This window comes from Crotalus tigris, unplaced genomic scaffold, assembly GCF_016545835.1.
Source record: "Crotalus tigris isolate CLP2741 ecotype Arizona unplaced genomic scaffold, ASM1654583v1 scf7180000024506.7606697, whole genome shotgun sequence".
NCBI lineage: Eukaryota > Metazoa > Chordata > Lepidosauria > Squamata > Viperidae > Crotalus > Crotalus tigris.
Window position 1 is genome coordinate 2,561,535 of NW_024100678.1, and position 60,948 is coordinate 2,622,482.

At 39.5% G+C, this 60,948-nt stretch overlaps 2 protein-coding genes across 4 annotated transcripts; one reads left to right on the plus strand and one right to left on the minus strand.

Annotated features, from left to right (window-relative positions):
* Window positions 1-27,262: 27,262 nt before the first annotated feature.
* On the plus strand, window positions 27,263-42,732 carry PICK1 (protein interacting with PRKCA 1). 3 transcript variants are annotated; one of them, XM_039333647.1, is made up of 13 exons: window positions 27,263-27,504; window positions 29,825-29,915; window positions 32,829-32,940; window positions 34,028-34,156; window positions 34,265-34,331; window positions 34,451-34,540; window positions 36,161-36,214; window positions 37,391-37,453; window positions 38,371-38,504; window positions 39,968-40,060; window positions 40,359-40,409; window positions 41,932-42,076; window positions 42,331-42,732. In XM_039333647.1, exons 2-13 carry the CDS (start codon window positions 29,875-29,877, stop codon window positions 42,582-42,584), a joined length of 1,233 nt encoding a protein of 410 aa, XP_039189581.1. In that variant the 5' UTR covers window positions 27,263-27,504; window positions 29,825-29,874; the 3' UTR covers window positions 42,585-42,732. The 3 variants fall into 3 exon arrangements, with proteins under 3 accessions (XP_039189581.1, XP_039189580.1, XP_039189582.1); XM_039333646.1 differs by having other exon boundaries at window positions 27,263-27,436; XM_039333648.1 differs by having other exon boundaries at window positions 27,263-27,436; window positions 29,829-29,915.
* On the minus strand, window positions 40,865-57,605 carry SLC16A8 (solute carrier family 16 member 8). The gene is made up of 6 exons (XM_039333645.1): window positions 57,313-57,605; window positions 52,711-52,961; window positions 51,239-51,382; window positions 49,481-50,347; window positions 47,768-48,120; window positions 40,865-41,841 (listed from the first exon to the last, which is right to left on the minus strand). Exons 2-6 carry the CDS (start codon window positions 52,937-52,939, stop codon window positions 41,785-41,787), a joined length of 1,650 nt encoding a protein of 549 aa, XP_039189579.1. The 5' UTR covers window positions 52,940-52,961; window positions 57,313-57,605; the 3' UTR covers window positions 40,865-41,784.
* Between the last annotated feature and the right edge of the window lie 3,343 nt (window positions 57,606-60,948).

Here is a 60,948-nt window from a genome sequence, read left to right on the forward strand (position 1 = left end):
ATAGAAGGGACAGGTGTTACCTTAAGCCACTTTGAGTGACTGTCCACTACAATGAGGAACACCTGTCCTTGGAAAGGTCCTGTGTAGTCTATGTGAATCCTAGACCAGGGAGTTGTGTAGTTTCCCAGCAGTGTATTGGGGCTTGAGGCATTTCAGGTCTGGACTATTGGCAGACCTGGCATCCTTTAACTTGAACTTCAATATCTTTATCCAACCCTGGCCACCACAGGTAGCTTCTTGCGAGTGCCTTCATCCTGACTATTCCAGGATGACCTTCATGCAGAGATTCTAAGACTTTTTCCTTTAGCGTGTGTGGGACTACAACCCTACTCCCCCATAGAATACATCCTTTGTGTGCAGACAGTTCATCCTGTCTTCTAATAAAGCTCTGAAACTCTATTCCAGGACTGGTTCCTGGCTACCCCCTCAGCACCCAGTTCAAAACTTGGCTTAGAGTTTTGTCGGAGGCTGTCTCAGCAGCCACATACCCAGCGTGAAGGGGAGATTCAGGCAAATCCTGAATTGACAGGATGCATGCAGCAGGTGCGGGGTCTGGTTCTAAATTAGGGAGAGGCAGTCTGCTGAGTGGTCAGCGTGACCCATTTCCTTACCAGGCTTATGGACTAACCTGTAATTGTAGGCGGCCATAAAGATTGACCACCTCAGATATGCCCAGTTGTGAAAAAATACTGGACTACAACAAGAAGATGGATCAAAGAAATAATAGACCAAGCTGTAGACTGGAAACCAGAGATCTTTTTGCTGGGTATTTTAAACAGAAAATATAGTAAAGAAATACAGTACTTAATTTTACATATAACAATGACAGCAAGAATAGCATAGTTCTGGAAAAATGAGAATATACCATCAGAGGAAGAAGTGATAAGAAAAATCCTGGACTGTGCTGAGATGGACAAATTAACAAAAGAGATAAAAGAAAAGGAAGACACAGAGTACTATCTAATATGGAACAAGTGGTATGACTGGTTGGAGACTAGAAATAATAGAGGAGAATAAATGTGGAAAGGTCAAAAGTGAAAATGTGTGAATAATAATGTATAATAATAATATGTATTATTCTTAGTATGAAGTATAGTATGAAGGAAGAAAAATGCAAATAAGAAACAACAGGGCAACAAGGACAAATATTCTAAAGAAGAATAAGGGGGGAATGTAAATAATAGAAGATTACCATTACGAAATCGTTGTTAAAAAAAGGGGAGGAGTATATACTATGTGTGTATGTGTGTTTTGTTTTGTTTTGTTTTGTTGGTTTAAAAATAAAAAAATTAAATTAAAAAAAAGATTGACCACTTCAGCATCCTTGGAGACAGGATCTGAGGGGTTTGCTTGTCTGCAGTAAACAGACCTAGAAGAGGCTTGTGCTCTGTAAAGACCATAAATGAGTGACCATAAAGGAAATCATGGAATTTCTTTATTCCTGCAACTATGGCTAAAGCCTCCTTATTAATGTGAGTGTAATTTCTTTCCGCAGGGGAAAGTGTCCTTGAATAATAGGCTATGGGAGCTTGTTACCCATTTGCCATTATATGGCTCAAAACTGCTCTTATCCCGTATTATGATGCATCATATGCAATATTGATAGGCAGCTTTTCATTAAAATGTGTTAACACAGAATCTGATGACAGCAGTGATTTGACTGCTTTGAAACTGTTTTTGTGGGGGCTAGTCCACTGCCATGGTGCCCTTTTATCTAAGAGCCTGTGTAGAGGCTCTGCTAATGCATCCTTGTGAGGGAGAAAAGCATGATAAAAGTTAAGTAATCCCAGAAATGCCTGCAGCTCTCCCTTTGGTCTTGGAGCCTGCAAAATAGCTTTGAGCTTTGAATCAGCTGGGTGTATTCCACCAGTGTCAATCCGGAAACCGAGGAACTCTGTGGGGTTCATTCCCATTTGACATTTCTCTCATTTGAGCTTCAGCCCTGCTTCGCGCTAAGCTCTGCAAGTATCTCTGCTGACTCCCCAGCAATTAAAATGTCGTCAAAATAAGGACACACACCTGGAATGTTTTTTAACGTGCATTCCATCACACTTTGAAAGAGCCCTGGGGTTACACTGATCCCAAACTGCAGGCATCTAACCTTGAATGCCCCTCTATGGGTAACTATTGTTTGAGCCACAGCAGAGGCATCATCCACAGGCAGTTGCTAATAAACCTGTGCCAGATCCAGCTTTGCAAATAAGCGACCTCCTTGTAAAGATGCCAGAATGTAGCTATATACGCATGCTGCTGAAGTGCCTTATTAATAGTGCACTTATAATCAGCGCAGATGCGCACCTCTCCATTAGGATTGACCGGTGTAACAATGGGGGTTTCCCACACACAGCTGTCAATGGGTTGCAAGACTCCCTGTTGAACGAGCTTATCTGACTCTGCATCAATCTTGGGCTTAAGGGCAAAAGGCATTCTACGAGGCTTTACTCTGATTGGGACTACGGTTGGATCAAGGTGGAGAGCAATTGGTGCTCCTTTGTACTTCCCTAACTTGGGATTGAATACAACCACAAACTCCTGTCAGACAGCTGCCAAATCCGCTGTTTGGGTTCTGTTGATGCCAGTCACATGGATGCCCAAGGCATCAAACCAGTCTAAGCCAATCAGGCTTGTTCACTGGCCTTCTACCACCACGACACTGAGGGGACTCTCAAACTCTTTGAATGTCACTTTTATCCTAGCTTTTCCTTTAACCGCTACATGGGAGTTTTGAAAATCTTGTCAAAAGTAAGTCTAACAGCTTGAGTCTGATTCGTTTTCCACCGTTTCTGCAGATGAAGTTAAAAGTATTATAGGAGATTATAGACACAGCTGATCCAGTTCCAGTTCCATGGAGCATGGAACTCCTTGCAGCTTGACTTTTAGTCTAAGCTTTTCTTTTAGGGGGCGATGGGCTCCAGTTTGAGGATGCTCCTTCTTCTGGAGCAAAATCCTACTCTATTCTGCCCTGGGGCCCCATTACCTCTCCTGGAAAAGTCTTTGTGTGGCAATTCCCTCTGGCGACCTTTACAGACAGTAGCGATGTGGTCTTGTTTGCCACATGCTCAGCACACAGCTGTGCAGAACTGGCATTCTGAGCCCTGGTGTCGTCCACCACAGCCTTGATAGCTAGGGAAGAAGGCTGCCTTGTCAAGTGGCTGTTGCCTTCTCTCTGGGATCTTCTGCACCCGGTCAATCTCAATGTCAACGTCTGGGTCTTCTATTCTGACTCTTCATGATGCACAGCCGTCTGGCTGGGGAAATTCTTTGAGGGATGTAAAGCCTTGATGGCTCCACCTGCAGCCTCTTCTGCCATCACTTCTTTCAGTGCATCCTGGAATGTCAGGGTCTCTTTAGTGAACAGCCTTTGCTGTAAGTTTCTGCTTCTCAGGCCACATACCAGTCGGTCCCGGAGCCTGTCCTCTAGGTCGGGAAACTCGCAGAGCTGGGACCCTTGGTGTAGGGTGGCCACGAATTCAGCAATGGTTTCACCTGGCTGCTGCTCTCTCTGCTTGTATGCGATAATGGACAGTTTTGATTCGAAATGCTCCTTGAGTCTTCGTTTCAAGTCAGCGAAGGTGACTGACTCCAAGGAAGCAGAAGCAACTAAGTTCTCCGCTATATAAAAGGTGGCTTGGCCATACACGTACAACAAGGTTGCAGCTTTAAATTATCATCTTTGACCTGGTTAGCTCTGAAGTAGTTTTCTACTCTTGAGATGTACGAACTCCATCGTTCGGGGTGTGTTACATCGAACTCTGAAAGCTTGCTGACTTTGGCCATGGTTTGGCTGTTGCTGCGTCTCCAATGTCTTATGTTGCTAGGGCTTCTGTGAGGTTCCTAGGGAAGGGGCCCAAGGAATGTGCTACCTCCAGCATTTGCGTACTGGCAGGCAGAAGGGGGGAACGCGGTTCCAACCAGGGCTCTGATGCCTGGTCTTACCCCTTTAGTGATTTAGCTCTCTTCTTCCTAGCAGCACAATCCCACCTTCGTTGCCACTGTTGTGTAGTGGTAACAGCGAGACATTGAAGACATGGAGTTGAATTAACAGCTCTTTATTAGGTTCTCACAGAAGCAAACTGTTAAGTCCTCAAGTTAATGGCGAAAGAAGAGCACGCATTCTGTAGCCAACAACTGTTTATTCTTCTGCTGCTCACTCCAACACAACTCAGGCCTCTCTCACATTAAATAGAATTCCCGGGCAAAAAGGTTACAACAGAAAATGGCGCGCTTTAGCGCCTTGCGCATGCACGCAGGCTGGCACTTCTTAGTCTGGTCCCGGGCAGCTTGCAACAGCCCAGGACCATAGCAATGTCCCGAGCCTGCTTTTACAGGCTCAGGACACAACATCCCTCCCCCCTGGATAAAACTTACTCAATCTATACAAATATGTATGTATGTATGTATGTATGTATATATATATATATATATATGTGTGTGTGTGTGTGTGTGTGTGTGTGTGTGTGTGTGTATGTATGTATGTATGTATGTATGTATGTATGTATGTATGTGTATATATATATATATATATATATATATATATATATATATATATATAGGTTGCTAACAAAGAATAAAGAGAGAACTGGTATAGCTATTTCGAGTTCCGTTAACTCTCTTCAGCCAGACTTACTCTTCTGAGATTTGAACCTGGGCTTATCTGCATGTTAGGCAGATATACATACACGATCTCCCTGAAGGGACGTGGTATCTTCATCCAGCACTGAAATGCATGGAATGTGGATGTTATTACATTATCACACTTGCTAACGTTTTGGAAATACGTGCCTAACACTCGCAATTCCAACTTCACCATGCAGGATGGTATATCTGTCTTAGTTTCCCTTAGCTTGACAGCAACTTCACATATTCTTTAAGGTATTTGGGAGGGTGTTTAACCCTTTGCGACCTCCTCAGACCTTGGGAGCACTCTTGGCTTCCCTATGCAATTACAGGAGTTGGGTTGCCCCCTCTTTGTTGCCTTGGTGGTCCTCATGACCTGGGTTCTGGTGCCTGGTCTGCTTGCTCGCCCACCGGGCTTGGCAGATCAGGACTTTGCTCCTCCCCGTACCTAGTTGATCTGCCCGAGTGTAGGCTGTCTGGACCTTCTGAGTCCCACCCAGTATTTTGTGGGCTTGTGGTATTCTCTGGGTCCATAGTAGACCCATCTTTGGAACACAGTCCCTCACTCCCAAGCCCAGTAGAAGGGTTGTCCGGGGTCTCTGCGGTGCCCCAATACCCTATTGCCCCCCATTCAGTGCCGGAGGTACCAGAATCAGGATTCACCTCTCTGACTACCTCCTTTTTTACTGATTTCCTTCTGGGAGCAATTGCAGCATTTGGCCAGTTTCTTTGAGTGGATGCCAGTTCTCTTGTAGGGTTTGGATTGTTTGGATGCTCCCGGTTATTCTCCCTGTCTGGAGTACTGTATTAAGTTTGTGAATAGTGTGGGTACCCCCTGCTGTTGCAAATCTTCCTAAATGTATGAATGGAAATGATTGAAAGAGTGGACCCAGTGTCCAGCTCCATGGCCAAAGGAACTCCTTGCAACCTCACCTTGAGTGACAGCTTCTTTTTAAGTGGTTTGTGTGTGCCTGTTCTGCGAATGCTTCTGCGCAATGCGCAGAAATCCACCCTACTTTGGCTGGGGACCCTGGCACCTTTCAGACGCAATTCTTCTTGAGATTGTGTCTTCTGACGACCCAGACAGATGCTATGTGGCCTTGCCTTCCACATGCTCTGCAGATGGCGGAATGGAACCTGCAGTCGGCTCTCTTATGGCGACCTCCACACCTGAAGCATTTGGACGCAGCTGGAGCTTTTTCTTTGCTTTCCTTCTGTTTTCTTTCCATGGACTGGTAAAGCCAATGCTTCTTGGACTCCCTCATGGTGCACAGAAACTGCTTCTGGACTGTTCCTGATGGATGCTCTTGACCGCCCCACCTGCTGCCTCTTCAGCCTCTCTCAAAGCATCTTGGAATGAAATATCTTCCTTTGCAAAGAGTCTCTGTTGCAAATCTCTGTTCCTTAAACCGCATACAAAACGGTCTCTCAGCCTTTCTTCTAAATCTTTAAATTCATAGGGTTTGGCTGCTCTTCTCAAGGCTGCAATGAATTCCTTGGCTGATTCACCTGCTCTCTGATCTCTCTGTTCAAATGTGTGTCTCCACACAATGACAGACATCTTGGGCTGGAAATGTTCTTTTAATAGCCTTTTTAAGTCTGCATACATTACAGACTCTAGAGGAGCAGGGGCTGCCAAATTTTCCGCAATTTCAAACGCGTCCTCACCACAGACACACAATAAAGTTGCAGCCTTCAAGCCATCTTCTCTAACTTGATTCACTCTAAAGTAATTTTCTACTCTAGCAACATAGGACTCCCATCTCTCTGGGTGAGCAACGTCGAATTCGGACAACCGCCCTATCTTTGCCATCCTTGCTTCTATGTTTAGGAAGGGGTCTATCAGCCAGCTTACCTCCAGCGACACTGTACTGGCAGGCCAGATGCTGAATTTAATGCCGTCTTCCTTTCCTCAAGGACTCCTTGGGTAAGTCTTATAAGTTTTCTACTTTCAGCTTGCAAGCCATCCCATCTTCATCACCAGTGTTAAGCCCTTGAATTAATGGCGAAAGAAGAGCACATATTCTGTAGCCAACAACTGTTTATTCTTCTGCTGCTCACTCCAACACAACTCAGAGGCTCGCAGGCCTCTCTCACATTAAATAGAATTCCCGGGCAAAAAGATTACAACAGAAAATGGCGCGCTTTCGCACCTTGCACATGCGCGCAGGCTGGCACCGCTTAGCCTGGTCCCGGGCAGCCTGCAACAGCCTGGGACCTTATCAACGTCAGGACACAACACAAACTCTAGCAGCTGCTTGGCTTATATTTATACGGACTGCCACTAGGCAACAGCCAATCAGTTTAAAGTACTCATTCTTGCCTAAAACACAAGGCTTAAAGTTATACAGACAAACAGTCTATGATTCAAATAAAGCAATCAGTTAACTGTTCTTTATAACAGGCCCTTTGAATTGCTTAATACATAACACTCACTGTTAGGAAGTTTCTCCTTAATTCCAGGTTGTTTCTCTCCTTGATTAGTTTCCATCCATTATTTCTTGTCTTGCCTTCTGGTGCTTTGCAAAATAAATTGACCCCCTCCTCCTTGTGGCAGCCTCTCAAATACTGGAATACTGCTATCATGTCCCCTCTAGTCCTGCTTTTCTCTAGATTGGCCATTCCCAAATCCTGCAATTGCATATGTTTTAGACTTCAGGCCTTTAATCATCTTTTTGCTCTTTTTTGCACTTTTTCCAAAGTCTCAACATCTGTTTTGTAATAAAATGTTGTAATTTCCAAATAAGAAGTAATAAATAGCAGGATTTATATATCATGCTAATCCATGTTGTTGCTTATTTAGTATTAATGCTGTGTTTAACAAACCATTATTACAGCAATTATGGTTTAGAACACATGTATGAACTTCAGACATTCATAGATATTTGTTTGTATAATATCTGAATATAAGACAAGAATAATATGAATAACCTTCACTTTAGGCCATAGGTTATTTGGAGAAGAAGCAGAAGCTGAGCAAGATTATATCTCTGAGAAAAGATTTCAGTCTGTTTCTCCTTACTATACTGTATATCAGTTCTCTGATTTAAATCACTTTCTCTGTTCCTTCCCAATTTTAATTAGCTACAAAAGGGAAAATAGAGAAAAAAAAGTGGTTTGAGTGCTTTCTTTCTCTTTCTATCTCTGCAGCCGAAAGCAACTGGAGGCGGGAGAAATTTCAGACAGGAAAAAATGGATCATAGCTCCATTCAAAAGCTCAATCTTTGCATGAAGATATTATTTGCTTACTCCTGAATTGTTGAATAAGCCACAGTAGCTAGATTTACCCAATGAAAGCCCATTATTTCTGATTTGCAATAGAGTTTGTTTCCCACAGCTCACTCACCTCCTGAAGCCACTAAGCCTCATTTTTGCACCCCACCTCTAGCATCAAAATAAAACAGTAAATCATCAATTTTGTTTGGTGCAATATTTCATGTTTAAAAAATAATTTAAGAGTTTAAAATAATTTTTGCTTTGAGCATCATTTCTACAAGGCTCTAACTTTTTGCTGTTCCCTGTTTGGTAATATTATTGCATTGCATCATCAACAGGCTTTCTTGTTAGGCAAATTTTAAAAAAAACTGTAACAGAAATCAAATACATCATACTGTGGTTTATGAGTTGAATATAAAGCAGGCTACAAAGTAATTAACTTCCATGTCTAGTTTAGGCCTGAGACTGCAATATGTTTTGAGATAATCTGAATTCAGTGATACAACAATGACAAATGCATAGGGAATTGGCAAAGAAAATATTGATGAGCAGAGGTATGTAGCAAGAAACACCTGAAATCACTTGCAAGAGTTACTATTGGTAGCATTTGTAGAGCATAAAGAGAAGGCAAGGAGATCAAAGGGAGCAATGGGGTCATGCTTCCACATGATTTCTTCGAAGTGCTGTTGAATTATACACACTCACAACACATGTGACTTGTATTTACAAAAGCAAAGGCATAAATCAAAGTGCATTATCATCTGCCTATTATCCCACCCAATCCACATGTCTACAGGCTTTCTAGCACAAAGGCACCAGGAATATAGAGGCAGCTAACCCAGGAAGTTCACATAACTCCTTTGGAGAAATTGTTAGTCTGGCCACTGCCTATTGTCATACCCCAATGCTGAGACTGAAAGATATTTCCAGGGACAGCATTATCATCATTTTCCAGGATATCGTGTCTCACTGGCTTGGCTTCCAGGAAACATTAAAGTGTAGAATGTGTGGCTTGCTCTGCTTCACTCTAGGAATCAGAAGTCTGAATAATCAGTACTGTCACATGTTTGATTTGTCCTTGATTCTTTCATTGCTCCACAAGGCAGAGTGATTCTCCCTTGGTTTTAGCACAGCTATAATGGGGATTGGTCCCACTGATTGTGTCCTATTCCTTTGAATTACAAGGGTTGCCCAATGAACACAAGTCTTAAATATTAAGATTGTACTGAAATGGATGACACTAAAAATTCCATTCTGAAAATGTCAATAACAACAGAACAACAACAAAAATGTTCGGTTAAACTGTGCTTTGTGGTTATCCCCACAACTATTTTGATTAAGTATCAAATATCATAGATACAAAATACTACTACTACTACTACTACTACTACTACTACTACTTAAGATAGAGAAATGTGGGCTAGACAGAATCACCACCAGATGTATTTGTAGCTGGCTGACCGGTCGTACTCAGCGTGTAGTCCTCAATGGAACTGCATCTATTTGGAGGGAAGTATGTAGTGGGGTGCCTCATGGCTCTGTTCTGGGCCCAGTGCTCTTCAACATCTTCATCAATGATTTGGATGAGGGGATAAATGGGGAACTCATCAAATTTGCAGATGACACCAAGCTGGCAGAAATAGCCAACACTCCATAAGATAGGCTTAAGATACAGAAGGATTTTGACATACTTGAACATTGGGTGCTATCTAACAAAATGAAATTCAATAGTGAAAAAAGGAAGGTTCTACATTTAGGCAAGAAAAACCAAATGCACAGGTATAGTATAGATGGTACCTTGCTCAATAGTAGTAACTGTGAGGGGGATTTCGGAATCCTAGTGGACAATCACTTAAATATGAGCCAGTGTGCTGTATAGCTGCAGCTGCCAAAAAAGCCAATACAGTTCTAGGCTGCATTAACAGAGGGATAGAATCAAGATCACGTGAAGTGTTAATATCATTTTATAACGCCTTGGTAAGGCCACACTTGGAATACTGCATCCAGTTTTGGTCACCAAGATGTAAAAAAAATGTTGAGACTCTAGAAAGGGTACAGAGAAGAGCAACAAAGATGATTAAGAGGCTAAAACATATAAGGAATGGTTGCTGGAATTGGGTATGTCTAGTTTAATGAAAAGAAGGACCAGGGGTGACATGATAGCAGTGTTCCAATATCTCAGGGCCTGCCACAAAGAAGAGGGAGTCAAGCTATTCTCCAAAGCACATGAAGGAAGGACAAGAAGCAATGGATGGAAATTAACCAAAGAGAGAAGCAACCTAGAACTAAGGAGAAATTTCCTGACAGTTAGAACAATTAATCAGTGGAACAACCTGCCTCCAGAAGCTGTGAATGCTCCAATACTGGAAATTTTAAGAAGAGACTGGACAGCCATTTGTCTGAAATGATATAGGGTTTCCTGCCTGAGCAGGGAGTTGGACTAGATGACCTCCAAGATCCCTTCCAAATAATAATAACAACAACAACTAACATCAGCATTCAATATTCCAGAGGCAAGTACAATTTAGTATTCAGGATTGAGGTCTGCAAGTTTGACATTTGCCAAATATGTCTAAATCAACGAGAGCCTGATTTTAACTTTTTATCTTCCCTTGCCAAGCATAGAAATAGTGACAGTGCTCAGGGATGGAGGAGTAACATTGAATTGCCTTGCCATCTCTTTCTGGCAATGGGGGTGTGATTGGGCCCAGCAGGAGAGCAAAGCAAGTGAACAGGTAGCGATAGCAGTGAAAGAACAGGATTTTTCGTGGAGGGAGGCTTAGTGAGGGTTTCTTGCCTATATATTTTCCATAATTTAATGCTACCACTTCTACAGTGATTTTCCTCCCAAATAGTTCTAGATATGGATATATATATCCATATTATTTTATAGACTGGCCAACCTCCTTCCAGGTAATGTTTGGAAGCTTTGAGTGGTAACACTAATGACAATTAGCCAGTAATGAAATCAGGTTGGCTAGGAACAATCTGCCATCTGAGTTTAGAGCAACAATAAGACAAAACATCATGTCTTGGGGTTCTCATAGTTGTGGAATCAGCTTTAAAACTTGCTTTAATAAATCTCCACATCCTGATTGAAGTCAGACATGATGGAAACAATCACTGCTTCTCCTCATTCTCAAATAATATTCTTAACAATAAAAATATGAAAAGTCTTGGACTATGGCGCCTTCCACTTACGCCCTACTGCATTGCCCTAATGAAGGGTTAATTCAGCCAGGCTCTTTTTGCTCGGAATTGTTTTTTAAGAATCAAAGAGAATAGTTCTCTTGTTACAAATATGGCTTCTGGGCATTTGGTGATGCTTTCCCTTTTTCCCTCTCTTCTTGTACTACAAAGGAATCCTTTGTTCCCTCCTCCCAGACTCCTTTCCTCACCCCCATTCTCCAGCTCTGGCCTCTTCCCCGCTTGGCTGCCAAGTAGCTATGGAATGGCAAAAAAAAAAAAAAAAAAAGACCAAACCATAGTCATGGCAAGTATTTCTCTAGTTATTATTTGAGTGGGATCTTGAGGATTTCTGCAATGGGAGTGTCCCATTGGTGGATAAGTCAAAATGGAAACATATTTCCAATATGTTTCAGTCCAATATATGCATGTGATATCTTTCCTAGAGAAAGCAAACGAACAGTCTCCAGAACTGGGTAAAAAATTAGAACCAGTCTATGATAGGAAAGAGTTTTGGATGCTTTGGACAAATGGTCCCAACACCAGGCTATTAATCACCTTGGTAAGGCTTATGGGACTTCCTTTCCAAAAGCAGACTGAGATTGGAAATCCTAGATTCCAATTGCTTTTAAAATATGAAGACCGGGTTGCTCAACCTGATCCTGAAAACTGGGCTTTCTCATAGATCTCAGTCAAGATATTCTTTTAGTCCACAGAAAAAGCACTGGATCGGGAATCAAAGTACAGAAAAACAAAGGAGTGTCTGAGTTCAAGGCCGTACACTTGAAAAATAGGAGTTCTTTCCAGTAGTCCTGTACTCTGATTCAAAATAATTAGCACCAGCTAGTTTCTCACAGAGGCTAGATTTCTGTGTAAAAACTTCTGGTTGAAACATGGATTAGTGCTAATGCTGAGGGCAAATCTTGTGTTGACATCTGTAGAATTTGTTTTTATTAATGCTTAGATACAAAGATACCTGCAGGAACTGGCAAGGGGATGGCACAGGATGAAGGTGGTGTTGTGGCATGGCTTTTGTCATTGTGAGAAAAGTGTTTGGTTTTACAGATACTTCTGCCTACATCACACCTTGTTGTTCAACCCTTTGAATCTGACATTTGTATTTTGTCTGCACTGTACAATGAGAAATCTCAACTAAATCTTTTTATGTTGTGAATAAGTTCAACATCTTTAAGTAGTATATTGGTTAGTGGACCTATATGAATATAAAGGGACAGGGGGGAAAAACCCCTACATAATTATTTATTGGTTATTTCCCATTATATCAGTAATTACTTCTTTCTGTTCTGCTTTGTGGCAACTTTTGGAAGGGCTCTGAGAGCCACAGCCAAAGCTATCTTGGAGGCCTAGGATTGCAGATTGTGCACCAGTAAGGTGACCAACTGTCCTCCTTTAGGGAGGACAGTCCTCCTTTTGTGAGTTCTATCCTCCCTCGAAAAGTGTCCTCCCACATGTCCTCCTTTTTGATATTTGAAGACTAATCTGCAGGGCTTTTTTCCCCTCATAGAACGCTCAGAACAGCGTTCTGGAATCTTTTTTGAGGTTTTTTTTTTTCAACTTTTGCATGAGCTGTGCTACTCCCCCTATTGGCTTTCGAAAGCCAATAGGAATTGTTGCTGAATGCGCCAAAACACCTGGTCGGCAAATTTTGCACATGTATATTGTCTGTAGTGAAGGCGAATTGGCAGGAATTTTGCACCCCTCCCCCCTTCCCAACTACACCATTTCCTAGTTAGTCCCGAAGATACCTGGAGGATACCTGGAGCGGCGATGCCACGGTAAATTTCTTTTGATCTTCAGCCCTGCTAGGGCAATAATGGCTGCGGGCGCAAGAGGCAGGAGTGGCGGGGCTGCTGCAGGCAGGAGTGTGAGGGGCGGCAGTGGCCAGCTGGCCCCCATGCTGGGGTGCCACGGGGCCTGCTCTACATGGGGCTGCACAGGGTAGGTGGTGGTGCTGGCGGGGCAGCTGCAGGCGGGGTGTGTCGACAGCGGGCTGCCCCCCGGGACCGGAGCCGGCACAGCTGGTGCTTTGGGAACTGCGGGGCCCACTCTACACAGCGGGCCAGCAGTGCTGGCGGGGCGGCTGCGGACGGTGGCACGGCATGTAAGCATAATTACAATATAAAATGTTATTGCTACAAATGTTTTTATTATGCATTTATCATATTATAGTGTATTCTGTATTATTGTTGCAATGAATAAAATGTTTCTTTTATTTACTATATTTTTCTTCAATTTATTTGTGTCCTCCTTTTCATTGTAAAAAAGTTGGTCACCTTAGTACCACTGTCTACTGCCATTCAGGATTACAAATATTTTTTTTAAAAAATACAATAGTAATGGATTGGTATTACCAACTGTCCAGTGTTATCCATGAAGAATGCAGAATGGATTACACTTTAGGCACGATTCTGTGCAAAATATTGATAAGGAAACCACAAGCAGTCTGAAATTACCAGAAGAGAGTTCCATTTTTTTCCTGTTCCCAGATTTGTGGTAACCACTTGAAGAAGACAATCGACAATATAAGAATTATAAAAGGAAGCATCGTTTGAACCATTTTCCTCTGTTTGGGGGCTTTCCAATCCACTTTAGAGAATCCAGATTAAAGACCCATATTAGTAAAGGAGATCGAGAACTTTGAACTTGGCCATCAACAAGTGTGACTAGAGGAATCCTTGTTAGAGGTAGACAAACCTGCAGGTACTATTATACATGCATCTGTGCCTGGCCCTGTTCTCAGTCCACCTGCAAATAAGTTTCTAATCCGACTGGCTGGCTGCTATAAAAGCATTACTTCAACACTCCCCAGATGCCTAACTCTGAGTAAGAAAAGGGTAAACACAGACATGCAGACGGGCTGATATGCAGGCTGCAGGAATGAGCAGTGAGCTGTTGTTCTTCCCCATGCATCTAAAGCAGCTACTTTATCCTTTCTAAAGGAAGAATCAACCCTGACTTTACTCCTGACCATATGAGATACATTTCTCATTGAAAGTAGTCATTTGTTCTTCATAAAAAAAAGTCCAAGAAAATATTATGAAATTAGCAACCTCATCTCCTACTATTTAGTGATGCATTTCTTACCAAGACTGATTTAGCCAAAAATAAATCTGAAGGACTAATAGAGTTATATCTGTCCTCTGATGGGCATGGAGCACATTTGAGATGGAGTGAAATTTCCTTACTATCAGAATAATATTTAAGATTTTGTTTCCACGTTGCAGTAAAAGTAAGGTAGATATATTTGAATTGTTGCCCTTATTATTCAGGAATCAGAATGTTGATAGGTTTCTGAATTATTGCATTGAGTGGTATCACATAATGAATGTAGAGGTATACAAAATATGTCTTTCAACAGTAATTTGTTAATTAATGGAATAAAAAAATGCCTTCATTGCCCAAATGTTTAAACAAATTTTTAAAGCGACAGCCTCTCATTTTAGAGCAAAGGAAGGCAGATTATGGATTCTTATTTAGATGGCTGTAGATGGATAAGGAAAGGCGGGCAGGAGGGCTAAATAAAGCCAATGAGATCACATGTTCCGCCTTTTTATTTGCTTCTCTCATTCCCCTTTTGGACAACAAGGCCTCCATTGATACTCAGTTGGAAAGGAACAGGGAGGGCAGAGGAAAGGGGGTGTCAGTGTCACCCCAATGGCCCCCGGTCACTTCTCCACGCTCCTTAATGCGATGTTCCCATCAGCACAATGAGGCTGAAAAACAGAATGATCTCATGATTTCAAAACTGATTCATGCAAAAACCCAAGAGATGAAGAGAAAGTAGACTTTAAAAAAGAGAGATAGAGAGAGAGAGAGAGAAAGAAAGAAAGAAAGAAAGAAAGAAAGAAAGAAAGAAAGAAAGAAAGAAAGAGGAGGAAAGTGAGTGAAAAGGGACAGGTGTATAGGCAGAAGGGCAAATTTCCAGAATTAGTGACAGGTAGATCACAGGGAGCAGTAGAGTGAAAAAAGGAACAAAAGGAGAGATCTTTGTGATGACAAATGGGGAAAACGAGATACATGGACAAGTGGAGAGATTTGGACAGCTTGCTGGCAGACTAAGAAAGAAGATTTGCAGAACAACACAGAAATCCATACTGTTAATAAAGATCCATCCTGCATCCAAAGTCTCTTATCACAGAACAGCTCTATCTTGTTTTGTACTTTTTAGATAATAAATCCAAGGAGTAAAATAGACAGGGGAACAGACATAATGTTTTAGATAAATTATTTTTAGAATGCATATATAGAATATCATTTTTGTAAAATGATAGGACTAATTTAGGCAGAGAAAGACTTGCATCTTTATGTAGGTATTTAAATTTCTTGTACCTGCCTTCCTTATGCTGGTCTTTGACTCTAATACAGGCTGATTTGATTTGTCCCCCAGGTTTTGTTTTGTTTGTTTGTTTTTTTATTTCCTAATTTTGGAAGGGGCCATCTAAACCACTGACTCCAATCCTCAGTTCCAAATGAAAGCATCCATGACAGATGGCTGTCCAGCTTTTGCTTGAAGACACCCAATGAAGGGGAACCTGTCACTTCCCTTACTAATTGATTGCACTGTCAAACTTCTCTTACTGTTAGGAATTTTTCCAAATATTGAGTGGGATTTTGCCTTCCTGTAATTTAAATGTACTTATTCAATGGTTTGCCCTCCGGAATTATTGGGAACATGTCTTGACCTTCTATACGACATCCGTTCTGATGCTAGAAGAGTGCTATCATATCCCTTTTCATTTTCCCTTCTCAAGGCTAAACATATTGAGCTCCATCATTCTCTTTTCATAAGATTTTGTTCCTGGATGCTCTTTGTTGCTTTTCTCTGAAACTCTTCCTAATGATTCCAATCTTTCATAAAATCTCATGCCTAGGAGGAGGCAAAATACTCTATATGAAATCTTACCAAAGTTGAATAAAGTGAGACTATTGCTTCCTATGATTTAAAAACTATCTGTCCTTACAATTTACAATTGCAATTGCCTTTTTTACAACTATATCATACTGCTGGTTCATATTCAATTTTGCAATCCAGCACTATTCCAATATTTTTTGTAAGCAATACTATCAAGCTAGGTAACCACCTCCCAACACATACTGCAATCTATACCTTCTTCTTCTTGTTGTGCCATATCCATTATCGGACGTTGGCGATCATGTTGGCGATCCTGTTTTTATGAAAAAGTGCTGCTGAGTTTTGTCCAAACCAGTCCCTTAGATTTTGAAGCCACGATGTTCTTCTTCTGCCTGGACCTCATTTGCCTTCAATCTTTCCCTGGAGGATTAAATGGAATATGCCATATTTTTCTGGATGTCGCATCACATGTCAGAAATATTCTAATTTTTGTTTTTTAATTGTTTTGATGATTTCCCTTGGCTTTCCCAGGCGGCTTATTACCTCCCAGATGGCTTATCACCTATACCTAGGCATCTAATTTTTGTTGCCCAAGTGAAGAACTTTGTGTTGGCAAATTTGATAAGCACTCCATCTCTTTGTCCAAGTTTTTAATATTGCAATATTATTGAGATCAAAATGCTAGCCTGTGGCAACCATTTAGGAAATTCTTCCAGCTTGACGAGGAACTATTGATGAGCTCTCTTTGTATATGATTTTCCGCCTCTTCCCCCCCCCCCCATATATCCACTGAATGGTCATGTCATAATTTAGTTCACATTTGTCTAGCTTGCTAATCAAAGCATCAAAGGGATACATTGTTAAATGCTTTGGTAAAATCAAGATATATTATATCTAAAGCATTGTCTAATCCAGGGCCCCCCACCCCCTGGTCCATAGACTGGCACTGGTCCGTGGCATGCCAGAAACCAGGCCACACAAACAAGCAAAGCCCCATCTGCAGGCAGCACGCAAAAACACACCCCCACCTGTCTACAGAAAAAGTCTCTCCATGGAACCAGTTCCTGGTGCCCAAAAGATTGGGGGCCACTGGTCTAATCTATGAAAGATGAAGAAGCAGACTAAGGATAATCTGGCAAAAGTTGCTCTTAACAAGCTTCAAATTATTGTCTATCAATTACTAGATTTTTTTAAAAGAAATATAAATAATTATGTGAGAATTGTGATACAAGGATGTACTGGGGAGGCCATTAGTCACTGTTTGAGTTACTAAAATATTTTTAAAGTTTCTCAAAATGACGCAACATTGGTTTGTGTGCGAGAAAGACATATAGTCATTTTTGGCATTGCCCAACATAAAATTGTATTTCATAAAACACTTTGCACCATACTTTTCTATCTGTAAGGTTTTTGGGAAAGGTTTTGGGATGTGAGCCTTCAGGAAATGTGAACAACCTTCCTAAACAAACAAGTAAACAAACAACCATTAAATTCTCAGATGGCAAAAGAAGGAACCAGCTGTGCATTTACTAACCCAAGAAAAACAAAACAGGCAAAGATGACTTTGTGGGATGAAACTGGAAAATAGGGAGATTTCATCTTTTCTCAATTCTTTGCCATTGAGTTCTTCAAACTGGGCACAATCCAGTAAAGTTCACAATGTATGCTGGGTATGGTTGAAAAGCCAAGATGATGGCTATGATGTGCATCAATTGTGAGTGCCCTGAAGGGTATTGATTTTGTTAAATGTCCATGCTCATTTGTAATAAAGAATGAAAATATCAGTTCCAGCCTTATTAGGATAAAACTAGAAACTACAAATTCTTCTAAGCAACATTTGAAGTAGCATGGAATAGTAACATCAGAAACTGAATCTGTTATTCACATTCACATCTGTTATTTGCTTCACTTTCTTTTTCTCCTATAGTTTGGAGGAGCACAAATATAGAGTAGTGGGTTCATAGGTTGCTTACCCTTGCCTAAATCTAGGCTTAGCATATCTGGGCAATAAAAATTCTGAAGACCACTAGATGGCAACAAAGAGACAAAGAAACATTAACTCTTTGCTGTCATCTACTGGTTGTTTGATTTTTGCAGCCCAAACATGGCTGCATACCATGTTTTCCCGAAAATAAGACCCAACCGGAAAATAAGTCCTAGCATGATTTTTCAGGATGCTCTTAATATAAGCCCCACTCCAAAAATAAGCCTCAGTTAAGGTCATCAGCCAGACAGACGTATTTAGTACTATATTTCCCTGAAAATAAGACCTAACCAGAAAATAAGCCCTAATGCGTCTTTTGGAGCAAAAATTAATATAAGAACCAGTCTTATTTTGAGGGAAACACGATAGTAAACCATACTTGATTAACAAAATGTCTTTCTCCAGAGCTGTTTAGTGCAACAACTGTTAGATGGCCTTCTGACAAATTTTCTATCATTTAATTGAGAATACAATAGAGCAATTAAGCTCTGACCCTTTACTCTTTTATACCTATATTCTCAGTACAGTAGAGAATGGGAAGGAGGAAAGAAGCTTTCTTATATATTTTTTCTATTTAATTAATACAGAAAGTTTAGGAAGGAAGGCAAAAAGAGTCATAAAACCCAAAAGGAAATGAAAGGCTATTTCTTTGAGAATGCAGCAAAAATTCTTGACATCCCAATCACTAGGTCTAAAAGCTTTCCATTTCCCCCTCTTTATTTTTCTGGTAATCTTCATTTCTGGGTATGGATGCCAGAGATCAGTTACAGTTTTAGTTGCCATGATCTTGACTGCACTTCAGAAAATTATAGTTTTTTTCAAATATCTATTCCTTCAATCAGGCTCCACATAATATATTACAGACCTGTAGTTATCCCATCAGAAATAATATTCTACCGAAAATAAGAACTCTTTTTCTGTTCAGGGCCACGTACCTTTGGGGATAAGCTGCAAAAAACTGCAAGCCGATGTGGCTGGGGATGGATAGGGGAAGCATAGCCCCTCTCTTTCTGTCTCCCTACTAGTGCCTGCTAAGGGACAAATCACTTTTAAGACTGCCTGCCACTCAACCTTCCTTAACACTAGTCAGCAACAAAAGTTCTCAATTATGCCTTTCCCCACATTCCCCCTTTGCTCCAACTACCAGAAGATGGACATGTCCACCACTGCTTTTCAAACTCACTAGAAAAATTCCTTGCTATGTTGGAACGGATGGCATTCCACTTGGGTCAAATTGTGATTCATGATCATGTTAGGATTATAGACAATCATTTAACATTTATGTGTTTGACAACCCATAGAACCACATGGGTTCTTAAAAAAGGATTAAATGTGTTATCACCCCACATCTGGGACCTCTTCCATTCCCAAGTGGACAAGACTGGCAGAAATCAGCACAGAAGGAAAGCTGTAAACTAATTGACTCTAAGAGTCAATTACAAGGTAGAGGTAGGACAGAAGCTCCAAACACAAAGCAATTCATTTGATTGTAGTTTTCTGTTCCAGCAGAACAAAGCACAAAATAGCTATTTCACAGAAAGCAAACTCTTTCTCTCCGTCCTCCCCTCTTTCTCCACACATCTTTAAGTTGTCAAGGTTGAGAAACACTGACCTAAAATGACCAATATGTGTTGGGAGATTTCACCCTTTATATTATCAGTATAATCAGTATAATCAATGAACTAGACTGTATTCAGTGAAAAATCATGAGTTCTTGCCTGCTTAAATGGAAAAATACTACTGCAGTGGAACAGCTACATATGACTTTACTCTTCGTCAGGTATGGGTTCAGGATGAAATCAAGGCCATGTCATGAAGACATGGAGAAAAATAGTTTGCCAAAACAGATTTGGGGTATTCCTGCCAATTCATTGTCAAATTCAGCACAAATACTGAAAATAATGCAGGCTTCTCTTCTTTCTCATCCTATCTGGCCTTGTCCCCAGTTGCACCTTGACATGGCACAATAACTTGACAAGATCAGTCTCCTGCACTGGTTTCATGGCCATCCAAGCCCACCAGTGGTTTTAAATCATCATTAAGTATATCTATATCAAGGTGATCCTTTCCCTTCAAAGCTAAAACAATCCAGACACTCTATTATTCTGTTCTGTTCTATTTCCTTTTTCTTTTCAGTCATACTATAAATGTAACATGTAAAGGCAATGAATACATGTAAACATTTCCTATATTTAGCTTCTTATAGAAATATAGAATCCCCAGGGGTCCATGAAACATAGGTTGAGAACCACTGATTTAGACTACTGAGTTCAACCTTTTTCTCATTGTGGGACTCTGAATTAAACTATCTGTGGTCAATGTCTATCCAGTCTCTATTTGTGGACAATTGGTAAAGGTTACTAGCTTCCTAGTCAACTAATCAATGGTTTGACTTGGCATAAGATCATTATTTTTTCTTTATTGATTTTCATCACATTATACAACTATTACCAACCAGGTTTTGGCTACAACACATCTGGAGCTCTTCTTGCCCAATGATGTATTTGCAAACTACCCATCAATGAATTATCTTTTTCAGGAGTGCCGTTATAAGTTCCTTACGTGCAATAATTACCTTCAAATACAATAAGAGAAAGAACCTGTGATTTGATTTAAGCTGGTTTATAAATTCCCTCCTCAGTTTATTCATAACTATGCCACAGTAGGCAATATCTAGTCATGAGAACACACATGGATTTATTTCCTTCAGAGACAGATGTGGGAGAGCAAATAGGAGGAGTTTTATTATGAAGCTCAAGGTGGACAAAGCTGTAGAAATTTTAGCTTCTGGAACCTTTCTTGGGGGCTTGGGTAACTACTCCATGTTTGATAAATGGTTTATAATTACATGGACACAGAGGGAATTTCTTTCTGAGCGTGGATAGAAAAGCTGCCTCCTTCCTATGAAGGATGAAATGGGTATGGGAGCCACAGAGGGAAATTATGATGGGTAGAGCAATGCTTCTGAACAATTCAGCACTGTCCCTGACCAATGCGTCCCATCTCCCTGAACAAAAGGCTCACACACAAGGGACCTGGCTGTGAAACTTCCATCTGCTTTCATCCATGACCCTTAGGGGCAGCCAGGTCATGAGGTCATCCTGCTTAAACTCAAGATTTTTAACCAGAAATAGAGTCGGGAAGTGGCAATAGGGTAGGGGTCCCTATTTTATGAAGGGAATTTTTGAATAAGTCGCTTTTTTAAAAAAATCAGCTACATATTCCCCTTATTAATTAAATAAAAGAATGATGTTGTTGTGAATAACAGCTGCTTTTAACAAGAAGCATTTTACGTTTGTGAGTTGATAATATGATACATTGATTCATAAAGAACAAGAGTGACTGCTGCCTATTTCAGATTCATCAGTTTTGTGATCCACAAATATTATCAAGGGGTTCTTTGGCTCACAACACTCTTAACAAATACCTAGAATACCTGAGGAAGTGCTGGATTTCAAACTGTTCTTCTGTCCAGAGTTCTAAGCCCAGCCATTCCTTATGGATTCATTCAGAGATATTTGACATCACACACTACATATTTGAGATTTTAGAAGAGTATCACACTGGAATAAACTGTTTGGTGGCATTTTCAGTAACTGGAAGGAAAGAGTAAGACAGGGATGTCAGAAGGTATGATAAATAATTTTAAATAATATTTAATAAAAAAATTAAAATGGCAGCTATGATGGGGTGATCAAAGCTCTCCCTGTTTTTTTATTTATCATCACATTGTCATGGCTGCCATCTTGAAACAGAGGACACCTTTGAAGTGAACTGCATGCACTCAAATTTCCAGGTACAAAATTGGAAAGACTACAACAAATTTAGAGAACACAATTAAATTTTTATTAATTAAATTCAAGGTATCTGAGGAACCATCTTACCCTGATTGGACTAATGCACCTGAGGGGAAATTCCATCAGCCAAAGAATTTCAGCTGGCTGGGTCCAGGAGAAGAGCCTTGTCTGCTGTGGTCCCCATCATCTGGAATATTCTCCCCTCAGATCTGCTCCCACATTCCTGGTCTTTGGAAGAACCTAAAAACCTGGCTCTGCCATTTGACCTTGGGCCCTGAAAGGGCCCGCTACATTATGGGTGGCTGATGGGGTAGACTGCCCCTCATCTTGATTCTTAACTTCTTCATCTTTTTTATTCAAAATTTATTTTTTAGCACTTTTTAACTTTTTATTAAATTGCAAGGCACCCAGAGTTGCTATATGAATGAGATAGGCATCTTAGAAATTTAATAAATAAAATCATTATTGTAATACTATATAAACAAAAATGTGAAATCACAGCTGCTACTCTTTAGATGGTGTTGGCCTTCATATTCACAAATAAAGCTATAATCCAATGGTAGCATATAGGTTTTCTATGCAGAAAAACTGAGGCATTTCCATGTAGAAAACTCTGGGGACAAGTGATACACCTGTCTCAGGTCATTAACTATCTTTTAAAATTTATATATATTGCTTTCACAACCCCCTATTCTTTAAATCTGTTTCTGTGCACTGCCCAGAGTCACCTTTGGTGAGATATGCGGCTATATAATTTTATGCATAAATGCATAAATGGTAATTTATATTATTGTATCTCTTATACGGCAAGGCCATTTACCTGCATCTGAGAATCATCTGGCTGATTCTGCTGCATGAGCCTAGATAACTTCCTCTCAATGTCTGTAGTGAATAGAGATGTGGAAGAAATCTTCCATAGGTTTAAATGTGAGGATCTTCCCAGGGACGATCGCTGGATAGGGATAGGCAGTTGTTTTCTAGTATTTGTCACTTTGTGTCCAGTAACAATTATTGGACTATTTTTTTGGTCCTAACTATCCAGAATGATTATTTGAAGGGACCTCCAGCTCAAAACTACATTAGGGTAGTTGCAATTTAAAGGGGTGCTGGAGCAATTCTTCCTTTTTAAAAGTGTGTATATTGTAAATAAATAATAGTAGTATATACATAGCTCCGTCATTAGTAAAAAGAACAGTTGCGTACACAATTTACATTTATTTGGGAAACCTGCATACAAAACTGGATCAATATGGAAAATTGCAAATGAATTGTTATTTTTTTTTACACAGAGAGAAATTGGAATAACAGGTGAACAACTATAATACTAACAAAATACCCAATTTAGAGAGATATTTGCTTCTCTGCCACCAACCATGAGCTCCATTTTTCTGATTTTTCATTGTATGCTGATTCAGATATTTATTTCACAAATCTGAGCTTTTTTTTCTGAGGATGCCACTTATACCAATGAGCCTTGAGGGTTGAGACTAGTGTGAACTGCTTATACTGATCTGTTAGATCTACACTGTAATTCCTAGTAACTTGCATAAAAGGTCAGCATTTATCAATGCATAATTTCAATCACTCTTATAAAAGCCTTTTCACATAAAAAAGAAAGAATGCCCTAGAGTCAATCTGTAGTGACTTCATGGATGTATCCACACAATTTTCATGTTCATAATGTGGTTTGCTATTATCTTCTTCCAATGTGATTCTCAACCTCTCAATTTAGCCTCTAGCCCTAGTATTTCCTGATGAACTCCTGTCCAAGTGCAAACTAGGTCTGACCCTGCTTAAATTCCAAGTCCAAGTATTACTACTGAAAATATCTCAAATATGACCTGTCAAAAACATATGAAGTTTAGGTTTTAAGTGAAAAGTTATGAGAAGTAACTTTTACTTCCTCCTTGATACAGACTAAATTAGATAAGAATTAATCTAGAGATGCCATTTGAATCTCATCAATAGAGATGTTGTAATAGAACAATCCAATTCATGCTTCTCTATGGTTAAGGTGATAAGTAATCATATTTCCTTCAATTACGCATAAAACTGCATTTATATGTTATAACAAGAAGAAAATATTTTCATAGAACAAATTCTTGATTATAACAGCTGTAGATAATCAGTAAAATTTCAACACCCTCCCCCAAAAAGTTCATTAATATCCAGGAAAAACAAGAAATTAAACATTTTTGTAATGGGATGGGTTTCATTTGGAAGCCTTGGGCAAATTAAAAGGGCTTATATGAAGAATATTTGGGTTTGCATTGTCAATCAGGGACAAAGCCCAGTGCAGCCTTTGCAATCTCCAGTTCCTATTTTCTACTTATACTATCGGTATGAAAAAAATCATAAACATGTTAGTTAGTTCATTAAAAAGAATTATGCATGGTTATAATTTACATTTTATATTTTCCTACTTGTTGTCAGATGACTGAAAAGCGATCTTGATACTTAACCACACGATGGGGCTCTTGTACTGTTTTCCCTACATATTCAGAAGTTCAGGGACCTGGGGATGCTATGAAGTGAAATCCAATTTAATTCCTTGATTTGCATAATGGGGGCTGAGCTCCAAAACGTCGATGGGGCCATGGCAACATTACATATATTTTTAAATACATTACAGCTAGTCCTCACTTAACGATTTGTCCAGGAATCATTCAAAGTTACAATCATGCTGAATAATGAGACTTACGACTAGTCCTTGAAATTGTGGTTGTCACCGCATCCCTGCAGTCACATGATCGTGATTCAGTCACTTGGCAACTGGTATGCATTTACAACAGTCATAGTGCTTCCCATGGTCACATGATCACAATTTGTAATCTTTACAGCCAATGAGCAAAGTTAGTAGGGAAGCCAGCAGGAAGTCACACGTCGCTGTCATATGACATCATGCTTAACAACCCACAGTAATTCATTTAACGACTGTTGTAAGTCAGGATTTACCACTTTAAGCAATTCACCTAGAAACAGAGTCACCAATTCCAATTACGGTTGGTGAGGATTACCTGTACTCTGCATGTAACTAAGCATTTTCTCTTATGCTACTATGAAATTTAAAATTCAACTGCAATGGAATGGCTGCATGTTCACAATTTTCTTTACACCCTTTTTGGAGTAAAGTTATACAATATGTTGATAAAATTGAGAAAACTGTGATTTTATTTTTTATTTATTTGTATTTACAAATAATTCAAGATGATGAACATATCCAGCACACCTCCCATTTTCCCCATTACATCACCCCTATGAGATGGCTTGGGCTGACAGAGAGTGGCTAGCCCAAAGTTACGCAGCTGGCCTTCCTGGCTAAGGCTTATGGTCACTGTTTTCTAACCTGATGCCTTAACCAGTAGACCAAACTGGTTCAGATATGTATTTTATATTGTAGTGAATTATATACTGATTACTTGATGTTTAGCATGTTCAGAACAAAGATGGATTTTTTTGTGTGCTCTAGCAAAAGGGGAAACAATTCTTGGATGGGAAAATACTTTATTTCCACATATAAAGGACTAGATTTCAGTGAGATGTGATTTAGCAATTTCTTTTGGTCATCTGCATGCAGAGTTACTTATCTAGTGATTTCTATACAGGTAAAAGTTTCTGTAGAAAATATGTCCAACTAGCCAGTCTAGTTAAGTAATCACACTTTATTCCAGATGAAATGGTTAATCCATTTAGTCTAGTGTTGTCTACTCTGATTTGCAGGAGCTCCAAGGCATCACCTGGATTTCAGGTGGGATCTTTCCCATCACCAGCCACTGATTCTTTTTTTTTTTTTAGCTAGAAGTTATCAAAGTTTGAATTTGGAACTCTGGATACAAAACAGATATAGTTATAACATATGGTGATTATTCTCTCACAGTACTGTTGCTTATAATGGGTCCTTCACCATAATTCAATTAGTTGGAAGAATCTATTATGTGTCTCAAATATATGAACATCAAACTCCTTCCTACGCATGACATGCTGCCATTCAACAGGGGTGGCTTCACTGTCAGATGCTTTGATCAGTATACCCATTCATATCACTTAACTGTGCACTTAAAACCTAAAGCAGCAAGGGAAAGAGAAGCAATTGTTAACAAAGCCATGTCCCACACAGACACATTTTTAAATAAAAGAACAGCTCTCTTCTTCATGCCAAAACTCAGGTCAGCAGACCCTTGGTTTTTCAGACATTTTAACAGCAGCTGGGGAAAAATGGTGCATGATGCAATAAGATTCCCTCTTGATTCCCTAAATCAAATCCTCCTTTTAAAACTTGAATTCTTTTGAAGAAGTAAAAATATATGCAATATTTTCTGTCAAGCTACACCTCACACTTGTCTGTATACTTGCTTAATTATATTGTCAGTACATAAATTCCAGCAGTGCTATATAATTAAATCTTGTCATTTGCTAGTAGCCATGAAGTACTTATAAAAAAAAAAGCCTAAACTCATAGTGTGACCATGTTTCTGCTTCTATTCAGTGGTTCTCAACCTTTTTAATGCTGCAACCCCCAACCGGTCCTAAGTCAAGGACTACTCAACCGGTCGTAAGTCGAGGACTACTCAACTGGTGCAGCACCGTTTGCAGAATGGGACTTTTGGCGGGCTCAGCAGGGCAGAGACAGCCTGGACAATTCCTATTGGCTTTTGAAAGCCAATAGAATTAGACTCTATTCAAGAGAGTCTATTCTATTGGCTTTCAAAAGCCAATAGAATAAAAGGGAGTAGCACAGCTAAGGAAAAGGGGAAAAAAATGGCGGACTGCGTTGTTTGGCGACCCCCGTGAAATGGTCGTTCGACCCCAAATGGGGTCCCGACCCACAGGTTGAGAACTACTGTATTAGAACAAAACCTAATGAACAAACTTCTGAGTTTTCTAGCTAAGGTGTTAAACCAAGCGAGGAAATGCAAGTAAGAAGAGATAAAGGAGGTCTTTGCTTTCAGCTGCCCTAAATGTTGAACTTGAACACAGAAAATAATATATTTGCCTTTTATCTCATGACAGATATGAATGTCTAGGAGCTTTTTAACATTTAACATTTATATTTTATTGGATTCTACTAAGCTAGATTAAATGTTAATATATATTGCTAGTCTATGTATGATATGCCATACGCTAAATAAACAATCACAGATGTTAATTAACTTCCCAATGCTAGTATATTTCATCTGTATGTTTTTTTCCCATCCTGCTGTCTTAAAACGTATTAGTGTTTCTTAAACTTGGCAACTTTAAAATATGTGAACTCCAAGTCCCAGAATTCCCAGCATGATTCCTATTTCTAAAATAACTCCCATCTTTCTTTTGCAGGAAAGAATGGGACCAAGAGGCAATACTGTGTTTAAGCCACTTGACAATTTGAAAATCCGTGAAAACGTTTGCTACAACCAATCTTCCACGTCTTTCCGCCGTTTTACTGAAAACGTTGCGCTCCGCTTTCCACCTGCTCACCTGAACTATTGAAAGCAGACGTCTTCCCTCAGTTCCCCCGCCCCGCCTTTGTGACGTCAAGAGAGCATCTTACTACAGTACTGAGGCGGCTCACTTCTAACACTAGATCGCACCGTCCAAGCTTAGTATCGCGAGATGTTATTAAGGTGGGGTTTTTTCCCCCCGTGTTTCCTATACCTTCCTTAACTCAAAGCCTCCTGGATCTATACAGGTTGGGGGCGGAGTCCTCCGGGCAGGTTTGACAGTGACGTGGGAGACTTCCCCCCCCCCACCGGGTCCCGCTGCTTTTACGGGAAGACAAAACGGGTAGGTGGGCGCGGAGCTCGAGACAGAGGCTTCCGGTGAGGCAGTGGTTGAATGGCTCCATTTCCCTGGTGAGAGCGTTGTGCTTCCTCTGGGAATATCTATGGAGATTCTCAGTTATCCAGGTCATAATTATCCCAAAGGTGCTTTTTCACGAGGCAGCTGGACTTTCTTGAAGTCCAGTTGCCTCGTGAAAAAGCATCTTTGGGATTCCTCTGGGAAGGGGCCAAGAAGGAAGAGATGATTTGGGGGAGGAGGGTTTCCCTATTGGCTTCGTCACTAAATCTTGACATTCATGGACGAGGAAGGTTGGAGTCCCGCCTCTCCCTAGTTCTGCCACTGAAAAGGGTAGTGTTTCTGGTCCAGAATCCCTCTTCAGGGTCAAGTGACTCCTGTGGCTAAGATTTCTAATGGGAAAAATGTGCCCCGCTTGTTTACTTGCATAGTTCATTGTTGCTTTGCTGAAAGGGAGAGAGAGAAAGCGGGGGAAACAGCTCGGATTTTTTGTATTAACCCATCTGTACCTTGCAACAACGTGTTCTATGGACATGTCTGTCTGCAGGTGATTTTTCAAGTCAATGTTGCAGCCTGGTGGCTAAGTTCAGTTTTTTCGGTCCTCACAACTAACAATTCTTTATTAGATTTACATCTTCTTTCATCCAGAAGATCAGGGTGGGATAGATAGCTCTGCCTCTTCCCATTCTTCTTCGCAAAATTCCTTGAAGTAGGTTAGGCTGACATAGAGCAACTGGCCCAAAGTTACTCAATGAATACTGTATTTGTGGCTGAGGATGAACCAGAATCTCTTCAGCTCTAATCCAGCACCTTAACCACTGTGTCACATATTATACCAGTATCATCATCTTCTAAAAATAGGTGACTGTTTGCACCCTCAGAAAGATGCTTTAGCACCAGTTTGTATTTACCTATCTAGTGGATATTGAAAGCAATTGACATCAAGGTTTTTAAGGCCATTCTTAAAAAACTTATTACACAGATTTTCCAAAATACAGGTCACAATGATGTTTCCAAGAAAGGGCAAAATAGGAAGAGATAACAGTTGTCAAAGGTCAGCAGTTAACCAATTTGAACTTGTGCAGCAGATTTCTCATTACAAATCACATTGATTTTTGAGAATGCATATGTCTAAGACATAGTGCTGCAGCTATTATGCATATACATATGTTTATCTTAAAATGAGTTATTTGTTCAGTAGCTAGCACAAATACTGATAGTTAAAAGACAGGTTTAAGCGTTGACAGCTCCACTTGAAGTAGTTTCCAGATGAAAAGTCAAGAAACAGAATTGGGAAATTAGGACTGCTTGAGATTGGGAATTACCGCCAGCCAGACCAGACAATACAGAGTTAGATAGACTAGTGAATCTGATAAAATAATGTTGCTATTTTTAGTCTGATGCTTTATCCATGAAAAATATTTGATATACTTACAACCCCAATTAGGATCAAAATTTTGGCTGCTAAGTGATGTCATTAAATGAATCATCACATGATTGGACCCAATTTTATTACCATTTTTACCATGTAGTCTATCTTCCCCAGTTGATGTTACGTTGGAAACTGCTGGAAGGTCACAAATTGTGATCATTGTGATAATAGAATCCTGCAACCGCTTGTGAAATGTGAGCTGGCTGTGAAGTGCCCAAATTGCAATCATGTGACCACAAAGGTAGTTGATTATAACTTTGAGGACAGGTCACTTTTTCTGAGTCTGAGATAACTTTGAACCATTATTAAATGTCCTATTAAATTGCCCATAAATGAACCACTATTAAATGTCGTATTAAATGGCCCATAAAGCACTAGCAATTATAGAGTGTCGTGCCACAACTGCCCAGCACGGTCATGTGACCACATTTTGGGAGCTTGACAACAGGCTCACCTTTACAGTTGGTTGTAACGTCTGCAATCGTGTGACCGTGATTTGCAATTTTTTTCCTGGTTTATAGCAAAAACACTCATTTGGGAAGAATGGGTTCATCTTTGCCACTATAGCATTCACTTAATGACTAGATTTGCTTAATGACCTCAGTGATTTGCTTAATGATGTCAGATATCAATCAAGCAGAATCATTACTTGAAGACTGGACTTGAGAAATAAAGGTTATAATTTAGCATTTGTCATAATTTATGCTCTTTTAAATGTAAATGTTTCAAAGTTAGGAATGAGGCCTTTACATTGTTTTGTGATATGCTTCTTATATTATGAATAGCTTCATAGATTGTTTAATGATAATAACCTGAGAGAAGGCAGACAGTTTTTCTTACTGTTCAGCAGATAGAAGTTAGAAAAGCAAAGACAAAGATTTTGGTAGGCATATGAAAAGATAAGATTAGTATTCTCCATTGATGAACTTTTTTTCCTCTTTTAGGTAGTCTGGAAAAATCAGATTCTTCACAAAGTCATTAGTAGTTTAGAACAATGTTTGCGGATCTGGAGTATGACATTGAGGAAGACAAGCTGTAAGATTTTTTTTTCTTTTTCCCTGTTTCCTGCTAGTAATGTGTATCTTTGTATTTGATTTGGGGAAAATGTGAAACTGGAATTAGAATTGTTTGGAAAGCATACAACAATAGTTACTTGACTGAGAAAAAAAGTTGTAATAAGAATTTAAAAAATAACAAAACACACTCAAAGCCTAGTAGATGTAGAGCCAAATCAAAATGCCTTAGTTCTGGAGCTTTATTCATTTACAGACCTTTTGTTCCAGTTTGGATTGGGAAAGAACCTTTTATAGAAGTTAAGTCAAATCTTCAGTATTTCCTTGGTTAAATGACTACATTAATTTATCTATTGTTATTAGGTGATTGCTCTTTTTCAGCTTTTACTTGACTGAATTTATATTCTCCTGGCAGTCTTATTACATAGATTGTGAATTCAGAATCTAACAATAGTGAAAAAAGTAAGGTTCTACATTTAAGCAAGAAAAACCAAATGTATAGGTATAGTATAGGGGGTACCTTGCTCAATAGTAGTAACTGTGAGAGGGATCTTGGAGTCCTAGTGAACAATCACTTAAATATGAGCCACAGTGTGCTGCAGCTGCCAAAAAAGCCAACACAGTGCTGGGCTGCATTAACAGAGGGATAGAATCAAGATCACATGAAGTATTAATATCACTTTACAATGCCTTGGTAAGGCCACACTTGGAATACTGCATCCAGTTTTGGTCACCACAATGAAACAAGATGTTGAGACTCTAGAGTCCAGAGAAGAGCAACAAAGATGATTAGGAGACTGGAGGCTAAAACATATGAGGAACGGTTGCTGGAATTGGGTTTGTCTAGTTTAACAAAGAGAAGGACGAGGGGGGACATGATAGCAGTGTTCCAATATCTCAGGGGCTGCCACAAAGAAGAGAGAGTCAAACTAGTTTCCAAAGCGCCTGAAGGCAGGACAAGAAGCAACAGATGGAAACTAATTAAGGAGAGAAGCAACCTAGAACTAAGGAGAAACTTCCTGAGTTAGAACAATTAATCAGTGGAACAACCTGCCTCCAGAAGCAGTGAATGCTCCAACACTGGAAGTTTTTAAGAAAAAATGGACAGCCATTTGTCTGAAATGGTATAGGGTTTCCTGCCTGAGCAGGGGGTTGGACTAGATGACCTCCAAGGTCCCTTCCAACTTTATTATTATGGATCATCGCATAGTCAGCCAGGTGTTCAGACTGGATTTGGCATTTTGTCTAGCTATCGAGTCCTTACCCAGGACCTGGGATAGGAAAATGTGGATGTTTGATGGTATTACAGATGTCGTCGCAGGATGGAAGCAGTTCCTAGTAAGGCCGCCTTTTGCAATTGACTAATAGCGAATTTGTCAATGCCAATGGTGTTCAAGTGGTGCTCCAGTTGTTTTGGGATTGCACCCAAGGAGCCTATGACTATTGGTACTACCCTTGCTTGCTTTTGCCACAGTCTTTCTATTTCTATTTGTAGGTCTTTGTATTTTGTTATCTTCTCCAGTTCTTTCTCTTCTATTCTGCTGTCTCCAGGCACTGCCACGTCCACTATCCAGACTTTTTTGTCTTTCTTATCGACAATTGTTAAGTCTGAGGTGTTATGTTGCAGGTGCTTGTCTGTTTGAATTCTGAAGTCCCAGAGCAGTTTAATTTTATCATTTTCTATGACTTTCTCTATTTTATGATCCCACCGTTTTTGCTTACAGGCAAATGATATTTTTTGCAGATCTTCCAATGCACCATTGTTGCGACTTTGTCGTGCCGCTGCTTGTAGTCAGTCTGTGCAATCTTCTTGCAACAGCTTACCAAGTGGTCCACTGTTTCTTCAGCTTCTTTGCATAGGCGGCACTTACTGTCTGTTGCTGTCTTTTCAATTTTGACTTTGTATGCATTTGTCCTTAAGGCTTGGTCTTGTGCAGCCAGAATTAGTCCCTCGGTCTCTTTCTTCAATTTTCCTGCTCTTAGCTATTGCCAGGTCTTGTTATTATCTGCTTTCCCAGCTATTTTTTTAATGTATTGGCCATGTAGTGCTTTGTTCTTCCCATGCCTCTATTCTGTTCTTCATTTGGTCTTTCTTGTAGGCCAGTTTGGTCTCTCCAGTAGTCAGTAAGCCTTCCTGATATACTAATTTCAGTGCATCTTCATCATTGTTCTTCAGATATTCTTCCAAAGCCATTTTTTCTTCTTCAACCATCTGATGTACTTGTAGCACTCCACGCCCACCTATTTGCCTTGGTAGATAAAGTCTATCAATGTCACTACGTGGATGAAGAGCAATTATTATTATTATTATTATTATTATTACAGATTTGGAGAAAACTGAGTGAGAAAATAAATTACAATAAGAATATAGATATATACTGTCAAAATTACAGGAGAAGCTTGTGATACATGTCTGAAAGTGTCAAATTTTAATGCCTGCAGGAAAAATAATCAGTTTTTATTTTCAATAAAGAGTAAGTCCTAGAAGTAAAATCAGTGCAACAGTGATTTGTGTTGGAAAATAGTGGAATGAACTTTGTAAATTTACACCTGGCTTTATGTCGCTATGAAACTAATTTTAAAATCTAAGAAGTGCTGACTGGAAGTTAAGGCTGGTAATCTGAGGCTAAAAACTATCACCAAGTGACCACGGTTTAATCATGCAAGACATTTTGGCTCTTGCTATGCTTCTGCAAATAATTTACATGGTTGAATCAAGATAAACAAAGATTTTGTTCACATTTTATATATTTATCAAATTTAGAGGCCACCATCTCACTCTCATATTGTATTTTATTGTTGTATTTATCTTTTTAGTCTGAACCTCGATATTTAGGAAATAAATATCTAATACAATTTTGATTCCTTTTATCTATATCTCTGTTGTGATGAAAGGAGCAGTTGGCAGGTGTTTTTGTTTTTATCTCTGTTTTAGGGGGATTCCTACAGTACCTGGAACAGTGACCTTGAAGAAAGACTCTCAGAATCTGATTGGGATTAGTATAGGTGGAGGAGCCCAATATTGTCCCTGCCTGTATATCGTCCAGGTTAGTGTTAGGGAAAAGGAATATATTCTTAGAAAGAAAGAAACTAATAAAAAATGTGTGCAACATCATGGGAGCAGAATTTTGATTGTGGGAACATTTCTGAGGATCCAGCCTTGTAGACTGTAGCAATAGGAACAACAGTAGTAACAGCAACAAAGAGAGGTGGACCACAGTGCATGAAGCTTATGGGATAATAAATAGTTTATTTTTTAAATGGACTATCAGTCTATATGTTAATAAAATAAACAACTAAATTGATGTATTTTCTTATCTGGTATAGCTAATTTCTCTTTCATAAAAATAGGTTCATGGCCAGGAATAGAAAGATACTTCAAATTCATTGGTTCTTATATGTGAGCTCAAAATTTAAAAGAAATCCTGTCACAGATGTTAAACAAGAGGAGTTCAGGGAGAATTCAGTCATAGTTTTGAATGTACTCTAATTTCAAAAGCTTAGTCTATGAACTTCCTCACAAGTGGCAGTAAGGTTTCTTTCATCGTCTAATGAAGTGTGATATGGGAAGCTGCCCAAATGGTGGGTGAACTATGGAAAGTGAAAAAATTTAACTGGTTTGAAATCTCTGAACTAAAAAACACTTCAGGTCAGCTAACAGCTTTTATTATAGAAGAATGGATATCAAATAAACCTCCAGTAGCATGGCATATTTCAACCAAGTAACACAACTTTTGGATGGCTTCAGCATCACATAGTATAGATAAGCCACAAGTGTTTATGAAGGTCCTGTCATGATATTTCTGAAAATTAAGACTTCTTATAAGCAAGAAAATTAGCAATTATGCATGGAAACTTTAGCTCTTTCTCTTTGGCTTCTTTCATCATAGCAGTAGCACTTAGACTTATATACTGCTTCACAGTGCTTTACAGCCCTCTCTAAGCAGTTTACAGAGTCAGCATATTACCCCCAACAATTTGGGTCCTCGTTTTACCAACTTCAGAAGGATGGAAGGCTGAGTCAACCTTGAGCCGGTCAGAATCGAACTCTTGGCAGTGGACAGAATTAGCCTGCAATACTGCATTCTAACCACTGCACCACCTCTTCCATCATCACTATGTATTCCTCCTCAGGTATTTGACAATACTCCTGCAGCTTTCGATGGAACGTTGGCAGCTGGTGATGAAATCACAGGCGTCAATGGGAAATCAGTCAAAGGAAAAACCAAAGTAGAAGTAGCCAAAATGATACAGGTGGTGAAGGTGAGAGATACTTTAAGGCTTGCTGGAATGTAAATTGTGGATTTTTGCTCACGCACATAGTTGTGCCTTTCTCTTACAAACCCATAATATTTGGTTTTGATCTTCTAGGGAGAGGTGACAATTCATTACAACAAGCTCCAGGCTGATCCAAAGCAGGGGAAAAGTTTAGACATTGGTAGGAAAAACTGACTCTCTTTAAAAAAAGTTTTAGCCTGTTTTTGTGAAATGCAGGGATTATGCTACATGTTGGAAAATGCTGCTTATGGATTGTATCGTCTCTTTCCTGGAATGCAGTGCTAAAGAAAGTGAAGCACCGCCTGGTAGAGAACATGAGCTCAGGGACAGCAGATGCCTTAGGACTGAGCCGAGCTATCCTCTGCAATGGTAAGTAATACGCAAGAAGCAATGTGACCATTGGTGCTGGTTGAGCCAAGTGCCTTCACAGATTAAACATTCTCACCAAGTGTGCCTTTTCCTGAAATAATCTCGTCCAGTTGGTGATGTTGATACTTGGCTCATAACTGTGGGGTTGAGAGCCAACGTAATATACTTGTTAAACACCAGAGATGCCCGCTTCAAACCTCACCACTTTAGGGTGATCCTCAGGTGTGCTAATATATCTCAGTCCTAGCCCTCCAGTTGTAAGGCAGGGCAGTAGCCGTTCCTTATAGTGATTCTGGGAATATATACTGATCTGCCAAGCTTATCTGTGGTCTCAGAATGAAATTCTGTTATCTTTATCAAGCTTTTTACCCTCTCCAAATGTCTGACAAGCGCATAAAAGCATGGCTCTGCCAGGATAAGTGACATCTGCGGCAGCATGGGCTTAAACTATTTAATCCATAGAAAGGGCCCTGAAAAAGAATTTGGATATTGAGATGGCCCAAAAATGCCTATTTATTTTGAGATTAAATCTGTAGCATCAAGTGAATGGCATTCTACAGCAATGTAAATTAGATGATAGTATCATTAAAGCTTTATGCATTATATTTGAGAAATCATGAAGAAGAGATGAAGAGTCAATTTGGTGAAAGAAAGCAAATCTTCCTTTTCTTAAAAATGAGAGGGTGAGGGATTCCAGAGAATTATAATTTTGTATTATTGCCTGGAATATTCTAGAATGTATGATAAAGATGTTGATTCAAAACTACTTTGAAAGCACTATGGTAATTTGCAGAAGTCAGCATGGATTTGACAAGAATAAGTTGTTTTGGACTAGCCATATCTCACTTTATGTCAGAAGACAATTTTAATAAATTATACTCACAGTGCTCATCAGAGCTTCACAATATCGAAAAAAAGTTATGAAGTAGATGATAATGGTCCTAAATCTATTCTTCAATGTTATTATAAAGAACTTGAAGAGGTGAAGAGGATACATACCAGATTGTGGAAGCGGTGTTATAATATCTGAGCCAACAAAACAAAATGAAGCTGGTTCTCTAGAAAAATCGGCTGAAAAATAACAATGAATTTTAAAGGCAATAAATGCAAAAAGATATCTGATTTGCTTAGGAATAAGATATCAAATATACAAGGGCATCTGGCTTGGTAAAAGATCTGGGCATAATAGTTGATTGCAAAGTTAGTATGAGTCAGCAGTATGATGATGATGCAAAAAACATGGAACATTTTTAGGCTGCATCAATGAAATAATTTGTTTCCAAATCATGGAAAACAATGGTTCCACTTTATTGTGCTACAGTCCAAGCCCACCTCAAGCAAACATTAATTTTTTCAGGAAAACTGAAACAGGTTTACAAAAAGCATGAAAGTAATCAGGGCATTAAAAACGGAGGCCAATGAAAAGGTATTGAAAAAACTGGACATGTTTAACCTTGAGAAGAGAAAGACACTGGGAGATACAATGGCAACTACCTAGAAAGAAGGTCAATGTTTGGCCTCTATCATTACAGACTGCCAGATGTGAAATAATAGATGTAACACTTCATGCTCCTAAAATAATTTACTGTTGTAATCAACTCATTTTCTTTATTGTTATAGACGGGTTGGTAAAGCGATTAGAAGAGCTGGAGAGGACTGCAGAACTATATAAAGGTAATCACACTTTTTTCTTTGTGGTCTGGAAATGTTATCTTACAGCTCATATCAATGATGATTTCTTGGAAGATCAATTGTTTTGAGTAAATATATTGTATACACGTGCAGGCTTTCAGCCCTTAATGATATACATGCAATGGCAGGTTAGACCTACTTGCATTTGGAACATTTGATGAGCAGATGTGGACTGTCTCTTTTTTACATCTACAAAGCTTTTTTCCACCCACTGCCATTTTAAGATACCACCCCCCCCTTATGCAAACACCCAGAATTAGGTAATTCCCCACTAGTGACTTACAGCATCTTCAAGAACATTCTAACTATTATTGTGCCAAATTAATAATAATTATGAGACTTTATATCATTTCAACAGTGGCTGATGATGCTATGAAGATATTGTAAGTCTCCCCCACTCCATTAACACACAAGAATCGAAAAACAATAAAACTTCCCTCTTAAAAGTTGATATTGCATTGTCTCCCCCTTCTGCTATCTTGCAAATTAGTACAATAACAGTTTATGAATTTGAGAGTGAATGTTTCTCAGCTTTTTAGAAGAAAACAAGCAGTAGTAGAAAAAAATAAATATCTGGGAGCTACACGTAGATCCTGAGATCAGGATCATATGTGACTGGTGGAATTGCCGATTTGTTGCTTATATTCTGTTTACCATACAACAGCATCTTGAAGCATTATTTTGCTTGATATATTGACAACATGGCTTATTATCAGTAAAATCTTCAACATGGCTTATTTTCAGTCTCATTGACAAGTTATTTGGTCTGTAGGTAGAGCTCCTTCCCTAGAGCCACAAGCAGATTTCTTTCATCAGAGGGCCATGGAAAGAGTTAATGCTTTTGTGTGGTTTATAACGAATATGTTAGTTGTGGTGAGCAAATTGTTCCCAGAAGCACAAAACAGAGCATGACCAGTGAAGAGCAAAGAATGACATTTGCATTCGGTCAGTGCAACTTTCTCCACTCAGTTACTTCTGCAGACAATCTCAGAATAAAAACATATCAGTGTTGACTTGTCCCCAACCATATTTTGATTTTGTTTTCTTTTACCAAACATCTGGTTTAGTGTTAAAATGTAGACTGAAAAGTAACAAAAGTTCTTAGATATTTAGTGAATGGCTAGATTTTAGTGATTTTTTTCCTTCCCCTTTGCCTAGGGATGACAGAACATACCAAGAGTCTTCTCAGAGCCTTCTTTGAACTGTCTCAGACTCACAGAGGTAAATGGATAGAGGATTTGCCAATTATGGCCATAACTCTTTAAAAATAACATAGCAGTTTGAATTGAAATGCTACTGTGTGCCCCACCTTATTTTTTCCCCCCCTTCTGTTCAGTCATGTCCAGTTCTTGGCGACTGCCTGGACAAATCCCTGAAGTTTTCTTGGCAAGGTTTTTCAGAAGTGGTTTTCCATTGCCTCCTTCCTAGAGTTGAGATAAATTGACTCGTTTTGTGCCTAAGGTGGGACTAGAACTCCCAGACTTGCAGTTTCTAGTCTGACTCCGCCAACCTGACTCTAATTTATTTTTTAGTTCATTGAAATTAAAATAAATATGCAACTAACGTGCTACAAAATAAAAAGCCAAGTAAGCATATAATATATTTCCAAGATTCTTCTGGGCCCTGCTAATGTCTGAGAAGTATTTATAAGAAAAATCTAATAAGAATCTGCAATTGTGTTTTGGAAGCACGCTTAGATACCTAGAAGAAAAACAGAAGAAAACTAAGGAAACAGAGAACCTTGTGGGGATCAATCTCAGGTTTATGATTGGTCATAACCATCATAGCACCAATTTTGTGAGAATGGCCATAATATTCTTTCCAAATTCCAGAGATGGTTCTCAAAATTTGGGCTAGAATATCTGTGGATTGCATGCAGAGCTGGTACCAAGGCAAATTACTGGAGAAATATCTTCAAGCTTACTGACTAGAATGAGATTTTAAGTGGGACAGCATAAAGTCTAAATCAGCTGTTTGCATTCTGGTGCCCTCCTGACATGCCAGGTTTCAGATTCCATAATCCTCATAGTATCAGTCATTGTCTGAAGTGGTGAAAAATTGAGTAATATATACTAGAAAATACATCTATGATTTTTGACTCCAGTTTCTATTGCATGTTTTTGCTGTATGATGACCAGCATTTGGTGATGTTTTTTCGGTTATTGGTGTACGGGAACCTCAGCCAGCAGCCAGTGAAGCATTTGTAAAATTTGCTGATGCTCATCGCAGTATTGAGAAGTTTGGAATCCATCTTTTAAAAACCATTAAACCAGTAAGAATGTGTGTTTTATCTTTATTATGCTCAAAACAATAATTCTTTATATAAAAACTGCACATAGAGAGTATATTTTTAGTAAAAACAATTAGTAACTATAATTGATAATTTAAATATCTATTTGTTGTTTTATAGTAATGGTTGTATGCTGCCTAGAATCACTTCATGTGAGATGATGGCCATACATATTTACTAAATAAAATAGATAAAATATCATTTTAATATCATAATCTAGGTAGTTAACACAACTCAGAGTTGAGAAGTTTTATATCACTACGTCTGAGGTACAAGTAGTATTTGACTTATGACTATAATTGGGACTAGAACTTCTGTTGCTAAGCAATGCAGTCATTAAAGGAACAGTGTCTGATTTTTTGCTATAGTTGTTAAGTGAATCCAGTTTCCTCCATTGACTTCACTTGTTGGAAGCCCCCTGGGAAGGTCGCAAGTGGTGATTATGTGATCTTGGGACACTGCAGTGTCTTAAATACATGCCAGTTGCCAAGCCCTCAAATTTTGATTATGTAGCCACAGGGACGCTGCAATAGTTGTAAACATGAGAATGGTTGTAAGTCCCGTGTTTCATCAGCATCATAACGTCAAACATTTATTATTAACCTAATGGTTTTAAGTTCGAGGACTACCTATATAGAATTCCAATGTCACACTGTCAATAGATGGGAACCTTTTCCTTCTGAATGGCTGTCAAGTCATGAGACAAAACAGTTGACTTACAACTATTAGACTATGATGGTGATAGAGTGATGACAGGGCCAAAATCAAACAGTAATCTCACATAGTGTTTGGCTCTTTTTGGTATCTTACATACATTCCCCACTCTCTTTCTCTCTGCTGTTCAATTCACACAACATAAGGTACAATGCTAAAAGTTTACTGTTTCTAGGGATGTAAAAGATGGAGGGATAAACGGTGCTTGATAAAAGGCATAAGAATGTGAGATGGTTTCATCTGACTACACCAGTGAGCTACAACTCTTTGCTTTATAGGGCCTCTTTGTTTATTAATCTGTGAGGCTTTCCACATGACCTGTTTATTCAGCTTCCTCTTCTTAATTCTTTGCAAGCTAGGCAAGAAATAAGGGCAAGGCACTTTATCATATCAAACTTGAGATAAAGTTCATTAGTCTGCCTTGCCTTGAATTGAAACAGGATAGCATATGGAGATGGCAGGGTAGAAATAATACTGTTTTGTATTGGAACAACACAGCACTGGTACTTAGAGCTAGCTCAGATTGGCTCCGAAATAAGATTGTCATCTAGTCCATATAACGAGAAAGTTAATCTATTATGTGCCAAATGGCTTACCTATTCTGAGAGTCAACAGAAATGTCCCCAAATCATATACTAGTTAATGTTGGATGATGAGCCTTCTCATATGCAAAAGCTTGTCTGTTTTATTTTGCTTTATCTTCATTTTTCACTCCCAGTATTTCCTTACAGATGTTGACTGACTTGAACACCTATCTGAACAAAGCAATTCCTGATACCAGGTTAACTATCAAGAAATATTTGGATGTCAAGTTTGAGTATTTGGTGAGCTGTTCTTTTTGTTTTAATTATTCCTTTAGAAAAAAACAAAAGGCTTAAAATGCACATTCTTTGAAAGAGAATTCCAATCTTTTTTATGCTTTGAATTTACACTCAAAAAATACTGATCAAACTTCTGCTTTTTATTTTTTTATGTGTGTATATATCTAACAATTCAGTATAACACTTAACTGCATTTAATGGAATGGACTGTGGAACATTTTATTTTTGTCTTTGTTATAACTGGTTGGTTATTCTGTAACCTTGTAACCTGTAACACTGTGCACTTTTTGTTCCCTTTCAGTCCTATTGTCTAAAGGTGAAAGAGATGGATGATGAAGAGTACAGCTGCATTGTAAGTACAGAGGTTCTAATTTCTACTGAAATCCCAGGTTTGTTCATAGACATACTCAAATACTTGCTTGTTTTCAAAGATTTAAATTTAGGGAAGTTTATTGTGTACATTCCATATTGAACCTTGCACTGTGTTGCCAAGTCTTATTAAATGAACCTTCTAGATCAGTGGTTCTCAACCTGTGGGTCAGGACCCCATTTGGAGTCGAACGACCATTTCACGGGGGTCGCCAAACAACGCAGTCCGCCATTTTTTTCCCCCTTTTCCTTAGCTGTGCTACTCCCTTTTATTCTATTGGCTTTTGAAAGCCAATAGAATAGACTCTCTTGAATAGAGTCTAATTCTATTGGCTTTCAAAAGCCAATAGGAATTGTCCAGGCTGTCTCTGCCCTGCTGAGCCCGCCAAAAGTCCCATTCTGCAAACGGTGCTGCACAAGTTGAGTAGTCCTCGACTTATGACCGGTTGAGCAGTCCTCGACTTACGACCGGTTGGGGGTCGCGGCATTAAAAAGGTTGAGAACCACTGTTCTAGATGCTTCTGTTTTTCCTAACTCTTAAGGTGCTTAAGAATTAAGTTTATACCTTATTTCAAATTTTCAAACTGGAATGTTTTATGTCAGCTATCATTTTCATCTGGCATGCTTTCAGGGTAGCCTTTTCATCTGATGCCTTCCAGAAACATTGCATCAGATTGGAATTTTGAGTGCAGTAACACAAGATTGATTCCCTTGCATTCCATGATCATAGATTGTTTAAGTATTAATGAGTTCTGAAGAGAGGCCAAATGTTTGATTGCCACTGCATAGAAGTGGGATAAATAATATCCTAGTGACTCAATATAGAGATTTATTTGGTGGCTTTTTTTTCCCATAATAATGACTATGATCTCTCAGCACATCATCCTCTTCCATCAGACTTAGATGGAAAGGCCAAATCATCTCATAAGCATCTGGTGTGCCGTTATTTTTATTTGAACAAAAGAAAAGCTTTCTAAAGTTGAAATTTTGAGGACCAAATTCATAGCAGACTTTTCTTTTTTTATTGAAAAAGTGTATGGTAATAAATTGAACAAAATTATAGTTAATGCAAATTACAGAGATCAAAGTTTAAAGATTAAAATTAAAGTTTCAAGCAAATGAACTATAGGGAATGTTGAATATCTGTCCCGTCTGTCCATATTGATTTGCATTAAAGCTTCTATAATTACGGGATAGATTCACCATTAATTTGGAATGGAAAAACTTGACAATCTTCCTGATTTGTTCCTTGATCTCATTTACCATGTGACGACCTTGTGATGAGTTTCTGTTTCCTTAAATGTTTGTTTACTTACCCTCAGGGTTCTAGGCGTCTGCTCCTTCAGTAAAAGTTGCTTTCATGTCTGTTGGCCAAGTAAAGATGTAGCACCATCATGTGAGGAGCTCACAGTTTGCTAGGATGCATGAAAGAAGCTTTAATACATATATGAGATGTTGCCCAGTCTACCCCATAGGTTGTTATAGTAACACAGTATTTTTGGTAGGCTATGGGAGAACCTCTCTACCGAGTTGGAACTGGGAACTATGAATATCGTTTAATCCTGCGCTGCCGCCAGGAGGCACGTTCACGTTTTGCCAAAATGAGGAAGGATGTGCTAGAAAAGATGGAGCTGCTAGACCAGAAACACGGTAAGTGTGATTGACTTTTCTTTAGATCCAAATGACCTCCCAGAAAGTTGAGTGACGTAGATCTGCAGATTAAAACTATCAAGAAAATCAATCAAGCTCCTTAGAAACAAGAATACTGGATGAAAAGAAAATATATTTGACTCCGAAAGAGCTGAAGTATCATCTTAGCCATTTGTAAAGCACACCTTAGGCTATAAGCTGAGAATAATGTATATTTTTCTTCCTCTTTGTTCAATAATTTCCCTCCTTTGCAGTGCAAGATATTGTATTCCAACTCCAGCGTTTTGTGTCCACGCTTTCAAAGTACTATGATGATTGTTATGCTGTGCTAAGGGATGCAGATGTTTTCCCAATTGAAGTGGACCTAGCACGTACCACATTGAGTTACGGCCAAAAGGATGTCTTCACGGATGGAGCAGAAGAGGAGGAGGAAGAGGAAGCTGGTGGAAGTAGAGAATGCCATAAAAAAGAGGAAGAAAATGGAGAGAAACTCATTGATGATGCCTGAATTTCTGAATCCTGTTAAAATCCCTTCAGAGACTGATAAATTCTATTTCTCTAGACCCCTTGTCCACAGTGACTCTTCTGTTTGTACAAATCCAACTAGAGAATCAAGATTCTGTGTTGAATAGGGGCATTTGGGTAATCTTGCAAAAGAAAAAAAAAATCTTTGTCCATTTGTGCTTTTCTCAAAATCTCACTTCCTCCAGAGCTGGTGGGATTGAAATTACTTTTAAGTAGCCTTCAAGCATCTCCCCAATATGGCTTCCTGCGCAGATGGACTGTGATTAAATATATAGCTTTCTTCTCTCTCTCTCTCTCTCTCTCTCTCTCTCTCTCTCTCTCTCTCTCTCTCTCTCTCTCTCTCTCTCTCTCTCTTTTCTGACATTTTTAATCTTGAATGACATTGCTGCTTCTCTGCATTGTCAAGACCTTTAAAAGGAGACATAAGATTATTGAAGTTAACAGAAAGTCACTACCATTAAACCTACACATTTCCCCCCCTTTTGAATGTTGCCTTTGTGGCGGAAAGACTATTATGTGCGTCCCCCTAGGGCCCCTTTCCTTCTCATTAATCATCAATTCGGCAGCCTTAGAAATGAGAATAAATAAACTGTCAAAGAAAATGGGGAGAATTACTAATATTTCTCTCTTATATTTTGTTAAATAAGTACAATATTCAGATCTGATTTAAAAACAAAATTACAAAAATAAGCCAGAAATAAAATCAAAAAAGAACAAAATTGTCTACAATAACATGCCAATGGGGATAATCTATCAGAAATCATTGATAGAATATTTTGCAGGTAATCCTTGAGTTACAGTTCACTTAGTGACCATTCAAAGTTACGACATAACCCTCCCCAAGTACTTATGACACAGTCCCAAAGTTACAAATGTTGCAGCACCGCAGCGGTTATTCACCCTTATGAACGACCACAGAGGCACTGCAACATTCGCCCTGCCTATTCCCCTCCCCCCGCTGGGTCTCCACAAGCGCTGGGCCTCTGGATACTCGTCTTGCAAAGATCTAGCGAGCCTTCGGTTTCTTGGCCTGTTTCGGTGTTTCAGGCCTTCAGTGCATTCACAGAGAATGGAGGCCTAAAGTAACACAAGATCACGTGAGATCAGCCTGACATCTCATGCTACTGATCTTGCATGATCTCCACAGTACTTTAGGTCTCTGTTCTCTGCAAAAGGAGGCCTGGATAAGATATGTGGCAAAAGGCTTTGCAAATGGAGGGAAGACCTGAAGCACCGAAACCTTCCCTCCATTTGCAAAGTCTTTTGCCATCTTTGCCACTGAGAACAGAGGCTGGGAGGCACGTGTGTCCCTGTAGGCCTTGGTAAGCCTTTGCTCAATATGAAACCGTGGCAGAGAGGCTGTAGAGGAGACTGCTCCCTTGATCAAGATCTATGTAAGGTAAGTGACTTGGTCAGGCAGGATGGGGAGAAAGGGGAAGCCTGAGATAACTTAGTGGGTTGGGGGAGGCCTTGGGTGGTCAGAAGCACCAGGCCCCCCATAGCCTTCCCCATCCTGAGATAGCTTGTGCACTTAATGAACCGCATATTTCGATCAGCAAATGCATGGGCAAAAGCAGGAAGTGATCATGTTCAAGTTACGTGATTCACTCCTACGAATCCTCAGGTTATGAATGTAATTAGCAAGTCCATTACATTTGTAAACTTGAGGATTACCTGTGCATGATGGTTAGCAATGTGCAAATTTGACTCTGCCACTAATACTCTGAGAAAAAAAAATCTCCCCATCCTATATTACAGTTTCCATAGGCTGCCACTCTCCGGTTGCAAGTCCCATCCCCCATATAGTAACAAAGTTGAATGCTGCTCAAAATTTTGTTGAGTTTTCTAATAAAATAGTCTAATTATAAAGCATTGCCTCTGAGAAGAAAGGGCCTTTTGTGCCTTCTTAAAATGGTGCAATTTGTGCCAAGAAGAAAAACTATAGTTTTTGCTTCCTGTCCCCCCCCCTCTCTCTCTCTCACACACACACACACACACACACCAAAAGAAAGCCAAGCTAGGGTCAGAATGATCCTAGTGAGACTGTACAGGTCAAACTAATGACCTGTCTTAGGGGTGACATGATAGCCGTCTTCCAATACTTGAAGGGTTCTCACAGGGAAGAGGGCTCCAAATCACCTGAGGGCTGGACAAGAAACTGTGCAGAAGCCACTCAGAATGAGATCCAACCTAAAGAGAAATTTCCTGAGATTGAGAACAATCAGCTTGCCTCCTGGATTTGTGGGGGCTCCATCACTGGAGGTGTTCAAGAAAAGATTGGACAACCATTTGTCAGGAATGGAATAAGAACTCCTGCCTTTTCCAGGGGGTTGGATTATGAGAGCTCAAGGCCCTAGCCCCCATAATTCTATTTCTGTTTCGATTCGATTCTAGCCTACCCTACCTTACCCTACCTTATTCTCTAATAAGAATGTGAAGCATCTATTCTTTTTCCTTCTGACTTAAGCTTTAGGTTTGTGTCTCCTTAATCCTACTGTTTGCACCATAGTAAAAAAATTGAATAATGGAAGAATCAAATTCCTTCCAGATTGCAGGAGTAATTTGGTTCCCAAAAGGAAATGTTCCCAAACTAAAAATCAAACCCACAAAACAAATACAGGTGGACTTTCCTATACCATCTTGATCAGCAAATCCTCAAATGTGCTAGAAATGCGAAAATAAGTTCTATTGATAGGTACCTGTCAGGTGTAAACAACCAGACCCACACTTTTAGAGTTCAAACAAGCTACTTCATTGTTCTACGTCTATTCCAGAGGAATGCCCCAGCTGGTAGCTTTGGCCTGGGAAAGACCAGATAAGGCCCAAAGGCATTCAGGAGGAGTCAGACACTGCTCTCTATTGTTGATGTAATGATTCCAGACTAATTTCCTGCTTGACCCCTTCTCCTGACTGAGACAGTTGCTCTCCATCAATACCCCATTAAATGTTTCAATGTTGGATAAGGCTATAGGTAGCTATGGTGTCATATCCTGAATCTGACTGATCAAAAAGCTATTATAGGAACTTTCCCAACTGAATTTCTCTCTTGGATTCACATCAAATGTGGCATTTGTAAATTCAGTGCAGTTCTATGCCTACAAATCAGGCTGTCTGCTTTCTGTGCAAAATTATTACAGAAAAAAAACTGGCCATCAGAGCAGATAAATAGGTTTCTGTGCCTATTGCCTTGCTTAAAGGGGAAAGTTGCTCTCTGGAATTCGTGTGCAGCCTAAAGTACTCCTAATCTGTTGAACTACAGCTCCTAGCCTTCTCCAACCACATTGGCGTTATTGTAATCTGAAGGACACCAAATTGTGGAAGCTTAACACTGACTATTCAGAATATATGGAAATAACAGTTCAATTTAGATTATTGTTATGGGTAGTCATAAAATCATGTGGGAACTTCTTGAACTCATAACTTTCTGTTTGACTAGAACAATATTACTGGCTTAAAATATTCAGTGCTCTGCCATCTTACCTCTTCATTTCCTTTCTGTCTTTTAACATTTTCCCTTTAACATTTCCCCTCTTATCACCTCCCAGGAGGGGGAGACAACTGCCAAACAACCTGTCTCAGCCTCCCTCCCCCTCCCCCACAGCATTGTTTGAACTAAAATCCTACATTGATCTTGTGGCCCTGTGCAATGAACTGAGCAACAGATCACAAAAGCTTATGCCTTTTAATGAAATGTGTTAATTGGAAAAGCTGCTCTCAGACTATCCTTGATTTTGTTTTGTAAATCAAACCAAAAGAGCTGACCTACAATGTCTGCAATAATTTAAAAGCATCTATAAATCCAAACTATATAAAAAAATAAACCTTAAAAAAATCTGTTGCCTTCCAAATTCACATCTTGACAGCCCTAGAAATCTCAGTCTAGCCAATCCATGGCCCTTAGTCTAAGGCGGCTCAGACTGTTTCTGTGTGTGTGTGTGTGTGTGTGTGTGTGTGTGTGTGTGTGTGATTGTACACACACATAACATACACAATATATGAACAACACATGAATCAAATAAGATTTATTTTTTAAAAAATGAATCATCCTAGTTGTGTATAGACTTTTAAAGATTCCAAGACTTAATTTTTCCAGCCAAATGCAAGCAAAACTTACAAAACTGGGTCTGTTGATAATACGGCATGTTTTTACTTTTAGTCACATATTTGTCACAAATGCTTACAGTTTTACAACTCTGAAAATATATTAGGCAAACAAGTCCTGTGATCTCTGTTTTGAACAATAAATATGAGTATTTACTTTGCTTTAAACTTCTGTGCCCCCAAGTCCTGCAGCCTATTGCCAATGAAGATCTAGATGATGAAGATAGTTTCTTAGCTTCTAGTAGCAAATTGTTCCCACAAAGGATAGTCACTTGCAGTTTATGCTTGAATCATAGCATAAATTATCTGATATATTTGCAATGGGCTTAGAAAAATTCTAATTTCTGTAGCACCATTATGCTAGCTCCTATTTAAGGCATAGCTAAAATTGTTTCTAATTTCCTGTCATGTTTATCGAACAAGCTTATTCTGAAATTTACAGAATCTGGCCAACACATCTGTCATCTAATACTAATTTAAAAGGGATAAAAGGTTCTAGTTTTGACCAACAGAAATGCAATCATCTACTTACTATCAGTAATGAGAATATGATATTTGGCCACACTTTTAAAATGCCTGCTTGCCAGTTTGTAATATTCCTTCTTCAATCCTAGCTACAAGGCTTCTTCTGTTCTACATCTTTGATATTATATAGGTTTAGTTTTGCTGAACACCAGGTCTGTAGAGGTAGATTGATAAAGAAGTTGTATTGAATTAGCAGCCAACTGATCACTAAGACTAATGTAGGTGTAAGGTAATGTAAGTGCTGATAAGTGTAAACCCATATAATATTGAAGAGAATTATACAATTCTTTATTCATGGGAGAGGTATACTATGTTTGGATTCCATTACTTTGCTTATAGTACCATTCTGACTGTGTGTATTCAAGAAAAAAATAAAAAGTTCCTAAGGATTCTCTTCCTGCCCTCATACCATTCCAGAATTTATACTTTCCATATCGTCCTCTTAAGTAAATCAGATCCCATGTGCTGATGTCACTGTATCTTTGGATCTTTTGGGTTTGTTTTTGGATCTCTGTGTTGCTAAAGCTCTTTTTTTCCTACCTGATCAATACTGCAGCCATCTGGAACCAGAGCTATATTCTCCTCTTTAGGCTGTCCACCATTCTTGTATATTGCAATATGATTTGTTCTGTCACTTCCAACACTGTCAGTGCTGTGGGCCAGATGCTGATCATTGTCAAGGCTATCCTTTGCTTCCTGTAGATCTGCTTCGGCTTCTTCCATTTCACTGTTACTTCTAACTGTAGAAGGATTGTCTAGCTGAGGAGTAGTTTCTTTTTTCATGTTCAGGCAGCAATATGAAGCAACAGCCAGGAAGACAGCAGACAACACAACTTCTGATCCAGCCAAATAGAATATAATTTCATATTTCTTGAATGAATCCACCAGTCGCCCTGCGATTTTGAAACAAAGCATAGCATAGTTGCATTGTAATCTGTTCCAACAGTTTCATGTGGATGTCATATAAGGTGCTTAAACTTGCAGCTTGTAAGTTTGCAGTTTTATAAATGTAGAACTTCCATATGGCCTGCAGTTAGTATGAATTCCAAACATGCACATAAACACATTTTTATACATCCCTCCTTTCAGTCACAGAATTACTGACAGGGCTCCACTGGAATCACTATAGAAGAGATAAAAATAGCATTTCTGTAATGTGGAGATTTATTTATTTATTTGTATCCTACCTTTATTATTTTTACAAATAATTCAAGGCAGCGAACATATCTAACACACTTTCCTCCTCCTGCTTTCTCTACAACAACAATTCTGTGAGGTGGATTGGACTGAGAGAGAATGACTAACCCAGCTAACTTGCATGGCTAAGGGAGAACTTGAACTTATAGCCTCTGCTTTTTAGCTTGGTGCCTTAAACACCAGACCCGTGGTGGCGAACCTATGGCATGTGTGCCACAGGTGGCATGCAGAGCCCTCTCTTTGGGCACACGCGCCATTGCCCCAGTCCTAGGCCTTCAGCTGGGTTTTATAAAACCTTTTCGCTTTAGGCCTCTGCCACTGTGTGCCAAAAAAAAAAGGTTAATTAATCAATCAATTTCAACTTCTCATGGGAAAATAAAAGATCTCGCAAAGTTGGAATTGATTGAACTTTTTAGTCCCACCCAGTCTGCCGTTACCACTGCAGCCATGGCCACCCAATTGGCCATGCCCACCCGGCCCGATGATACATGTGGGTTTTGGGTTGCAGTTTGGGCACTCGGTCTCTAAAAGGTTTGCCATCACTGCACTAGACCAAACAGGCTCTCCCATTAAATCCTGTATGGGGCTTTCAAAATGATGTTGACCTCAGGTATCCATGGGCATTAACCTGACCTAATGAGAGTTATGTGTGTCCCTAGAGTGGCACATGCCATACCTTTGCTCTGCAAACTGCATTGGTTGCCAGTTTGTTTCCAGGTCCAATTGAAGATGTTGGCTTTGACTTTCACATTATTTGAGGACCACCACCCACTGACATCTGCCCATCCCATTAGGTCTGGCAGAAGAGGTACGCTACAGATGAGATGGCTGCATTATTTTTAACATCAATTCTCTCCACTATCTTGTTAATAATAATATTGCTAATGTTTTTAATTGTAGTTTTTAAATTTGAATTATATGGCTGATTTTACTGTAAATCGTCTTTACTGTGAGATGGGTAGCTATATAAATGAGAAACAAAACAAATACATAGGACTAAGCCTTGATATGCCCTATTCAAAGGAAACTCTACAAAAGAAAGGTGGTTAGACTTACCTGCTGAGGGTGGTCCAATGAGCACAGCAACGGCCTCAATGAGCAAGTTAAGCCCAATTGCGCTAGAGAATTTCTGTGATCCAACAATAGTCATGAGAACTTCAAACTGCAGAGCTCCCACCATTCCATAGGAAATACCAAAGAAAATGCAGAAGATGACCAGGGATGTGTAGGTGTTGGCTCTGGCACTAAAGATATCCGTCAGGCCATTGAAGAGCATTGCAAAACTGAACAAGTAGGTTATATGCGGTCGTATCCTCTTCATCCCAGCAAACATTCCACAGGATGGACGGGCAAAAATATCTATGAAGCCAATGATGGACAAAAGAAATGCTGCCTCTTTGTCAGGTATTCCTGTGTCTTTGGCATAGTTGACTAATAGAATTGTGGGCACAAAGAGGCCTAAAACCATGATGAATTTGGCGATGGTGTAAATGATAAAACCCCGGATTTTGAAGATAGAAAAATTTAATAAGCTTTTCGTTTTCTTGGCCTTTTTCTTCTTCAATTTCTTGGGTTTCTTAAAATTGTCCAGGGTGCCATCTACCTCTTCTGCTCTTCCTCCCATTGGCAACATCTCTTTAGTTTCACAGGTGTCCGTGACTTTCTCCCTTGTCTTCTTAATGTCAATTGCCAAGGGTCTCATGAGTGCTCCACATGTGCAGCAGTTCAGGAGGAGCCCCCCCATGATGAGGAATCCCCCTCGCCAGCCAAACTTTTCCAGCAAGACTTGACCCAGTGGAGAAAGCGCTGAAAGGAAGACTGGGCTTCCAGCTGCAGCTAGCCCATTGGCTAGTGGCCTGCGCTTGTCGAAATAGGATCCTAACATAATCAAAGAAGGCTGGAAATTCAGAGCCATTCCTAAACCTGAAAAAAATTGCAAGAGGAGCAATTGATGCAAAGACATCAACTCTCAACAAATTCAGGGTTCCTATATTTGAAGGAAAGGTCCCCCCCCCCAGGAAAATATGCTATTTAATCTAGCTTAATCAGTGCAAGTTGTCCTTTAACACAAGGACACAAAAAACCCCATGAGGTAGTCCTCAACTTGCAATCACAACTGAGCCCAAAATTTTTGCTGCTAAGCAAGACATTTGTTAAGTGAATTTTGCACCATTTTACACCTTTCTTGCCACAGTTGTTAAATGAACCACTGCAGTTGTTAAGTTAGTAGCCTGGTTGTTGAGTGAATCAGGCTTTGCCATTGACTTTGCTTGTCAGAAGGTTGCAAAAGGGGATCACATGATCTCGGGACACGGCAATCGTCGTAATTGTGAACCAGTTGCCAAGCATCTGAATTTTGGTCATGTGACATGGAGATGCTGCAATGATTGTGAGTGTGAAAAACAGTCATAAGTCATGTTTACCAATGGCATTGTAACTTCAAACGGTCACTAAATGAACTGTTATAAGTTGAGGACTGCCTGTATAGTCCAGTGTATGATGCTGAATTACAATTCTCGGAATCATTTCTCACTGATCATACTGAGCCTTCTGAGAACTTTATGCAGTATTAGAAATATCTAGGGAACCATAACTCCCCATGTCTGCTTTCCACACTTACTTAAAGCAATTTCTCTTTACAATCAGTAGGAGCATATAGGAGCTTCTCTCAAAACTCGAATTTGAAGTGTAAACATTAAGGCAACATTTTATGGCATACATCATCCTGACAATATTTCAGCAATATCATGCTACCTATCATTTTCTGAAGTAGACTTGCACAATGGAGCTTCTTCCCATTTTGCAAATGCTCACCTGTCAGCACTCCAGCAGACAAATACAGTTCAATGATGTTGGTGGTGAAGGAGGCCAGGATCATTCCAGAGGAAGCCAGGAGCCCCCCAACAAGCATCACAGGCCGACACCCAAACTGGTTCACCATAATGCTGCTCAAAGGTCCTGCATGGGATCCAAGAAATCAGAAAAGAGGTAGGATCAGAATGATATGAAATGAATGCAAAACCACAGCAACATCCTAATGCCAAATGGCAGATGATCTTAAGCTGGCTTGGATTTGTAAGGAGTGATGATACCTTTGCCATTACATGTTTTTTGTGGAGATTGAGAAATTTAAACTTTGCATATGTATTGTCATGACCGGGGGGGTGGGGGAGGGAATGACTGTGTAACAGATACAGATTTTTGCTTTCATGATTAGCAATGATTGTGGGTAAGAGTTTTCCCCAATCAGGTGCTGCTAGCAGGATTCTAAGTCCCAGCTGCCTGGGTATTGCAGGCTGGCATCACTGCAGGTCACTCAGTTCAGGAAGAATGAAAAACTGTAAGCTTTAAAATGTAGCGTTATACTAAAATATTAACAAGTAAGACATTTTGGAGAACTGCAAAAGTGTCTAGTTTGTTACAGAGCTTTGATTGTATCTTATCCATCTTCTGGGATATATTTAAATTGTGATAAAGAATGTCAGCTTTGATTGTCATAGGCTGCATTCCAACAGAAAAAAAAACTGTTGGGAGCTGTGGCAATGGGTAGAGCCACCTAAACACTTATGTCACACTCTTTTCTTTTTCACTCTGTTTTGCTGAAATAGTCTTCCCTTTCATTTTCTTTCTACACATTTTCTAGGGAAAGGACAGTATGGTTTTGCTATAGGTTTGATTGTAGCCTTCATAAAGATTTTTCTTTAATTAGGTAAGGCTCCAGCTTTAATGTTTGGCTGGGAATAAGACTTTCTGTGCTTCACTTTCCAAAATTGCAAGGAAGCCCTGCAGGATGATTATTAAGAATATAACATCACCCATGATCTAAGGCATGGTTCGGGAAGCTATTTTTAGTTTGTGGGGTTTACTATTTGTGTTTGTGTGTGTGTGTGTGTGTGTGTGTGTGTGTGTTTGTGTGCATGCGCTGTGTAGAATGAATAGAGTTGAACTTTTCAACTTTTATATATATGTACGTATGTATGTATGTATGTATGTATGTATGTATGTATATGCATGCATGTTGGTGGGTGTAGGGATTTTCTTTCTTAACATTTCCCACCTCCCCTCCCCAAAATGAATAAATATTGGGATTGAAGACTTTTAAAAAGCTCAGTGGATAACAGTGAGGTAACAGTAGCAACGGCCTGTGAATGGGAATGAGGGAAGAGAGATGGGAAGGACTGACTTTTGCATAGCCATTCTCAATAAATAGCTAAAACTTTGATGACATTAGTATGGCAGTATGAAATGTTCTTCCAAAGATATGGAGATATCTGTGGAATTCTTACCTGTTCCATACAGCATGGCCAGCATGATGGATGAGATCCAGGCTGTGTCACTGTATCCCACATGGAAATCATGCATCAGGTCCTTGAAATAAATGCTCACTGCCTTTGGAAACCCATAAGAAAAGCCAGTGATGATGAAACAGCCTAGTAAGACGATCCAGCCCCAGCCACCATCAGGAGGCTTTGCTTTCTCAGGCAGTTGCCCTTGCTCCACATCATCTCTGTCCATTGCCCAAACAAAGAGAAGAAACCTGAAAGCAAGCAGAGCAAAAACAGAACAAGAATGGTCACAGCAGCAGAATGCAGAGATGGTCAATAGACCATCAGTTGCTTTGGGCATCCTCCTCCTTTTTTTTGTCCATGTAGATCATTTTCTTGCCCCTTAAATTTAGGACTCTATTTTCCAACCTGTTGCCCCCCCCAGAGAGGTTGGATATTAGTATTATGAATTGATAATATAGTTGTTTTAAAAAAGCAGAGCACAGACAAAACATTTTCATTTTTAAAACGTTGCTTTTTAAAACCAAATATTGGGAATGAATGAATGAATCAGCCTTTATAAATGTCTTCCTCAGACAGTAAAATTCATCTTTGAAAATGCATTGGTCGTCTCAGGGGTCCAGACTAAAAGTTCAGTCCTGGCTAATCTTAATAATCATGGATAGTAAGAACCCACTGAGCTAATGATAGGCCCCAAACAGTGTTCTGACCATATCCTTCCATGCCATAGCCTGTGTAAATACAAGTGACCTTACCTATCACCAATGTAACAGCATGGTTATCAATATGAAGCTCCAAAACACGCCAGCTGAGGGCCTTTATGTGTGCGTCATTGCCCCAAAAGAAACCTTTTCTTCAGATTACCTGTCTCTACTTAGGCATGAAGACGAACCAGTGGTTCAGTGGATTGTATGACTCACCGAATGTTGACTTTGTGTCAGGCTTCCAGTGCTAAATACAAAGGCTTAAAAGTGATTTTAGGTCTGGGCAGTGGTGGGATTCAAATATGTGAACAACTGGTTCTCTGTGTGCATGCTATTTCTGGAAGTCCACTATGGGCCTGGACAACAAAAAATTAGCTACCGGTTCTGCCGAACTGGTGCAAACAGGCTGAATCCCACCACTGGGCACAATGATGATAACTCAAGACCCATTAGGTAGAGATTCTCCACATAATGGGTGAGTGAGATAGCCCTGGATACATCCTTATTATAGAATCAGAAAATTGGAAGGTGCCTTTTATGTCATCTAACTTCCTACCCAATGCAGGCACCCATAAGAAAGCTCCTTTATAAGATATCTATATATCTATAACTATACCTGTACCCAATGGTGGGATTCAAATATGTGAACAACCAGTTCTCTGTGTGGATGCTGCTTCCGGAAGTCCATTCTGGGCCTGGGCAACAAAAAATTAGCTGCCGGTTCTGCTGAACTGGTGCGAACTGGCTGAATCCCACCACTGCTTGGGTGATTTTTTTTATCTGATTGATCACTTGGTCAACTGAGCTTGATTGCTTGTTTTCTCCTGATCAGTTGGCTTACAAGAAAACTCCTACAAGAGCCACAGATTACTCACTAGTACTTTAAATAATCTGACGTGGTCAATCTGTATCTAATTACATCACAAACCTTGCTGGTCACTATCAAGATTATTGCACAGGTAGTCCTTGACTTAAGAACCATTTGTTTAGTGATCATTCAAAGTTACAATGGCACTAAAAAAAAGTGACTTCTGAGGTTTACACTTATGACTGTTGCAACATCCCAAAGATCACTTGATCAAAATTTGGACGTTTGGCAACTGGCATGCATTTAGGATGGTTGCAGCGTCCCTGAGTCATGTCATCAGCTTTTGTGACTTTCTGACAAGCAAAATCCATGGGGACTCCAGATTCACTTAAGAACCATGTTACTAATTTAACAACAGCAGGGATTCACTTAACAATCATGACAAAAAAAGGTTTTCAAATGGGGCAAAACTCACAACTGTTTTGCTTAGCAACATAAATTTTGGACTCAATTGTGAACATAAATCAAGGATTCCCCAAGTACAAAAAGCCCTCAATTACATGATAGTTTTTCTGTTGGGTGTTATTTTGTCTGCTTGCTTATTTTTTCTTTCTTTTTTTCTTATTGTGTTTTTGCCTTTTCCCGAACTATCTAAATCAGTGGTTCTCAACCTGTGGGTCGGGATCCCATTTGGGGTTGAACGACCATTTCACGGGGGTCGCCAAACAATGCAGTCCACCATTTCCCCCCCCCTTTTCCTTAGCTGTGCTACTCCCTTTTATTCCATTGGCTTTTGAAAGCCAATAGAATAGATTCTCTTGAATAGAATCTAATTCTATTAGCTTTCAAAAGCCAATAGGAATTGTCCAGGCTGTCTCTGCCCTGCTGAGCCCGCCAAAAGTCCCATTCTGCAAACGGTGCTGCATCAGTTGAGTAGTCCTCGACTTACGACCGGTTGAGTAGTCCTCGACTTATGACCAGTTGGGGGTCACGGCATTAAAAAGGTTGAGAACCACTGATCTAAATCAAGACCAACAGACTGAAAAAAATAAACATAAAAATTAAATTAGTAATGCTACCCACAGTAAAGATAGAATCTTCTCAGTGATAGTCTGTCTCTCACAGAAATTGGTCTTGAGAAACATTCCTGCCTCCGTTAATAGCTATTTTAAATGGCCTTTGGAGCTTTTTTTTTTCTTTTGACAGTGGATGTTCAGATCTTCAAACTTGATTCCCAGCCACTTTTGAGTATTAAGTTGCTCCAATACTTATGGAGCTGACCCTGAAGACAAAATTCTATCATCACGTAGTTTTTTTTTTAAACAGGGCAGTATCTGGAGAACAAATACAGCAGCCATTTAGATTCTGGGAGTTTCGTTAGTTGTTTTTTTGTTTGTTTGTTTGTTTGCCTTCCTTTCTGATGCCTGCATTGGACTTCTATTCATCTTGATATTTTATTTATCAAATTTATATAGCCACCCATTTTACAGGCTTGACTCTGGGTGAATATACATTAAACAAACCATTAAAAACAAATCTAAAACAATAAAAACCAATTAAACATAAATACAGGTAGTCCTCGACTTACAACCACAATTCAGCCCAAAATGTATGTTGCTAAGTGAAACATTTGTTAAATAAGTTTTGTCCCATTTTATGACCTTTCTTGCCTCAGTTATTAAGTGAATCACTGCAGTTTTTAACTTAGTAACACGGTTGTTAAGTGAATCTGGATTCCCCATTGATTTTGCTTGTCAGAAGGTCATAAAAGGCGATCACATGACCCCCCCGGGACACTACAATAGTCAAAGCATCCAAAGTTTGATCATGTGACCAGGGGGGAAACGCTGCAATGTCGTAAGTGTGAAAAACCATCATAAGTCACTTTTTTCAGTGCCATTATAACTTTGAATGGCCACTAAATGAACTGTTGTAAGTCGAGAACTAGCTGTATAAATAAGACCATGGGAGATTGTTCCATATACTGGCATAATGCAGGACTGTAACTAGATTGTTAGCCTGGCATTTTCAGAAAATTGATCTCATTTTACAACATCAATCCATTTGTCCGTCTATTTCTCAATAACCTTTTTCAATATTTACTACCTGGGAGTAGTGTAGATCCTACTACTGAGCTATGTTCCTTCCCTATATCATCTTTCTAAACAAATACACACAAGCACATACATCCGCTTCTCTTTCGGGCTGTAAGTCATATATTTTCAATAATTCAAATATCAGCACAAGAGTTTTTTTCCACTGCTAAACCTGTTACTGTATTTATATTTGTGTACAATTTATAAAATAAACTAGAAGGCAAATCATCAGGAAAAATGATTATCCCTGAATAAGTAGATGAAGAAGATTCTGAGCTTAGTGACATTAATTCAGAACAACAGGATTGATTGATTAATGGGCACATAGCTATAGTTTTAGGGAGTGCATGGTTTGCATGCCTTCTCTTTGCTGCTGACTTGTACATACATGTAGGTAAAAGGTTAAATGGTCTAAAAATGAATGGATTCAAAAGTCAGAGAATTTAGTCTCAGATCAATAAATGATATATGTACACATTTCTGTACACCAGAATCCACAAGCTAAAGAAGTTCTTCATTCTTACTCCCAAGAAAATTAGAGAGCTCTGCATTTGAAGTCATACAGCAGCAATATGTAAAACTAATTTGGGGGGAGCTGTTATTAAATTATTTTCTTTTTCTAAGTTTAATAAGACAACAACAACTAGATTCAAAAGCTTTTAGGGCAAATTAATTTGGCCTTTACTGACATACCAATTTACTAAGGTATCAGATCAGTACTTAGCCTTAATGAATACTAGTTGGACATCTTCCATTGCTCAGCAAAGTGAAATGGACTCAGTAATTGTGGCTGTAAGTGCACAGCTGGAAAACCTGAAAGGCCAGGGTAGGGACAGATCGTCATGGAGTACATCTATCTATGTGGTCACTAAGAGTTGACACCAACTTGATGGCACATAATCATTTTTTAAAAAATCAAAATTAACAAGACAACAGATAAGTATATTCATCTTACAGTGAAATAATACAGTGTTGTCCATATAAATATACAGACCTGGCTACTCTGTGGCTTTCCTTTCCAAGGAGACGAACACCTTTGAGAATCCCCTCTTTCAGTCAGGTATAGTTTGAGGAACGAAGGAAGGGATATTTCTTTAACTGGCTCAGACCATGACAATATAACTCATGGAAGAAGCCTTCTGCTTAGAGTTTCCTAGCCAGAAAGTGGGATCTCAAAGTTTCAGTGGCTGAGAGTAGTAATCATCTAGGTGGCTTCTAGGCTGGATCCTTAAGATTGCCCTGGAGTTCAAGGACCAAGCTGTTCAAAGTGCATGGATGTGGGTCAGCAGCTGCTTATGTTGTGAAAGTGCTAAAGAAGTAGAAGTTGCTTTAGCAGAAAGAAACAACTTCATTATTTTTAAGAGGCTTTCCCAGCCAACGGGAACAAAAAGATTTATAATTGGGCCAGAATCCTCTGAGGAATTCTGTTTCTCCCCAAAAGGAGAAAGCAGGAGAAGGTGCAAGGACCCATTAAAGATTTCTGCTTAGAAGACTTCCTGCAATATTTGAAGAAGGGGATTGGTTTGGGTTCATCAGACTAAGATAAACTAATGAAATATAATGAAGTTGCACTAGCACTGCTAATACGATACAGTAAAGTAGTTTGGTCTGAAAGGAAACAACAAGCTACAAACCCAGCATAAAAAAAATGGAAATAGGGCAGGATGTGGAACTCAAATTCAGAGCTCTGTTGAATTACCAAAGGAATTCATATCTATTACCTGATTACAGGAAGCATCAGATAATCACCCCAAGACACAACTCCACTTCCAAACCATTTTTCCACTTGGATTGATTTCCTTGAGACTTTGAAAAAAAAGTTCAGAGAAGAGCAACTAAAATGATCAAAGGCCTGGAGACCAAAACATAGGAAGAACAATTGCAGGATTTGGATTTAGCTAGTCTAGAGAAAAGAAGGACTAGGGGTAACATGACAGCAGTATTCCAATATTTGAGGGGCTGCCACAAAGAAGAGGGGGTCAAATTATTCTCCAAAGCACTAGAGGGCAGGACAAGAAACAATGGCTGGAAACTGATCAAAGAGAGAAGCAACCTGGAATTAAGCAGGAACTTCCTAACAGAGGACAATTAACCAGTGGAACAGCTTGCCCTCAGAAATCGTGGGTGCTCAATCATTGGAGGTTTTTAAGAAGAGACTGGACAGCCACTTGTCTGAAATGGCATAGGTTCTCCTGCTTGAGCAGGGGGCTGGACTAGGTCTCTTCCAGCTCTCTTCTATTCCTTCCTCCCTGCCCCCTCAATTAAAAGAAAGATAAGTAAAATAGTAATTCTAAACATTTTTGGTCTGATTTTCCCCATTTAACTAAAGCTAAAGCCAAGGTAAGTAAAGTAATGATTCTACCAACACATAAACTCTTTCATATTATATGACAGTGCACCTTGCTATGCTAGATAATTAAATTTACTTAAAGATCCCATTAATGAAAGAATCACGAGAAATTTATAAGACTGATAATAAATTTAGAGGATTTTTTAAATTTAATTAGGCTCAAGCACACTAGTCATGCTTGACTTTTGAGGATTGCTACATTATTTTCCTTCCTTCCTTCCTTCCTTCCTTCCTTCCTTCCTTCCTTCCTTCCTTCCTTCCTTCCTTCCTTCTTTCCTTCCTTCCTTCCCCTGGGTAATGTAAAACAATGTCTCCAAACATAAGAACCATAAAATCAACCTAAAAACCATAAAACTTAGAGGCTCAGCAAAAGAGTAATGACCAGGTCCAAGGTGCAGTAGCATCCTATGCAACCATCTGCATTTCTTAAGTCTGGTGAAAGATGAAAATCTTCACCTCTTTCCAAAAACAACATCAGAGAAGAGACTGTTCTGACTGGGGCAGAAAGATTGTCCTGTTCTGCTCCAACTTCTCTTCATTTTCTCTTAGCTTGTGACTCGTGCAGGCACCTTAATCGGTCCCAGTGCTTCTCAGTCTTGACAACTTTAAGATGTGTGGATGACCAGCATCGAGGGGGGCAGAATCAAATAAAGCCATAGAGCAGTGGTTCTCAACCTGTGGGTCGGGACCCCATTTGGGGTCCAACGACCATTTCACGGGGGTCGCCAAACAAGTCTGTCCGCCATTTTTTCCCCCTTTTCTTTGGCCACGCCCCTGGCACCCGATGATGTATAAGTGGTTGGGGGTCACCACAACATGAGGAACTGTATTATGGGGTCACGGCATTAGAAGGGTTGAGAACCACTGCCATAGAGGGTGTACTAGTGGAAGGCTAGGGACAAATCACTATAGAGGAAATCTATTTATATGATCACTAAGAGTTTATATCAATTTGATGGTACATAATCAATTGAGCCAACAGGAGGGAAAGCTCTATCCTTAAAGTAAATACTTAGGAAAGGATTCTGAGGGCACAATATTAAAAGGGAAAAATGGTGGGAAAGTAAGTGGGAGTGAGACTAGATCCCTCCTATAAGCTGGCACTACTGGCACCAGTGAGCCCAGGGACTTTTAATACCTGCCCTCCCAGAAGTGAAAGGTCTTGGCTTTTAAGCTGCTAAGCTTCTTAACTTCATATTCACCTTCACCCCCTTCCTTTATCCAAACGTTCCTGTCACAGAAAAGGACTAAGAGCCCAGGTAGGGAAGGCAGCCTGGAAACCGGGCTTAATTTCTCTTAATAAGGCTAATCGGCTGAAAGAGCCACAACAGGTCTCTCTGCTTCCCCTCTTCCCTCCCACCTATCCAAGCTCCTGAAACAATGCTGCATTTATGTGGAGGCCCACATGAGGCCTTGAAATGCAGACTTTTCTGGGGAAGGCAAAACAAGTTTTCCTGATGAAAATGAGCAACCCCTGACCATAAAAGCCAGGCATATTTTCAATTAAACTAGGTTTAAAGGGTGACTGACAGGTGTTTTACTCTACCCAATTGAAGTAGAAACCAAACTCCATTCAGGTGGATGGACAAGGGACATGCTTGTGTGACAAGAGAGAGGGCAAAGGGAGGTAAATGCCATCTTTCTGTCTGTGTCTGTCTGTCTGCCTTATCTCTCTCTCTTCACACACAACACACACATCTGTCTGTCTGTCTGTCTATCTATCATCTATATCATCTATCTATCTGCCTATCCATCTATCCATCCATTTATTATTTATCCATCAATTATCTATCTAATTTCCTTTGAAGAAAATAGCTGCTAATCAAGTTAGGTCTTTTATTGTTTTGGTTAATTTTCTCACTGTAATATAGCATTTTTGAGCATCATTGTTTGAGAAAGTGCTGGTCTCTGAAATATTGGAAATAATATTTGGATTCATTGCTCCCTAGTTTCCAACCATCTTTTCAGATTAAAATAGCTTTGGTATCCCTACCACAGTCTCTTCTAATGTAAATATGTTAGGAGTATCCACCATCTGAACTGTCAATTTGGATAGTGTGGTCCCACTATAGTGGAAAAAAATACACTTTAGCTGATGCTGCTGGATCTTTTAGCAATTTCCAGTCCTTTAAGATACTTTTGAACTTCTCCTGAAGCTAGGACATGACATTTCTGGTGATTCAAATCATTTCTGGAGGGGCAGTTTCAGACAAAGGGACTGGAGGATCTCTTGTGTCATGTCTCAAAGTTTCATCATGTCTCGCTTCCTTTAATTTCAGT

Coding starts and splice junctions, on each gene's coding strand:
- PICK1 (XM_039333647.1), top strand. CDS start 29,875: ATGTTTGCGGATCTGGAGTATGACATTGAGGAAGACAAGCT. Junction 34,541..36,160: donor CCGAGCTATCCTCTGCAATG/GTAAGTAATACG, acceptor TTATTGTTATAG/ACGGGTTGGTAAAGCGATTA. Junction 37,454..38,370: donor ACTGTCTCAGACTCACAGAG/GTAAATGGATAG, acceptor TATGATGACCAG/CATTTGGTGATGTTTTTTCG.
- SLC16A8 (XM_039333645.1), bottom strand. CDS start 52,939: ATGGACAGAGATGATGTGGAGCAAGGGCAACTGCCTGAGAAAGCAAAG. Junction 50,348..51,238: donor GTCTGCTGGAGTGCTGACAG/GTGAGCATTTGC, acceptor AATTTTTTTCAG/GTTTAGGAATGGCTCTGAAT. Junction 48,121..49,480: donor CATTGGACCACCCTCAGCAG/GTAAGTCTAACC, acceptor TCAAAATCGCAG/GGCGACTGGTGGATTCATTC.